Source organism: Malus sylvestris, chromosome 10 (assembly GCF_916048215.2).
Source record: "Malus sylvestris chromosome 10, drMalSylv7.2, whole genome shotgun sequence".
Classification (NCBI taxonomy): domain Eukaryota; kingdom Viridiplantae; phylum Streptophyta; class Magnoliopsida; order Rosales; family Rosaceae; genus Malus; species Malus sylvestris.
In genome coordinates, this window is record NC_062269.1 from 22,488,857 (window position 1) to 22,560,686 (window position 71,830).

Sequence of the window (71,830 nt, forward strand, 5' to 3'; positions counted from 1 at the left end):
TTGAGATGTTGATGAATGATTATGAGATGCAGGTGCTACTACCTGATTATTTAATGAAATAGATGATGTTGGAGGGCTTTATGAATGCTCATGTATACTTGCAGTTGATGACTGTGTTAAATTGGGTAATTGTGTAGTCCTAAGATATGGAAAAGTTGTTTCATCAAACAAAACATGCCTAGATATATATATTCTTTGATTTGTAATATCTAGACAAAGAAAACCTTCATAATGACCTGCATAACCAAGAAAAACACAGGTTTTTGTTTTCAGTTATAGTTTAGAGCTATTGTGTGGTTTAAGTAGTGGAAAGCATGCACAACAAAATTTTTTTCAAATGATTACTGTTTGGAACCTGTTTAAGCAACAACTGGTAAGGGGATTTCATTTGTAAAGTAGTACATGTCATTCTATTGATCAAATATGTAGCTGCAGCACAAGCATGGAACCATAATTTAGCAGGCAAACTTGCAATTTGAAGCAATGTGATTGCAGTTTCTACAACATGTATATGTTTCAATTCTGCCAACCTGTTTTGCTCTGGGGTGTGGGGACAAGATCTATGATGTAACATGCCTTTTTATGACAAAAAATGTTGAAACTTGGATCCTACACATTCACCCCCACCATCACTTTGTAAAATTTTTGGTTATGCAGAAAATTGAGTACTAAAATAGGCATAAAAGTGTAAAAATGTTGCAAAAACTTATGATTTATTATGTAAAGGGAAAACCCATGTATATCGACCACATTCATCTATGAAGGTTACATAATACCTAAATCTTTCATGAGATAACAAGGGGGCAGACCCCCATACATCACTATGCAAGACCTCTAGAGGTTGTACAGACTTGGTTACAGGAAAATTAAACTGCAACTTAGTAAACTTTCCTTCCAGACAAGGTGTACATATTGATTGACATGTATCAAGTGATGCAGTGATATTATTTTCATGTAGAATGGCAGAAGTAATGGCATTTGATGTATGCCCTAGTCAAGTGATGTGTGTTTATGAGGTAATGCAGGTGACAACTTCTTTGGTGTGTTGAAAGGAATAGGATAGTAGCCTTCTCTACACAACCCTTTGATTATGATTGTCCCTGTGGATTTGTCCTAAACCCAGAACAAAATATCATTAGAAATGAATCGACATCTATTGTTTTTACACAATTGATAAATGGATAACAAGTGTTGATCTTTGGAACATGTAGAACATTCTTCAATGCAATTGTGTTACTAAAAACATATAATGTTGATTTGCCAATATGAGAAATGTGCAAACATGCACCACTTGCTGTGGTTATAGTATCATTCCCTTGGTATGGAGTAGCTAGATCCAAATTAGCTAACTCAGAGGTCATGTGAGAAGTAGCTCCAGTGTCTGCAATACAGAATTGTTGCTCATGTGCAGAATGTTGATGTTGAACATGCATAACAATGAGTGTTGGTGCATGTGGTTTTCCTTGATATGCAAAGTTGCCTTGGTGATAGCATTGCAGAACTGAATATCCAAATTTCTAGCAAATTTGACATTGAATTGGTATGTTGGCACTAGACTGTGAAGAATTATGCCTTTGAAAACAATCAGCAGCAACATGACCTTTCTTGTTGCAGATTTGGCAAATAGGGATCTTAGAAGGGTGTTCTGCATAGTTTGATTGATAGGGTTTTGGGGCACCAAGAATACCAAGGCTTCCATTTGGTGGAGGACTGTAAGATCTTGGACCATATTTATACGACCTGCCTCTTCCTTTTCCTCGAAAATCGTTCCCCTTGTATCCCCCATAGTTGTAGGACCCTTGATATGAATTGTTGTAGTTGTTAAATGAACCATTCCTAGAGTTATATCCTGTGGTATTTGATCCACCAGCGTGATTGTTAAAGCTTTGATTGGATGATCTAGAACTAGACCCTATTTCAGTAGACTGTGATGTTTCTTGATCAAGAACCAATGATTTTCCCTTATTCAACTAAGTACCAGCAACCATTGCAGTTCCAAATGGTAAAACATAAGAAGATTTAAATGACTGACCAATGATAGCTACTTCTGCAAGTAATTGGGATCTGAAATCCTTGAGAGATATACCATTTTCCATTCCTCTTATAACACATCTGAAAGTGTTGAATTTTGCAAGAAGCCCATTCAGCGCAAAAATTATCACATAATCATCTTCAAACATTACTTCTGCAGCTACAAGATGATCTCTTGCATCCTTGATCTTCTGGAGATAATTAGACACAAATTCATACCCTTTTTTTTTTTATGTTCTGTAGCTCAATTTTCATGTGAAAGATTGTAGCTTTAGTGACGATAGAGAATCTTCCAGTGAGATTCACCCACATCTCATGAGAGCTTTGACTGCCAATTATGAATGACATTACTATAATAGACAATGTTGCAATCAACAGTTGCATAAGCGCACGATCATGCATTTTCCATACCAAGTAGTCATCTTTTTCAACTCCTTCAATTTCAGAATCATCATTAAATCTTGGAGGACATTTTCTTGATCCATCAACGAACACCATGATGACATGGCTTTCAAGAAGCAACTTGATCTGGAAACTCCAAGTAAGATAGTTAGAGTCATCCAACTTCATTGTAACCGAAGTAGAAACTGTAGGAATGAGGTTTGGGATTGGAGACAGAACAATTCTTAATTGATTTGCAGTCACCATTGTTGAACTTTTGAGAAGAAACTTTCACTGAGACTTTTGATCAAACATGTAGAGGGCAATCAAAGAAGAACATAATCGTGAAGAACTCGGAGGTAAGAGAACACCCCAAATTTGTAAAATCATAGCAGTTTGCAAAACAAAGGATTAGATAAAGAAAGCAATGCTTTTAATAGAGGTGCGGAAGCGCCAATGCATTCCCTTGCTTTGATACCATGTTAATATTGATGAATTTGTTCTTGCGAGGTTCATAGAATGCAGAATTAATAGAGAGAGAGAGAACTTAAAAGAGAGAAGAGAGAGAAAGTGAAACTGTATATTGATTTCTTGATGATCAAGCTATCATTACAATGGTTGTTATATATTTCTCCCTTACTTAGCTGATATTTAGCTAAACAACTAACTCTCCTCCTTGTCTCAGCTAACGTGTAACAACCTATAACAGTTCACTCATTAATCCATTGATAACTGTCATTTAGTTTGACCCTTGATCTTCTCTTCACTCATTAATCTGTTGACAACCTATAAAAGGATTGTTATCCCTTGTCTTCCTCTTGCTCGTCTTATCATTCTTTCTTTCTCTTTCGGCCTTCTCCTTTCTTGTGTTCATCATCTGCAGAGTAGTACATGATGCGGACATCATTGTCAAACCTTTTAAATGAGGAATTAGATGGAACAAGAAAGAAAATAATCGGTCTTAATTTCTACTTTGTAGGTGCTTTGGTTTATGGCTTTGGAGCACACTGCTTTGTTGTTTATATATAGTTTCCTATTTTCTTTCCTGATTCTAAAGGGATTTGGTCTACTTTCCTATTTCCGATTGGTTTAGGATTTGTTTTCAAAATACTATTTGGATTGGGATTTTTGAGAACAAAATTGTTTGTGCAACAAAAATTGGTAAAATACCATGAGAAAAATATTTACTAAAAAGAAAAAAAAGAGAGAAACCGTGAGAAAAATAAAGGGAACTTTAATAAAAAGCTCCCGGTACTATTCACTTTAATGAAAAACCATATTTTTACACTAAAAAGTCAATCCTGATACTATTCACTTTACCATTTATTTTTTCCTTATCGTTAAAACTCAAAGTTTTCAAACTATTTTTATTAGTTTTCCTAACAATTAAATTGCTTAATTAATAAAGCAAACCTACCTTAATCAGTTGTATCCACCGACACCATTCCACAAGTTACCAGGCGGAGCGAACGGCATGCATCGATACATTGATTTATGTTTAGGGTAGTAAACAAGCCGAGTCGAACTGAGTATATCACTGTATGAGTATACCACTGTATTTAAACTTGGTTTGTTTAATTTTTTTCGAACTCAAGCTGAGTATCACGGCATGCACTTATGTTTATAATAAAAGCATTTCGAATAAAATCATTTCCCATAAAAGCTTATCAAATAAATTATAGAAGTAATACTGTGAAAGGATGAAAACTTGTAGCTTGTTTAATTAGCTTGTAAGAAACTCGGTTGTTCAACATAATCACCGAATGAAGAATGAAATTTTGTAGCTTGTTGGATGATGAAAGTTTTCCCTATTACTTTATAGACGACAATAAAGGAAAATTTTGTTGTGCGATTGTCGTATGCCACAAAAGTTAAGGGAAATTTTTTATAGGATGACAATAAGATGATCAATGCTTTATGGTACAAAATGTTAGGCAATCAAAAAATAACACATGCAAAAAATGAATGTAGCTAAGATGAGAATGCGTTGATGGATATGTGGGTACACGAGAAATGATAAGATTAAGAACGAGGATATCCGAGATAAAGTAGGAGTGGTCGCAATTGAAGATAAGATTAGAAAAAATCGGAACCGAAGATCTAAAGTGCTCCAGTTAGAAAGTGCAATTATGAGACAGGCTCAAGTCAAAAGAGGTAGAGAAAGACCTAGAAAGACTTCTAGTTGTTGGATAACGAAAGTCTTTCATGTTGCAGTCAACCGATGGGGCTCATATGCAAAAGCTATGTGTATATCGTTGCTACTAGTTTTATATTTATGTGATACCGATGGGGCTCATATGCAAAAGCAACATATATATATATGCTACTAGTTTTATATTTATGTGATGCTCGTGCGGTGTATGTGCTTGCGCACAAAGAAATGCATGAGTTCTTGGATAACTGTAAATCAACAACAAGGCCTAAATATTGCGGATTTGGCTCTGGTGTTCAATTTTGAACATAACTCGCCTTTTTTAAGTGAACAGCCCCAGGAATAAGACACAATATTTTGCAATTACATATGGGCATTTTTGGCGAAATTTTATTGTTTACTAGCCCCCAAACGACATTTAGTTTTGAGGATGTTTTTAGTATTTTGTTATTTTCGCATTTTTCATTTAGCGTTGTAATTCATGAGTTGAGGTTTCTCGTGGATTCTAGTTTGCTTGTGGACAGTGGCGAAGCTACATGAGGGTAAGGAGTGGCGACCGTCATTGCCCTCGCCGGAAAACACACCTAGGAGCGCTAGTTTAGCCCCTCCGCTCTCGTCGGAATTCATGGCACCTATAAAAATTGGTTTTGGCTGGTGCACTGTCTTGGTCGAATTTGCAGAGGAAGGGTGATAGTTTGGTTGGATTTGCAAAGAGTGTGGCTTCAGGATCTTGCTCGTCACCACAAACATCACTAGGTTGAGATCAAATGGTGAGAGGGACTATCCGGATTGATGATGACTGGTCGCAATCATCGTTGTCATCCATAATGGAGGACGACAATCGCAACCTCTATAGAAAAGAGGGATTGGTGGGTCGCAGGAAATAGGGATTGGGTCACCGGGAAGAGAGGAGTTGTGGGTGTGTCGCCAGAGATGAGAGGGGATTCAATTTTCGATGAGGGAGATGAAGAATGTTTGGTTTGCAAAATAAGGGATGTTTGGTTGTATGGTTAGGGACTTGAAAATGGACATGTGTCTTTATTTTATTGGTCTATTAGGAGGTTAGTAAATGTTGGGCACTGAACAATCAGTACCAAGTATTATTCTTTTTTGTGGTTTATTAACCCATTTCTCTCCTTTTTTTTTTCTTTTTTTATTCTTGTTTGTATTTTTATTTTATCTTCCAACGTATTTATCTTAAACTCTCACATTATTTATAAATATTGTATTACTTTTTAAAAATAATGTAAATATTGTTTAATGCTTATTTTATGATAATTTAAATCCATCCAGGCTCCTGCGTAGATCTCGCCTAGGCACCTAGCTACTAGGTCCCAGTCCGCTGTTTGACTAGCGCCTAACATTTTTTAGGATCTAATCCTAGCCAATTTAAGCTTCTTACATTGTGGCTTTGAAATTATTGCTTACAACCACTTTGGTGAAGAGACTATTTTCTGCTATGAATATTGACTCAAAACTTTGCACTCTACAATGTGAAAGCAACCACTTCGATTGAACCTTACACTCTTTTGAATTTTGCCCCTTCCGTCGGCAAATCCTGGCTTCGCCACTGCTCATGGATTCTAACTTAAATACTTCGTTTTGTATTCCTGATGAACTTATCATGTCAGTAACTAACAATAGGTTTTTTGTTTTATTTTTTTTTGGTCAAACTAAACAGAAAGTTTTGTAACAATTTTTGCAATGTAGATATAAAAGAATTGTGGAATAATTATACTGCAATCTGATTACATCAAAACGTGCACAAATTTAGGGCATGAGTTTCTCGCACTAATAACTAAAATATTGTTGTATATGGATAATAGCATAAACCATCAATGCTAGTTTTTGGATTCGTGTCTCCCATTCTCAGCGGCGCCTTATCAAAGAGCCAATGCTGATCGTCACACTCACTAGTGTTTTGAGTCTTCAAGGGAGGAGGAACCCAATTCGAAATTAGCTCTCGGAATAGCAACTCGATCTGGATGGAACTGCTTTCCGTTTGTCTGCTAGAGAGCGCTTGATCGAGACGCGGTTTCTTCAGTTGAAGAAGACATGGAAAGAGAATATCAGTGTCTACATTGTTATCCCTTGTCTTCCTCATGTTCGTCTTATCATTCTTTCTTTCTCTTTCGGCTTTCTCCCTTCGTGTGTCCATCATCTGCAGAGTACTACATGGTGCGGACATCATTGTCAAACCTTTTAACTGAGGAACTAGATGGAAGAAGAAAGGAAATAATCGGGTCTTATTTTCTACTTTGTAGTTGCTTTGGTTTATGCCTTTGGAGCATATTGCTTTGTTGTTATATATAGTTTTCCTATTTTATTTCCTGATTGTAAAGGGATTTGTTCTACTTTCCTATTTCCAATTGGTTTAGGATTTGTTTTTCCAATTTCTAATTGGATTAGGATTTTTTTTTTGTCAAAAGATAAATTTTGTTAGATTAGCCACCGACGGGGTTTGAACCCATGCTATCATGTAACGGCTCAACATCTTTCCACCAGTGCAAATACACTAAAATTAGAAAAGTTGTGTATTTTTAACACAAATTAAGCTTTTGATCTTTTGAGTACTCATTTTCAATGTCTTATATGTGTATTATGTGTAAAGTGCCACTTGCGGATTAAGATTTATGAGAAACAAAATTTTAGTTGTGTAACAAAAATTGGCCGTGTAAAATACCATGAGAAAAATTTTGACAAAAAAAAAAAAAAGAAACCATGAGAAAAATAAGTTGCTTAATTAATAAAGGAAACCTACCTTAATCAGTTGTATTAGGGTTTGTCCACCTGCACCATTCCACAAGTAACCCGGCGGAGGGGACGGCATGCACCGAGACATTGATTTGTGTTTAGGGCTGTAAACGAGCCGAGTCGAACTGAGTATCACTATACTTAAGCTTGGTTTGTATAATTTTTTTCGAGCTAAAGCTTAGGATCACGGCATGCAAGTTTCATGATGTTTATAATAAAAGCATTTCGAATAAAATCATTTCCCATAAAAGCTCATCAAATAAATTATAGAAGTAATAGTGTGAGGATGAAAACATGCAGCTTGTTAGCTTGCCAGAAACTCGGTTTTTCAACATAATCACCAAATGAGAGAATGAAATTTTGTAGCTTTTTGGATGATGAAAGTTTTCCCTATTACTTTATAGGACGATAATAAGTGAATATTGAAATTCAACGATCAAGATTAATTTAACTTTAAAAAATTTAAAAATTATCATTTTTTTTAAATAATTAAAAGCATTAAAAAAAGAAACTGAAGAAGGATGTGGGTGATAGTGCTGCTACCCATTTGGTTTTTGCGGGGAAAGAGGTGAGGTGGAAACGTCCAAACTATCGGACGTTGAAGCTCAATTGTGATGGGGCATGGTGTGGGCAATCAATGAAAGGTGGTTACGGATATGTGTTGAGAGATTTTGCAGGTTTGTTGAAGATGGTTGGCGGGGAGGGGCGAGGGGGGAGGTTTTTTTGACAGTGCAGCCATGGCAGAAGCTGCTTCTGTCCGTGCGGCGCTGGTGGTGGGAAGGGAATTGGGATGTGAGAAGGTGGAGATTGAATCAGATGCTCCTGCTCTTATTCGAATTATTCAAGGAGTTTGTTCGGTGGATGCCACTTTGGATTGTTTCATTTATGATATTAAGTCCTTGGCATCTCAAATAGGGCAGGTGAAGTTCTTGTTTGTTAAACGGAGTGGTAATCTTGCTGTTCACGTTGTGGCTTCATATGTTATTGCATATAGTGATGTTTTCTTTTGGGATGTCCTAGATCTTGAATTTCTTTTTAACGTTTGTTAAAAATGTAAACGTTTCAATTAGAATGTAATAAAGTTAATGTTTTGACAAAAAAAAACTTATAATGTTCAAACTTTAAAAATCTTACAAAGTTAATACGTATGTTCTAACACTTAGGGGCTAAACCTAATTATTTTTTCAACTCTTTTGCCCAAAAAGAAAAAATCATAAACCGTATGTTCTAACACTTAGGGGCTAAACCTAATTATTTTTTCAACTCTTTTGCCCAAAAAGAAAAAATCATAAACCGTGTGTATTCACCACATGATATCGCCAAATGAAGGGCCACGATCAACCTCGATAATACATTCTCTCTGAGAGAAAGGACATCCGAAGTGAGTCGACTCAGTTTTGAAAGAGAAAGTCCGCGGAACATGTGAACCACTAGCCAATCCATGTCCATGGTATGTTCATATTTATCGTATTTTCTTCCCCTTTCCCACCGCCTTTATGTTCCCTAGGGTTGAGTAGTTCTACTATTTCATCAATTTACCCCTTTGAATTGTCCCTACTGTTAATCGTCCGCGCTGGAAATCTTTGGTTTTCAGCCAATTCTAATTGACTTTAGACTTTGTATTGTTCAAATCTCATCTGGATCGTGTAATCGGTAGATTTCACTCTGTTCGTGTAGAACACGAATCAAGAAGCTCAATTTTCCATCTGGGTTTCTCTGGTTTCCGTCTGTTAAGATTATCGGGAGATTTAGGTGCTTTTTCACTCGATTGGGGCTTGTTGCTTGTTCTTTGCCCTAATGGACGACCACGAGGTTGATTTTTCGAACCAGGAGGTGTTTTCGCCTGCAAACATGGGCGGTGAACTTGCGAGTAGTTGTTCAATGGACACCTTCTTTGATGACCTGCTTAAGGACACTCACGCTTGCACTCACACCCACACTTGCAACCCACCTGGCCCCGATTACTCCCACACACACACTTGCTTTCATGTCCACACTAAAATTGTGTCTTCAGCGAGTGAAAACAAGGCTGATGATACTTGTGAGTCTGGGGAAAAGAAATCAAAGAAGCAGCCCTTGGGTAATAAGGTAGCAGTTCGTAAGTACCGCGAGAATAAGAAGGCGCGGGTTAAGTTGTTGGAGGCTGAAGTTGTGAATTTGAGAGCTGAGAATCGGCAGTTGGTGATGAGGTTGCAGGGTCAGCCTGCATTGGAGGCTGAGATTGCTAGGCTCAAGTGTTTGCTTGTTGACATTCGAGGAAGGATTGAAGGAGAAATTGGGTCCTTTCCATATCAGAAATCAGTGAATCCGAGCCTGCCCAACCCAAATCTGCCCAATGCCTTTTTTATGAATCCATGTAATGATGATCAGCTTTACTGCCCTCATCCAAGGATGGATGGGAAATGTGGAGATGGTGCAATGATGAATGGGCAGGATTTTAACGGCTGTGATTTTGAGAGTCTTCAGTGTTTGGTTAATCAGGATGGAGGATCCAAGGAGCTTCCTGGATGTGGGCCTGGAAATGGGGCGTCCAATGTAAATTCTTCTGGCACAAGCAAGAGGAAAAGTAAGACATTAGATCTCTTAATCTTTTGAACTGTGTGGGCTTATGGTTATGACTATTTTGCATTTGTCAGTCGGTTAATCGGAGTTATTTTCTAACTTTTCAGTAATTTATGTTATCTGATATTTGTTGCCTGTTCTGATGTTTTAGTTGGATTCTTTGTAAGCATTTTAGGTAGGATTTAAATTTTAACCATGAGAAATTTTGAATCTTTATATACAGAACTTGTCTCGTAAGTCTTTTGTGTATGCATCATATATATGGTTCTTGGGCACTACATCTAGTTACAAAGGATTAATTTCATTGAGGTAAATGGGCAAATCATTGTATATATGAACAAAACAAATCATCCATAATAATTTCGTAGTTGCAAAATATGCATGAACCCTTTGTGACCTAACTTAATTATGAACCAAACCAGTAGTATTTACTTTACTAATTATCTTTCTTCCTTGCGAGTTGCTGAAGATTATTCTTTTGTTGTCCATGAAATTAATGGACCTTGAAACAGCTGTTTGGAACTTGGAAGTGTGCAATCTTTTAACTGACTATTATGGTCTGTCATTTTAGGAAGGATTCGAGCCGCAGCATCAAACTGAAAAACTCTGGAAGGAAGCATTGACATTGTCCTGAAGAGTACATATATCATCATGCAATAAGTAGTTCTTCAAACTGCAGCATCAGCTTTTGTTCAGGTCGATTTGTATTTATTTTTATTTTTTTCAATTTTTCTATTACTTGAACCATATGTTTGGTCCTTGTAATGGGTATGGTTTATCGATGTCAAGCTGAAGTTTTGCCGGATTCACTGCTAGTATCCTTCAAGTTTGATTTAAGTTTGCATGTCCTTTAGTGCTGTAAACTTAGATGATGTGTAGCCAGTGAAACTTATGGCAGAGCAACTTAGCGGTTTTCTGTGAAACTCAAATTCTTTTGACTCTTATCCTTCTACTACCTTTAGGCTACTGATATATCAGCCAAATTACTTCCGGCTCATGTTGTTTTGCCGAGTTTCATTTGAATCTGCTATAAGTAGTTCTCATATGGTCATTCCTTCTCCTTCTAAGCCACGTGAATTCTTGATTGCTGAATTACAGAACATAGAGAAGGTGGCATGTGATTCCTTTCATGTTTCAGTACTATGAGCTGTGAGCAGGTGAGTGTTGATTTAGTGTTTCTCTGCACCAAATAACTTAAAAGAGCTAGGGTTTTGGTAAAAAGGAACAAAGTTTACATTTCTGTCGGGAAAGAAGCTTTTTGTTCTAGCTCAATTTTTAATTTTTTTCAATTGATTCATGTCATCCACAATTGGTGAGTGAGTAGTGGACAAATTTCACAGTATATTGCCCTTTGAGTGATGCATCTGCCATCTGGCCATTGCGAAGGTCAGTGGAAACCGTATTTACACCATTGGCGTAAAGATGACGATGGCAAGGACGGGGATGTCTGTAGGTTGATTGCCTGCCTTTCGATGGTCAGTCAAATGATGAGAAGAATGTGCGTATGCTAACCACCCCACCCATTAAACTGATTGTGAATTTCGTACAGTTGTTTTTCATCTATACCATGAGTTGGTGTATCGTGATATCTCAGTAACCTGATTTTCATCACGAGGGACCGCACATTATAAAATTTCTTCTTTTTATTTCTGTTATTTTCAGATGATTGATTCGTAAATGAGGGGAAAGGATTCAAAGTGATGGAAAAGATGATATTTTGAGAGTAATTGATAGGAAGAAGATTGTTAGATTTTAATTCATGTGGCCTTCATAGAAAGGGAGATGTTTGGCATCTTTCCTGACAGGGACAGCAACGGCCTTCGCTTCAGGTTTACCAACTCAAGTCGGATGAGACAGTCCCAGAAAACTCAAGTCGGATGTCTTTTGCTTTTGACAAGGGGCCATGGTTTATAAAGTAGATGCTTCATTTTTTATGTAAAGTCCCAAAACAACTTTAGATTCGGAAGTTTACCAGCCGAATTGAGGAGTGACGTCGAATAACCTTGGGACGACCTTTGGCGTCTCCTCGGGCCAAGAATTTGAGCCTCGCAATCACTAGCTAATATGCTTTTGTCCTACGCGTGGTGGAACCACACTAATCCACCCTGAAGCGTAAATGAACGAACGATATTAACCAAGTAAGCTATAAGATCCTCGTAGCACTATACTACGTATTGTTTCTTGATTATGGATGTAGAATGAACAGAAAACTAGTTGAAGATTTATTAGAGTTTTGCCAAACCGATTATACAGCAGTAATTTCTAAGCTACATGGCTCCTAACAAGAGCTTCTTACAGGACAAAGAGAACCAAAAATTATCTTCAAGTTCACGGTCGAGTTTTTCTGATTAGACATTGGAAGGTTGGACTTGCACAACATCGTCGTCGCCAAATATGCTGTCAGCAATCTGCCAAACCTCAAGAGTGTTGTCTTCAGCAACACTTGATATGACCCATGGCTCGTTTTTGTTCCACGAGAAATCTGATATCTTTGCTTTGTGACCGCCGTGTGCGAAGGGAAGTTCTGGCGGTCCATCATCGCCATCTCCCTCTGCCCGCTCCTCCCCAACCCTAAAAACGCATCACCGCGTAAAACAACCACAAATTTGAAGTTTTTAATCCTAAGATATAAACTCAATAATCCCGTTGCAGTCAAATGGAACATGTTGAAGTGAACATAACCTAGAAGATGAACCTAAACAATAGCATTTCTAGCAAAAACAATCTGTGAAATCGAGTACCTGTTGAGGTCCCAAACCATCAACCTCCTGTTGTCAGCGAAGGATGCCAATACGGTTTCATGATTAGGATCACATTCAACCTGGAACACCTCTTCCCTGCAAGAGAAGAAACAAATACAGGATTAGGAATCTTGGTTTACCAGCTGTGGCCTGCAAACGTGAATATATGAAAAATGATGAAGCCCCAATAATATGTTTCTTTGACATGAGAAACTGTATCCAAATACATAACTATGCATTGATAATTTCAAAATTTTGGGTTCAAAATCTAATTATATTAGTGTGAACACGGAAATTTCCTGAAACGAAAGAGACAAGAACAACGCGCACAAACAAATATTATTTGTATTTGATGATTTTGGGTTACAATCTCTCTTTATTTTGATCCTCTGATTCGATCTCCGTAAGGTGTTGATTTGTGGGATGTGCGATTGATCCAAGGGCCGTCGAGGCTTGATCTTGGATGAACGAGGATGAACGGATCTTCGAGGGCTTTTGAGCTTGATCTTGAAGAATGGTGATTGACGGATCTTCAAGGGCTTTTGGGCTTGATCTTGAAGAACAGTGATGAACGGATTTCCGAGGGCTTTTGGGCTTGAACTCGAAGAACAGTGACGAACGGATCTTCGAGAGCTTTTGGGCTTGAACGGATCTTCGAGGGCTTTTGGGCTTGATCTCGAAGAACAGTGATGAACAATGAACGCTTTCTTCAAGGGCCGTCGGGGCTTGGGCTTGAAGGTGGATGATTGTTGATCCAAGGGCCGTCGGGCTTGATCTTGGAAGAACGATGAACGAAGAACGCTTTCTTGATTCTTCGGGAACCTGGATGCTTGAGAGCTTCGGAGTTTCAGAGCTTCAGAGCTTCAAGGTGTAATATGAATTCGTCCCCCTTAAATGAATGAAATGGGCTTGTATTTATAGAAATTTCCAAGGCCTAATTTTGAATATAATATTCCAGATGAAATAAGTTGTTTCTGCCAGGTGTTGACACGTGTCCTATTTGATGACTTTTCCAACTCATTTCAATTTTCGTTGAGCCACACGCTACGTGTAAAATTTATGTAATACATGAGCGTTGACACTTTGATTTATCGGTCAACATTTATTTACCGAAATTTCGATGTCTACAAATGCCCCCCACTTCAAGGCGCGTCGTGTACATGTGCTTGTCGCGTGTAGGAGATGCGTTTTGAAGTCCCTTATTGTAGATGTCGATCCAAGGGCCGTCGATGCTTGATCTTGAATTGGGCTGGAGATTTCTCAAGGGCCGTTGAGGCTTGATCTTGAATTGGGCTTGAGATTTCTTCAAGGGCCGTTGAGGCTTGTTCTTGAACTTTCGTTTGAAATTTCTTCAAGGGCCGTCGAGGCTTGATCTTGAAGGTTGAAATTGGACCACAAGGAGCTTCATGTGGTAGATGATCTTTGGCTTTGGTAGTGGGTGAATCGGCACGTATTTTGTTGCGCTTGTTGACTTTCCACAGCTTTGATCTTGAACTAGGTTTTGATTCAAGGGTGGTAGACACTTGACCTTGAATCAGACTTGTGATTTCTTCCAGGGCCGTCGAGGCTTGATTTCGAATTTGGCTGAAAGCTACTTCAAGGGTCGTTGAGGCTTGATTTTTGAAGGTTGACTCGAACACATGACAAGCAGGCACGAGGTAAAGGTGACAACCTGTTTCTTTGTTCAATCTTTCTAATTCACACCTGAGCGGTTTGGTCAACGGTATGATCTTCAAGATTGATGAACTCTTCTTCCAGTTGGTGACTTGATCTTTAAGGATTCGATTCAAGGGTGGTGAATCAGCACGTGCAGCCCACAACGCCTAGTAAGCCGACCCAAGAATTTGAGGGTCAAAACGAATTCACCGTCATAGTGATTGCAACTTTGATGATATGAGATACCCTTGCTTTTGAAGAAGTAGCGGATGAATCAGCACGTGCTTGGTTGCACTTGTCTCCACATGCTTCAAGGTATCCTTTATCTATTCCTCGGGCAGATGTGGCAGCTTCTTTGGAAGTACAGCAGCAGTGGGAGACGAGTACTCGATAGCAGTGCTAGGTAAGCAATCAGGGAAGGGCTCCAAGCAGTCGGTTCCTTACCCGAGTTTGAGTGGAGGCTCTGGCATATTGTTTTCTTTATCCTTGTCTTTGTAGGTAAGAACAAGGACAAAGGGAAGGACAGGGAGAACACATGATATGAGATACTCTTGCTTTCTACCCTGGTGATATGAGATACTTTTGCTTTGAAGTCATTGGCTTGCAGAGGTACCCCAAGGAATAAGGAACACTGAATGACTCGAGAGGCTTCGTTGGGAAAACATCTTTGGAGATGAAGAAAAACTCTGTGTGTCTGCCTTGCTATGGAAGGTGAAGGTGGACAGTTATAGGAGGTCCCTTAATACCTGTAGAGGTACTATTCTTTCACTCGTGTCGGCAACTAACGCGTGATTGAACAGTAAACTTAACGTGCTTTCTCCTTCACCGAAAATCTTCGACAAATTGCCCATGATTTGCGCAAAGTTGAGTGCGCATATGACAGGTGATGACGCAGCTGAAAAAGACTGGCGCCTCTTCGATATCTGGGATTGGCGCTTCGACAAATTACCCGTGATTTCCGCAAAGCTGAGTTTGCGTGTGACGGGTGCCGACACGTCTGGAAAAGCAAGATGCTTCTCCGATTTCTGAGCTTGCCTCTTCGATTTTTGAATGGCCTCTTCGAATTCTGAGCTCGCCTCTTCGATCTCTGAAATCCCGTCGAGTGATGATTTTTATAGAGGCATGCAGTTCGTTTCAAAGCACACTTGAATTTTCGCTTGTGAAAACTCCCCTCTTGTACTTCTAAGATCTTGATTTGTCCGATCTCTTCTTCCTTCAACACTTTGAAAATGTCTGGACCCTCCGACCGTCGTTTTGATTTGAACCTTGGTGAAGAGGTAGTCCCGTCTTCTCCAGATAACATATGGCGCCCATCCTTCATATCCCCTACTGGTCCTCTTACTGTTGGGGATTCGGTGATGAAGAATGACATGACCGCTGCGGTGGTGGCCCGGAACCTTGTCACTCCCAAAGATAACAGACTACTTTCCAGGCGGTCTGATGAGTTGGCTGTTAAGGAGTCCCTGGCTCTTAGTGTGCAGTGTGCGGGTTCTGTGTCCAACATGGCCCAACGCCTATTTGCTCGAACCCGTCAAGTTGAATCGTTGGCGGCTGAAGTGATGAGTCTCAAACAGGAGATCAAAGGGCTCAAGCATGAGAATAAACAGTTGCACAAGCTTGCACACAACTATGCCACAAACATGAAGAGGAAAATTGACCAGATGCAGGAATCTGATGGTCAAATTTTACTTGATCATCGGAGGTTTGTGGGTTTGTTCCAGCAGCATTTACCTTCGTCTTCTGGGGCTGTACCGACTGCTGAGGCTTCAAACAGCCAACCTCCGACGCCTTCTCTTCCTGGAGCTCTACCGAGTTGTGAGGCACCACCTGATCGTCCTTGAATATCCCCTCTTGTAAATTTGATTTGATGTGTTTTTTTTTTTTTTTTTTTTTTTTTTTTTTTTTTTAATTTATGTATAATAGCAAATTTATGTAAAATTTCCAGAAAAATAAATAAAATGGACCTTCTATTTCTCTCTATGCATTTGTTTTTTTATTTGTTTTTGTTTTTTTCTTTTTCTTTTGGTGCTGGATACACCAAGTTCCATCATTTATTTATTTATTTATTATTTTTTTTTACAATTTTTTTTTTTTCGCACATGGTGCCCATGCACCACCAGAAACTTTTGATCTGCCATGGGGCTGTACCCCATCTTTGATCCACCATTCCTCTTTTTTCACGTGTGGTGCCAGATGCACCACTTTGCTTTGCTCCACCATCCTATTTTTTTAATATATCTTTTTTGTATAAATGTTGATGATGGGTAGAGAAATTTGCAGGCAGCGGAGCAAGGAGGACGGAGAAGATGGTGCTTCGAGCTTCACGACCGGCTAGTCGTTTGACGGCGGTCGTTGAAGTTCTTTGCTATCTTGGAGGTCATAGTGATGATGAGTTCGAGGGAGGCACCACAGCAGCTGCGCATCCACCAGGCTCCTCTCTGCCCATCCAATTTGGTTTTCAACACCTTTTGCACCACATCACCCTTGATCACAGCCTCACAGACCACCGATTTTCCGCGGCCTTCAATCCAGTTCACCGTAGCGGGCTTCTTGTCAGAGCAGTAGTTGCCGGAAATTCCAATCACATCCATGTCAGGGAAGTCGTTCTGGAGGAAATCCAAGACGTTTTGCACACCTTTGGAGACCATGTTCATCCCCATAGCATCACCGGTGCTGCAGGTGAATCTCATGCACAAGTTCTTCCCAACAATGGCACACTTAATTGTCTGAAGCCTACCGAATCTGCTTGACCTGTTGAAAACCGTGGACAAGGTGTCATAATCGTTGGGTTCTTCCAAGTAGAACTTCAACTCGGCAGCTCTCTTAGCAGAGTTGAACCTCACACAAGGTGCTCTGGTCATCCCGTCTCTCAGCAACACACTGGTGGCTCCCCCGGACAAGTTGGTAGCTTTGAAGCCACGGTTGGTGCTGGCAACCAAGCAACCTTCGGTGGTGGCCATTGGTACGGAAAACTCTCTGCCATCGAGCATAAGAGGCCCAGCAATCCCAACTGGAATCTGAATATACCCAACTGGCATCTCGCAGCACTGACCCAAAATTGACTCGTAATCAAACCCCTCCAATGGCAGACCACCCAGAGACTTTCCTGTGATCCTCTGAAGTGCCTTGCGCCTGATAGCCGCCGCCCTCCTGCCATCTCCAAGCTTTGACTCCAGAGAGTAGGAAGGGATGGTTCCCGCCCCCACGGACTTGACCACCTCCTCATCTTCCTTCGTCAACGGCTGGGCGGTGAAATCGCAGGGAGTGGAGAGGACTACCTCTTTATCAAACACCTTCTGTGCAACAGCTTTGGGGGTGGCCGCAGCAACAGGGGCAATTTGGGGAATTGGGCTGCAATCGAGTCCGGTTTGGCAGCCTGGTCGCGAGATTCGAAGACAGAGAGGAAGAAAATGACGGGTCCGAATTGGTGTTCGAGTCGGGCGTGGAGCTGTAGACGATTATGCCAAACGGGCTCGGGTTCGGATCCGGCAGAGAAAGAGATTGACAAAGACGATGAGGATTTTGATGATGAGAGGATGGATAGGGAATCGGGTTTGAGGGTCCGGCAGAGACCCGACTGTTCGTATCAATACCAGTATCTGCGAACTCCTCCACAGTTTCTTCCCTCAATTGGATCTGCTCTGCAATTCTTCGAACCAGAGTACTCTTGACCTGACGAATCTCCGGAGCGGCTTTCTCGATCTCGTCTGATAAGTTTCGAGTCTTGCAGGAGCCGGATGCGGATCAAAAAAAATATTTGAGAGCTTAAGCTTGAATTGGTTTTGCATTGCACTTGCAGAGAGCTATGGAGCAGGAGAACCGAATTTCTAGAGAGAGTGAGTTGGTTCAGCTTTGGGTTTTCTGTGGAGATCTGTGACATGGAGGGAGGCCTGGGCCTGGAAGAAGTGCAGGTGAGCTGATATACTCGAAAACTCTGATGGTCGTAAGTTTGGAGACACAGGTTTGCACAGAGGATGAGCGGCTGTCGAGCTGGAGGGAGGCCCGTGAACGGCGAAAACGACTTTGTCGTCGTTGTTGCAGAAGTTCGGCCTCGCGGCTCTGGCTCTGATTACTTCCATCACCGACTTCTTGTTCACCATGGCTGTCTCAATCAGTGTGGTTCAAACCGGAGAGGAGGAGGTCAACCCAGGTGGCAATGTCGGAGGGGTTGTAGAGGACGGCGTGCGATGCCATTGTCGGTTGGAGCTCTTTTAGCTGCTGCTCGGGCGGGCCACGAGAGTTGGGCTCTTGGTATCTGGGCCTGTGAAATGGAGGGAGGCCTGGGCTTGGAAGAAGAAGAAGCAGACATTTTGGCAAAGGGATAGGCCAGGCATTTGGGTCTTTTGTTGACATTTCGATTTTATTTTTTTTTATTTTTTATTTTTTAATTATTTTACTTACTTTTTTTATTTTTTTTATTTTTTTATTTTTTGAAGCTGTAATAAATAAATATATTTTTTTGTAAATACATAAAACATGTCTTTTTTTTTTTTTTTTTTTTTTCTTTAATAAAACATTTTTTTTATTTTGATATGACTGAACTCGAAATTAAATATTCCAGCTGCCTACGTACCCTTTCAAAGAAAGAGATCAAGTCAAAACGTAGTTCAAATACATAGATATATATATTTTTTTTGTATTGTCTTTTGGTGCCGTTTGCAGTTTCAACTCGTGCAGACAAGGAGTGTTGGTGTCGTTTGCAGTTTCAACTCGTGCAGACAAGGAGCATTTGGTGCCGTGTTGCAGTTTCAGCTCGTGTAGGCAAGGAGCATTTGGTGCCGTGTTGCAGTTTCAGCTCGTGCAGGCAAGGAGCGTTGGTGTTGCCTTTTATGCTCGTGCAGACCAGGAGCGTTGTGCCATGCAGTTTAGGCTCGTGCAGGCGAGGAGCCTTGGTTCGTGCAGTTTAGGCTCGTGCGAACAAGGAGCATTGGTTCGTGCAGTTTAGGCTCGTGCGAACAAGGAGCTTTGTGCCATGCAGTTTAGACTCGTGCGGGCAAGGAGAATTTGTTGATTTTGTCAAGCAATCCGGGAGAGGCGTTCCTCACAATTTTCATAGCAAGGAGCTTTGACTGCGTGATTGAAGAAGTCTTCGGGCAAGAAGTCGCGCATCGTGATGGCAACGGACGATCTTTGTGTCACAATTTCATCATCTTCAACACGTTCATGTTGCTTTGAAGGTTGACAAGAGCTGTTTTGCCCCCTTTCCGATTGGCGGACTTGTGGAGGAGACGTATGCTTCTTGTGCAATTTCTTAGGAGTGACTTGAGTCCATCCTTCAATTTTGCTTGTCTTGGAGGATGCCCCCAGCGGTTGAGGTGAAAACTTTGAGTCGGAAGAGCCAGAAGTGAAAGTGGTATAGTTTGACTTCACCACATCGTCAAGATCTAGCTCGATGATTCCTTTCTGAGCCAGCTTCATGATGAGATCTTTCAGCACGAAGCACTTTTCTGTCGGATGACTGATGAAGCGGTGGAATTTACAGTATCTTGGACTGTCGGTACGATTCATCTCTTCTGGCCGTCTGCACTCAGGCAAGCCGATCACCTTCTTTTCCAGCAAGTCTTCTAACATGGCAACCACATCAGAGTCGGGGAATGGATAAGTTTTCTCCTCAAGCTCCTTCAAAGTGCGTCTACGCATCTCTTGATCACGAAAGCCTTCGGCTTGAATCGCCTTGCCTCGTGTGGAGATTTTGACGGGAGCTGTGTTGACCGTCATCGCTTCCTTGGTGGGTTTCCATGTAACCTTTTCCACCTTTGTCCCAAGAACTTTGTCGTTCTTGTAGTCGGCGATCGGTTCTTTCTTCCCATGATGGGCGATGCTCAACTCCATGTCATGGGCGCGAGTGGCCAATTCCTCGAAGGTCCGCGGTTTAATGCCTTGAAGGATGTATTGCAAACCCCATTGCATGCCTTGGATGCACATCTCGATTGAAGAGGTTTCCGAGAGCCTGTCTTTACAGTCGAGGCTTAGAGTGCGCCATCTGTTGATGTAGTCAATGACTGGCTCGTCCTTCCACTGCTTTGTGCTCGTTAGTTCTAGCATGCTCACAGTGCGGCGGGTACTATAGAAGCGGTTGAGGAATTCCCGCTCTAACTGCTCCCAGCTGTTGATGGACTCAGGCTCTAGGTCTGTGTACCACTCAAAGGCGTTTCCTTTCAGCGAGCGCACAAACTGCTTGGCGAGGTAATCCCCTTCGGTTCCTGCGTTGTTGCAAGTTTCAACGAAGTGGGCAACGTGCTGTTTCGGGTTTCCCTTTCCATCAAATTGCATGAACTTTGGTGGTTGATAACCCTTCGGCATCCTTAAGGCGTCGATCTTCTTTGAATACGGCTTTGAGTACAACCCGGGGGTATTTGAGCTCCCTTCGTACTGTGCCTTGATGGTGTTGGTGATCATCTCTTGCAGCTGCTGGATAGAAAGAGATCCCATAAGTGCCGCTGCTTGGTCTGGCTTCGGCTTTGCATCGTTTTTCTCCACCTGAGGCTCATCTTCTTCGTCATCTCTTCTCTTTAGTGGATCATTCTCTGGGTCGGGTTTATCGTCGTCCTGCGCCTCCAGTCGGTTGACTAGTGCTGCAATTTGCAAGTCTTTTTCTTCCACAGTTCGGGTTAGCCTTGCGATCGCTTCATTCATTTGAGCCAGTTGTTCTTCCGGAGGTAACGCCGATAGTCATGACTTGTGCGACCAATAGACGTGACTTTCCTTTAGACATCCAGGATGCTGATGAAGAACGTCGTTGGGTGCTTTGGGATATCAACTTGTGTGCCTCAGCAGCATGCTTCGGTGCCCCCAGCAAGGTCAGGTTGATGACAGACTCACACCTTTGATGCTCCCCTCGCTCTTTTAGCGGCACCAATTTTGAAGTGGCATGTTGAGGAGCGGTTGTGGCGCCAATGGATTGTCCGTTTGCGGCAGAAGTGCTTAGGATCCTTCCCTCAGTGGTTGCGAGAACGGCTTGTCCCTTGCTTAATGCCATTGACTTTGAGGTGTGTTTGGATTCTTTGAACGGAGAAAGAGATGAGAGGCAGAGATTGTCCCACTGGGCGTGCCAATTTGTGAACACGGAAATTTCCTGAAACGAAAGAGACAAGAACAACGCGCACAAACAAATATTATTTGTATTTGATGATTTTGGGTTACAATCTCTCTCTATTTTGATCCTCTGATTCGATCTCCGTAAGGTGTTGATTTGTGGGATGTGCGATTGATCCAAGGGCCGTCGAGGCTTGATCTTGGATGAACGAGGATGAACGGATCTTCGAGGGCTTTTGAGCTTGATCTTGAAGAATGGTGATTGACGGATCTTCAAGGGCTTTTGGGCTTGATCTTGAAGAACAGTGATGAACGGATTTCCGAGGGCTTTTGGGCTTGAACTCGAAGAACAGTGACGAACGGATCTTCGAGAGCTTTTGGGCTTGAACAGATCTTCGAGGGCTTTTGGGCTTGATCTCGAAGAACAGTGATGAACAATGAACGCTTTCTTCAAGGGCCGTCGGGGCTTGGGCTTGAAGGTGGATGATTGTTGATCCAAGGGCCGTCGGGCTTGATCTTGGAAGAACGATGAACGAAGAACGCTTTCTTGATTCTTCGGGAACCTGGATGCTTGAGAGCTTCGGAGTTTCAGAGCTTCAGAGCTTCAAGGTGTAATATGAATTCGTCCCCCTTAAATGAATGAAATGGGCTTGTATTTATAGAAATTTCCAAGGCCTAATTTTGAATATAATATTCCAGATGAAATAAGTTGTTTCTGCCAGGTGTTGACACGTGTCCTATTTGATGACTTTTCCAACTCATTTCAATTTTCGTTGAGCCACACGCTACGTGTAAAATTTATGTAATACATGAGCGTTGACACTTTGATTTATCGGTCAACATTTATTTACCGAAATTTCGATGTCTACAATTAGCACATAGAAAATCCGAGTTTTGGAATTTCTACTGCACAATATATTAAGAATCTATGGAAGTGCAGACAAGCTGTAAACTCAACTGCCTCACTTGAAACAATTAATTGAGAATTAGTAAATAGTAGATTCAGGAATCAGGCTACTCAAACATCAAACACAGGATATTGGTTTTGTACTTCAAACCCAAAAGAGTTCATAAAAAACTTGCCAACCGTGCCATCATAGAGAGTATGTACCATTAACATAATATCGGTACCTTCGATGAAAAAACATGATGGTAGTATAATAGATTTTACAAGGAGCAGGCATAGGAAGCTTACCCATGGCTACTCAGAACATGCAATGGAATGGTCAGCCTTCTCATATCGAACAGACCAACAGTGGTGTCTGAAGATGCTGTGGCCAAAATCCATTCATTATATGAATTGAAAGAAAGAGAGTTTATCTGAGATCATCAAACGAATGAGAAAGGAAATTTAGAGAACAGTGCCAGATGTGAAGCCATAGACGAAATACTTCTTTTTCAGCAGGTACAAAATCAATGACATAAGTTACTATTCAGTACTTTTGTAATTCAAAAGGGTTAGTAACTCGGAAGGTGAAATCTTACAAACATATTGAAAAGCCACAATCATATAGATGACATTGTTTAAAGTTGCGGTCACCTCCGTCTCATGAGTTTTGACACAATGCTGTGTTTGGTTAGTGCGCAAGTCCCATATCATCAACTGACAATCATCCCCAACGGATCCAAACAGATTCTCATTCTTCGGATGCCATGAAACATCTCCAACCACACTTTCGCAACGCTAAAAGCGGACATTCACAACTCACACATTAAAAACACTGAACACCTAGTACAAACTCGAAAAACTCCTATCAAGAACTACAAGTTTATAGCCCAAATTTACCTCATAAACATGGATTGGATCAAGCACTTTCTCTTGAGCTGAAGCAGAAACATCCCACAAGCAGATTTTACAATCATATGAACCACTCAAAAGGTAACCCTCCTACAAAGAGCTCCATGACAGGCCATACCCTTCTTTGTCATCCCCTTAACCTCAAATCAGGATCACAGGCCTCATCTTGATGTTTCTTTCCTCCTTGTTTGGAACAATCAAGCACATAAACATCAGCACCGCTGGTCTTTGCACCCACAATAGTCGACTTCTGCGGCATCCACCGTGCCCTATTCACTTCCCCAAAGACACGAATCTTCTGCGTTATTTCCACCTACAACCACACTAAGCATTTGCTGCTAGAAATTTTAACATACAGTCGGTACCCACAAAATAATTCTCAAAGCATGAGATTACCCATGATTCATTTCTTCAAATTAATAAGAACCGACTTCATATTCTGGAAATTATAAGTAATAATTGGTAACGAGAAATTATTTCTCCAAAATGAGAGTAAAGGACCGATCTTTCAGTACCTTAGGCATCACAGGGTCATTTTCCGAAATGGCGCCAAAGTTGGGTTGGGATGTGGGTAGGAGGGCGTCGGCGACCATGAGAAAGTTGGGGTAGTCATCGGAAGTGAGGGTCCCGAGAACGAGCTTGTGGGCGGCGAGAGATGGGTCGGTGTGGGGCTGCGGCGCCGAGGGAGCCCAGTGGACAGTGAGAGACGGCCATTCGAGAGGGTGAGAGATGATGAGGTCGTAGAGGAAAGGGCTGTTCTTCTTCCAGACCGTGTACTCTTCCTCTAAGACAGCCGATTCTTGGTCCTGGTCTTCCGCCATGGCTGCGGCAGTCAATTCGAGCTCTTTCGCATTTTCCGCTTCTTTCTGATTTCCCGCCAAATGTTGGTCTGAATGAAGGAGGGACTCAAGAGAGCGTTGGGAAATGTCTAAGGGTTTATAGGGGAACGGGGAAGAAAATTGGTTATTTTGATGGGCATGTATCTGGGCTGGTTAATTTGTATGGGGTCTCTTTTGTTGCCCAGCAATAGAAGCCCATATTTTTCTTATGGTTACAAGGGAAAACCATTTTTGTAAGGACCCATTATGAGATTTACAATTGTCAACAATTGTACGTGACTCACAAACAACTTATGCTAGCATTTTCTTATGTTGGTACTTGATAGTTGGTAACTAGCATTTTTGTGAAGTATAGTTTGAAGGATAATGTTCTCTTCATAGTTGTGTTTTTTATTTTTTATTTTTTATTTTTGAGAGAAACAAGATTGATTCTTAGGCTAAGAACAGCTGCGAGGGGCAGTGCAAGGGAAATTACATAGACCATCCTCCACAAGGAGGTCAATAATGAAACTAGGAGGGTGGTCAAGCCATTCAAGATGGCTGCCAACGTTTAGACTGAACCTAGCTATCCAATGAGCAACTATATTGGCTTGACGGTGAACATGGCACAAAGTTGTTCAAATTTTATATAGCTTTCTTGTTCTTTCAAACTTATAAACACCACAAGTTTAGACTGAACCGTTGCCATTTTTGGTACAAAAATTTATTAACACCACAAGTTGCTCACGTGAGGTAGTTTATTGCGTGAAAGAGTAGAATTGTAGAAGAAGAAAAAATAGATGTGAAAATGAAGGTTAGATTAGTGTATGTGATTTATGAGTGAAACTGAATATTTTTTACACAACTATAAGACGTCATGTATTTTAATTTTTATCTATGTAGTTCTACATTGATTTTACTCGATATGAAAGTCGTCAGAGTTAGACAATCTTACCAAGATTATTATTATTTTTTTTTTTACCATACAATGTTATCTATTTATCTACATAAATTAGTACCTCACGCCTATATATATATAGATATATTATATTAGCAGCTACAAGACTTGCTTGACTTGGTCTTGAGCGGAATTGGCTTGGGGGGCACGGAAACTTGAGCCCCAAGATATGGGCGGTTGGAAGTCGATCGCATAATATTATCCTCAAGAAATTTCGATGACTCATGTTATTTGGGACGATATTTGAATTTAGATAAAAGGTTACGTCTAACTTTCGTCAAGCATATTAATTTAGTTTAAAGTCAGTGATGTAATGATAATTGATGATTTAAACACTGGATTCCAGCACTTGATAACGAAGTGCCATCTGCAATTGCTACCATACAAGTTTTGCTCGTTTCAATTAAGTAATGATCATGGCTGCAAGTGCCTTGTGTGTTTCTAAGGTGGCAAACAACTTGCGCACCTCCTTTCAATCATTCTTAAATATTTCAACAAAGGAATGATGCAAATGGCCAAAATTATTGTGTAATGTGTCGACGTAACACGTCGACATGCACTGGCAAAGTCATGAAGAAATCAGATTGGTCCCAAACCTACCCTAACTTTTTTCTCAGGTTCAAAATTCTAGTATGTATGCCCTTGAGTTTTTTCGTGGGCTCGGTGTTTCAATGGAGTTCACTGTAGAGGAGCAGCGAGAGAGGTTGATAAACCTGGTTCTCTTTTTTATTCTTATTTTATTCTTTGAAGCTTGCCATATGATTTTACACAATTGCTTTTTTATTATATTATTTTTACTATCTATTGGAGAAATTTTTTTTTTCCTTTCTATTTTTGTCTCGCCTTAATGAAAAATTTAGAAAATAATTTTCACATTTTTTGCTTCTTTTACACATTCTTATATATGTATATCCGTTAATTCATTTTTTTATTTATTTAATTTAATTAACACTCATAAATAAATATAGTGTAGAAAGACGAAGAAAAATTTGAAAATCACTTTGCAAAATTTATGAATCCCTCACTTATTATGAGGGTCGTAATATCACAAGTTTAGATCGCGAGTTTGTGGATTAATTCGAAGAATGAGGATGACGAGGAAGACACTATTTAAGACTCAAACAAAAATTGATCGAAGCTAAATATGCCAAAATTTTCTAAAATAAAGAGAGTGTGTTGGGCCACTTCTAGATGTACTGGCTCCACCATTGCTGACACGATGTTATCAACTTACTTAGGTTTTTTAGTCAAAATGGTCCTTAAGATTTGCATTACTCCTCACTTTGGTCCATGAGATTTGAAATCAATAGAAGTAATCTCTGAGTTTGTCCACTATCAATCATTTTGGTCATTTCATGAAAAATCTCCTTTAAATAAAGCTAAAATGACAATTATACTCTCAATTTTGGTCAAATCATTTGGCCCGTTGTTTATTAAAGGCCTAATAAGATAAATAGCCCCTGTGGTGACAAGGTAATCGGAAGATAGCCCTCGTGGTAAAAAAAATTAGGATTTAAACTCTCGTGGTGCTAGTCTATTAGCAAATTTAGTCCAAAAGTAATTTTTTCGTTAAATGTCTATTAATTAAAGGGTAGACATGTACTTTAACTTGTGCACCTTCTTCTTCCTCGCCTCTCTAGTCTTTCTATTACATACACTTCGCAGGATCAAACATATAGCGTCCGAAACACTGTTACTCTCTCTGCTACAATTCCTAGTTGCATTAAATGAATGTATTTTCTTTCTTATTTTTGTCCTTGTAGATTCAAGAACCCAAAAAAAAAAAAAAAACCATCACGAGTTTGGAGCTCTTCGCTTGTAGGAGTGGCAGTGTTGGTGTTGCGTCTTTTCCCAAGTGTCCAATTCGTGACTAAATTATGTTCATCATTTGATTCATAAATATATGGAGCCAATATACAACCTAGCCATTATTATTTTATGGCGAGCCTCTTTGTCTTTGTGTTGGCGAGGAATACAAGTTTAGTTTTACTGCGTAAAACAAAAACAAAGAGTTTGAAGTGTCGTTTCCATCGTTAACAAGCGGAGGTGGGGCATCTGGTTTGGGTGAAGAAGAAGAAGAGGGTTTGAAGAAGGCATCGATCTTTGATTGCATTGCATGAATACATCGGATTTGAATTGAATTGGATCTAATTTTACTGAGCTTCCATCATTTGATTTTAATGTACATTTTTATCCCTAAATTTAATTGACATTTAACGGAAAAATTACTTTTGGACTAAATTTGTTAACGGACTAATACCACGAGGATTTAAAACCTAATTTTTGTACCACGAGAGCTATCTTCCAATTACTTTGTCACCACAGGAACCATTTATCCGATTAGACCTTTATTAAATTAAAGGTATTTTTATTATTTTGGTCCTTATTTAATATAATTTTTTTCAAGGAATGACCAAAATAATTGATGGTGTACATACTCAGGATCTACTTTTATTGATTTCAAATTTCAAATACCAAAGTAATGAGTTATTTAAATCTCAGGAACTATTTTTAACTAAAAAGCCACTTAATCTATAATACTGTGTTTAAGTTTAATGATCCAAACTTTTAACTTTTGATCGGTAATCATTTAGGCATATTATTAGTTTATAATCAACTTTGATATACAAAGACCAACACATAGCCAATTTCATAAATTTTGATTTATCAACAAACCAAAAAAGAAATTGAAAAAAAAAAAGTGCAACAACACATGACATTGGCGTACTCCAAAATAATTAACCAAAATTCCAAGTCGATTCCACAAATGTCACGTGCAAAGTGACACCTCACATGACAGTGCAGGCAGCGGGGTTTTCATCACTGAACGCCGTGGTGTAACGCACTTCCGTCGAGCTCGCACGTGCCAGGTTCCCCATCTGCGGGTCCTCCACGTTCCGCACGTACCCGGACGGCGCCTTCCTGTCGTACACTCCGGCGGCGTAAGGGTGCGCCACGACGTCGTACGGGACGTAGGGCCAGAACTCCACCCTCTTCCCCGTCCGATGCGCGACACGTGCCAGAACCTTGCCGGGGTCCACGTATCCGACGACCGTCAGCTTGTGGGCCTTGCGCTCCACGTCCACCTGCGTCACGCCCCTCATTCCCTCCACCGATCTCTTCACCTTCCGCTCGCATCCTTCGCAGTCCATCTTCACCTTGATCTCCACCGTCTGATCAAAACAAAACAGTTGAACGTTTAAGTTAACTAGTATGCGAGACATTGTACACGTGGCGATTGAGAATGGATTTTACTCGGTACTGTTCTTGAAGAAACAGAGACAGTAGAATCCAGCTCAAAGGAGTTAAAAATGACAAAAACACTTGTTGGATCTCTAAACTCAGAAAAAAAGTACTGAGATTTGGCTATGCGTCGCTTCATCTTGTTCTTTCAGAAAAAAAAAAATAGATAAAAGTTTTGAAAGGAAAATCTTGAATTACCTGGAATTGCCTGCGTTTCTTGAGCCTGGATCTCCCACTTGAGCAATCAAATAGATTCGAAAAATGATCCAAAACACCCATTTTCTGCCCTTCTGGATTTCCAACGAAATTTGCACAACAGAAATACTTTTAGGATTTCAGATAAGGACTCAAAAATCTCTCAAAGGCTTTTGATTTTGGAATGGGACACAAGTTAGCGGAGTCGAAGGGGTTTGCTCCACTTTTATAAGCAAAACCCTCTTGGATATTTTATATTTTTAAAATAATCTGGGTCGTCCGTAAGGTCCATCAAAAGATCTCGGTCGTCAGTTGCTGTTGGCTAGAAGGGGTTTCATCGATCTGCGTCGCGACACGTGTACCTTAGGCTCCGCTGTCGATAATCTGGTGGGGGCGACTGCGTCGATGACGGACGAGGAAATCCATGCACCGACCGTGCGCGGCGTTACGAGTGAGGCCCACACTCTAATCCGGAATGGGTGGTGGGGTAAATCTGATGCGGGAGGATGGGACCCCACAGGCTACAGCATGGGCGAGCGAGTGTTCAAACATGTTGAGTGTTGAGGTCACGCTGGGGAAGTGGATCTTTCGCGGCAAGTTTCGCGACAGTATGCATGAGTTCGAACTTCCATACGGCGGTCCAACCGTCCAACGACCAAGTTTGAAAATTGGCGTGATTTTTGTAGATGTAAATTTTCGCCTTCTTCATTTTAGATAAAATTGTACTTACAAAAAAATTAACACTTTAAATTAAGGTGAAGAGCCTCACGCGCCCACGATGAAAGGAAATTTGAAAATATAGTCATTTCAAAGTATACGTATTGAAATATGACCAACTGTTTTAAATTCTTATAATACTAACCACAATTGATGTTCAAAAGACTAAATTACCCTAATGCTAAAACTTTCTTAGTTCCTCTCTTCTTCTCATTTGTGAATTCTGATTGAGTTGCTTCTCTGTTATGTCTGACATCTATCATTTCCTTAATGAGATTGATCTTCTCTCTCTTTCCAGTATACACAGCTCGCCATTGTGCTAAGTTAGTCGTCTTCTTCGAGGTTGTGGGTTGGTAGGTGATGGGTGGTTGAATCAGTTCAATGACTGCTCTATATTTGGTAAATAAAGTTTGCTATCGCAGAATCCGGGATTAAGGAAGTGAGAGGGAAAAAGATGTGTAGAGTCTGGGAGAGAAACTGGGCATGAGAAGAGAAATACCTGATCTGCGATAGCATATAAAAGTGTAATAATGCACGGAAGATAGCAAGAAGCTGCGATACAACTGATACATGCCAGTGCAACACAAAAAACAACAAAAAAACATCAAAACCCAGGAAATTTTTGCATAGCCTGCAGACAAAGCCACATTGCCATAGTTAACAGTTTATCCTTGATTTTTGTACAAATGGATGAGAGAAAGAGGTCACAAACCTGTAAAGCTGCGAGAAGGCGCGTGCTAAAGATTGACCGATTGCGGATACCCAATAGAACCTAATGATCCACCTACCGCTCGAGTAGCAATCGTGAAGTTAAGGCGTTACCTGTATGGTTTGTGAGAAGAAAAAAATGGCATTCGTTTGGGTCAAGTGGTTGGTGTGCTGATCTCTTGGTTTAATTGTTTTTGAGTGAAGATAACAGAGTTATGCGGTAGTGGATCCTGATAGTTCAATAATAAGGATGACGTTCTGTTGACCCTAGAAACTACAAAGCCTATGTGGCGCGCAGGCCGAGTAATTAATGAGCTAACTACGTCCTTCAGTGAATGCGGGGCGTGCCAACTCGTCGGCCGAGGAGTAAATTTGTTGATGTTGCGTTGGGTCGCGCTACTGACTTCTGCGTCTTACGATTGTGGCCGAGAAAGGAACACGTCTCGACCTCTTGGGCTCTCGAACCTGAAGACAAGGTTACTATTCTTACGAAGTTCAATATCAAATTCGGCTTTCAATGTGCCGAATGTAATCACTGTAACACCTCACTTTGCCGAGAAGGCTGATGAGATGACCTCGACCAATAAGGGTTCAGAAACCCTTCTCGACCGAGACTTGGATAGGTAATTAACCGTTCTCGCCGCAGTGCTGTTGATGCCAACGGAAGATACTGCAAGACCGATCAATTCTATGGTGACAGAGCTATCTATGCCGACTTAAGATATCACCGGTTGCTTCCACAGTGCTGTTGATGCCAACGGAAGATGTGTCAGCGAAAAAGGAAAAAGAAAAATCACAAGTTGTGAGAGTTTGCGCAGGGCAATTTTGTATTGATTTTGTAGGGGCTCTCTGATGTTGCTTGCGCTCTCGTATTTATAACATCAAAACTCTTAGCTGTGCTGGAGAATTAAAGTTGTGGACATCCCACCATCTCTGATGATAAGCCACATCCATCTTTATCCCAATCAACAATTACCGAGTCATCAGGTAAGATCACATTGGATAAAATGGCATATGCCATCTTTTATCCCATATTTTCCCGTGCCTGAGTTCAAAATAAACAGCACCTTTATCCAAGCACCTTTATTGGCTAATGATAATCTAATCCCATCTTTATCTCCATTATATTTGCATAAATGCATGGGAGATAGTCTTCCAATCCTTCACGTACATGCATGATACCAATCTCAATCTCAAGCTGGACTCTTCCGTTTTAAACTCTTGATTTCTTGGAGATCGCCCAAATTCAGTATTAATACCTAGAAAAATATTAAAATTCAATAGTCTAGAATCCGTTCATCCAACGGCCTCAATTACTTGGGCCGGTAATGTAAAATCGGGTCCAAACATTGCCCCCCAGTTTCCTTGATCTTCGGCCCGTAAGCTGAAGGTTAAGGAAATTAATTGTTCACAGCCAATAAAAACCTGCCGTAGTTCTCGACTGCCGAGGTCGAAAAACTTTTGGAGAGTTGAGAAAAATAGGGGCCGAGGCAAACCACTCCTGGCAGCTCGGCCTGTCACCTATCAAAGATGTTACCTTTCCTGTCTTTCTAGCCGAATACACCAGCCGAAAGACTATACACCAACTTATCAACAATTGTCGAAAAGCCATTCTTTTTTTATACACTACTCGGCAGACTAACAGCCGAGCAAGTGTGAACATAAAATTCTCGACTTCATCTCTGCTAAATCAGTCATCTCGGTTGAATAAATAATTTGCTGAAGAATAGCACCCCATGGCCACAACCATATTCTTTGACCGAATCCGTGAATCACCTTTACTCTTCATTCCTGCTTCTCTCCTCAACTATATATATATATATATATATATATATATATCCCATGAAATGATGATGTCGGCCCCACATGGCCGTTGAAAGTCAAACCCATTCCTTCAAATTGAGGTCCACCGAGTTTCTAATGCCTTCATTAAAAACAACCCCCCATTTTCTTTATATATATAGTTTTGGCCGAGAGCATCTCCCATTTCCTTTATATATATATATATGCCAAGGCTTATATATGAGGTGGTCGAGGCCGAGGCCTTTGTAGAGTGGCCGAGGTCGAGACCGATACCAAAAAATAAAAAAAATAAGACATCGGTCTGCCTATATATAAAAACCTATTTTACTCGGCCATCTACAAATTATTCCTGGGGCTTGGCTGTACAGTGCAACAACACCACGAAACCATGTGGTATTGATCAATCATTCAACTACCACAGACCCTCTATGCATCGATACATTTTTTTTTATTCCGTTGGCCCCCTTATTTTCTTATGCATCGGCTTAATTAGCCAGATGATTAAGAAAATAATTTATTCCTTTTCTTAATAAAAGAAAACAAAAGTGGCCGAGCTATCAAGAGGAGGAGGCCAACGATGTTTTATTCCAAGCCGAGATCTTTTTACATCAAAATTTTCATTTTGACATTTTCCAAAGCCGAATAAAAGATCATCTCCAAATACGTTCGGCTTGAAGGAATATTTTTTATCGGTCGCCGAATGTGTTAAAAAATTATTATGCCCCTAGGCATAATTTCGGCTTTTAATTCAAATAACTTGGCTGAATGAGATTTCTCCATATCGACTTTATCGCCAATAATCATATCAATTGGCGTAGTTTCTTGGGCTAGGCCAATATCTCGGCCTCGTTCGTCATTGGAGCATTGTTTTAACAAATTATTTTCTGAGTCGATTTGTGGCTCAAAAACTTGAATTTTTCCATCTAGGCCTACCACACTTTCAGTCTCGACCGAAAAAATAGGTGGCCTTTGTTCTTCGGCCAAATTAACAATTCTCTTAGGCCGATGTCTGATTACGGCCGGAGCGGAAAATTGCCCCCCGGCCTTTGGACTTAACCATTTTTCAAATGGAATTGATCTGTAATCAGAAACATAAGGAAAATTTTCTTCATCTAGCCAGGCATTAAATCGAGCCCTGTCTTCATTTACCCATTGCCCTTGCAGGGTAACATGAGCTTTTATTTTCAACATGCAAGCGAATGACTTTTGCATCTCTCTATGGCCACGAAGAACTTTTTCTGCTTCCAAAGATTTTTTACATTCCTCATTATGTTTTTGCAATTCCTCCAGGAGCTCGTACAATCGGCTACGTTGAGCCAGATTGGAATCTTGATATATCATATGAACTTCGTAGTATTAGCACTGGATCCCACCGGGCGTGCCAAAATGTTGACCCTAGAAACTACAAAGCCTACGTGGCGCGCAAGCCGAGTAATTAATGAGCTAACTACGTCCTTCAGTGAATGCGGGGCGTGCCAACTCGTCGGCCGAGCTCGGCCAAGGAGTAAATTTGTTGATGTTGCGTTGGGTCGCGCTACTGACTTCTGCGTCTTACGATTGCGGCCGAGAAAGGAACACGTCTCGGCCTCTTGGGCTCTCGAACCTGAAGACAAGGTTACTATTCTTACGAAGTTCAATATCAAATTCGGCTTTCAATGTGCCGAATGTAATCACTGTAACACCTCACTTCGCCGAGAAGGCTGATGAGATGACCTCGACCAATAAGGGTTCAGAAACCCTTCTCGACCGAGACTTGGATAGGTAATTAACCGTTCTCGCCGCAGTGCTGTTGATGCCAACGGAAGATACTGCAAGACCGATCAATTCTACGATGACAGAGCTATCTATGCCGACTTAAGATATCACCGGTTGCTTCCACAGTGCTGTTGATGCCAACGGAAGATGTGTCAGCGAAAAAGGAAAAAGAAAAATCACAAGTTGTGAGAGTTTGCGCAGGGCAATTTTGTATTGATTTTGTAGGGGCTCTCTGATGTTGGTTGCGCTCTCGTATTTATAGCATCAAAACTCTTAGCCGTGCTGGAGAATTAAAGTCGTGGACATCCCACCATCTCTGATGATAAGCCACATCCATCTTTATCCCAATCAACAATTACCGAGTCATCAGGTAAGATCACATTGGATAAAATGGCATATGCCATCTTTTATCCCATATTTTCCCGTGCCTGAGTTCAAAATAAACAGCACCTTTATCCAAGCACCTTTATTGGCTAATGATAATCTAATCCCATCTTTATCTCCATTATATTTGCATAAATGCATGGGAGATAGTCTTCCAATCCTTCACGTACATGCATGATACCAATCTTAATCTCAAGCTGGACTCTTCCGTTTTAAACTCTTGATTTCTTGGAGATCGCCCAAATTCAGTATTAATACCTAGAAAAATATTAAAATTCAATAGTCTAGAATCCGTTCATCCAACGGCCTCAATTACTTGGGCCGGTAATGTAAAATCGGGTCCAAACACGTTCAGAGCTAAAAAAAAATCACAATGTTAGGAGGAAGAGAGAATTTTAGTCTAAGGGTAATTAAGTCTTCTAACATCAATTTTGGTTAATTTTATAAGAAATAAGAAAACCAGGTTATATTTCAATAAGTGCTCTTTAAAATGGTTATATTTCAATAAGTGCTATTTAATATGGAGATGAGATAAATTTGAACTTATTACCTATTTTGGGCACTCTTGACTCGGTTGATGGATGATTCTCCATTACTCGCGTGTAGGAAACCCGGTGTGCCTTGAGGGCAATTTGTCATCTTCACCCAAAAATCCACGTGTTGCCTTGTGATTATTTTTGGCTCTATAAATGCCCCCACACCTGCTGGGCTGCTCGTAGGAGCAATTTTGTCCTCTTCACCCAAAAATCCACGTGTCGCCTTGTGATTATTTTTGGCTCCACAAATGTCCTCACACCTGCTGGGTTGCTCGTAGGAAAGGGCAGCAGGTGTAGAGATCTTCTTGCTTTAGGAAACGTAGGACTGCTTCCTATTTTGATGTAGATTCCCTCTTTAATAGGAAATTAGGTCATTCTAGGAAAGGGAAATAAATTTCTCTCAAAGCCTATTTAAATCCACCTTAAGTGGGTTATTAAATCAACTTTGGAAAGCGATTGATTCTACCCTACAAGAGAGAGAGAGCTTAGAGGATATTTGTTCCCCCTCCTCCAGCAATCTTCTATATCTTGCCCGTGCAAAAGACCGTCTTTCGTTGATTTCTTCGTCTTCTCCGTGCTGCACCGACGTAAGAAAATTTTAATTTTTTCTTGTCTTCTTCTTGGGAGGTGCTGCCAAGGGGCAGCCGTTGGGGTGGTGCGGCATGTCGGCTGTCAGGGGCCAGGAATTGGCTTGTCATTGGCCAAGGAGGTGGTGTGGCAGGGGCCATTGCTTATGCTGCTCGGCTTGATTAAAGCCAAGGATTAGCTCGGCATGAACCGAGGAAGTGGCGTGGCATGGGTAATGGTTTAGGCTGCCATGTTTGGGTTGCTTGCCAAAAATGAGGAAATTGCTTAAATTTGATTTCTCAGCTGCTGTAGATAGAGCAGTAAAGGATAAAGTTGTCAAGATCGGAGTTGCTAAAGATAAAGTGTCGGATGAGTGAACTGTTAAGTGCAAAAGTGGCTGCTGCCCCTAACCATTTGCTGCCTAGTTGATCTTCAAGCATTCGATCTTTTAAGCTATGTGGCATTCTCGCACTGGAGAACTTACCCAGATGGGTGTCGGGGAATTAGTTTACCCTATCGCACTGAAGAGTAATTAGTTTACCCTCTCACACTAGAGAGTAATTAGTTTACCCTCCCATGCTGGAGAGCAATTAGTTTACCCTCTCACGCTAGAAAGCAATTAGTTTACCCTCTCGCACTGGAAAGAAATTAGTTTACCTTCTCGCACTGGAGAGCAATTAGTTTATCCTTTCGTACTGGAGAGCAAACCCATATGGGTGTCGGGGAATTGGTTTACCCTCTCGCACTGGAGAGCAATTTGTTTATCCTCTTGCGTTGGAGAGCAGACCCATATGGGTGTCTGGGAATTGGTTTACCCTTTCACATTGGAGATCATTGAAGTCGTTGTTGTGAGTGCAGCTGAGGAAAACTGGACTGTTGAGACAACCGAAATAATCCTTAACCTGCGAGGTCATGTTTGGCGATCTGCTTGTGACTTCAAACTGCTTGTGAATCTCGCGTAAGGGTGTAAGCGCAGTGAGCTACTCCCATAATTATTGTGCCATCATTAGGTGTTTTATCGTGTGCCTTTTTGAGGCTTGGTTGGTATGAGCCACATGGCAAAATTGGCATAACTGGGAGCCATAGTGCAAGATTGGCACAATTATGAGCCATGGTGACAAATCAATGGCTACCGGAAATCGTGGAGCATGCATGCGTAGTTGTGAAATCAGTTATGAGGCTGGCTTGGGCCAGGTTGTGCGCAGCGGGAGGAATTGTCTGGAGTGTTGGGAACAAGGTCTGCCCTAGGTTCTTGGTAGTCAGGCTGGTGTGTCCTTCTGGTACTCGTCTGCCTCCAGCGTGCCATTAGGCTAAGCTGTTGTGTTTGTCGAAACAGAAAAAATCTTTATATCCGGCAATCTATACGGGGTAGTCCTGTCCGCTAGATCTTGTCATTGAAAGATGACTCGCTTATGTTGGTTATGTCTCATCAAAGCGCTTTGTCCATAGCTTCGTTGCGCGGTAAATCGTGCAATTGCTCGGTCATGAGTATTTCTACTTTTTCCTGAATTTGCCTTTGTTAGGTTGGTAGAATCCTCGGCTGCCCCCAGTTGTGACCTGTTGGTCTAAGCTACTTTTCCATGTGTTCGGCTCGTCTATGTCGTGGCTGTGGTCGATGTGGTATGTTTATAGCAGAAGAGCAAGTAACTCGCAAGCTGCTGGTTGAACTTGAGCCGGATTGAGTGATTGCTTATCTCCGTTCGTTGTGCTGCTTACTCCGATGTGAGGTGGATGATGCTCCTTGCGAACTTTACCGCGAATGAACACTTTGACTAGAAGGTTGCTCATGTTGATTATCAAAGTGTGGCCCCAACGGTGAGTGTATGTTCGTCCGCGGGCCTAATCGAGAATGCACGCTCCTCTGCGCGCTATGACGGGAGTATACGTTATCTTAAGGGCTCAATTAGGAGTGTACACTGCCCAAACGCTTGGTTCGTAACTGGTTGAGTGGCTACTTGCTGGGACGTAGTTGGAGAGGTTCTTTATTTTCCCTTGTCCTACTTCGGAAGACCTTGTCTGGGGCATATTGCATCTTGGTGCGCCGCAAGAACTGGTTTACCAAAGTCGTCTACTATGCAAGGGCGCTCGTCAACTCTATGACTTGTTGAGACAAGTGTTGTTCGTCACTTGGATTGGAAAAGCTTGGAAGGAATGTGCCTCATTGGGCAGTGGAAGGGTGGTAGACTCCGGGTGCGAGATTTGAGTTGGGAAATGTCAAATCCGCGAAAAAATGTGGTGATAATACCCCCGGCTCGATGGTAGGTTCGAATGGTTGAGATAATCTTGGGCCGACTTGGGCTGCTTGGAAAGCCACGGGAGCAGATTGAGCCGCGGGAGCAGATTGAGCCGCGGGAGCAGGCTGGGCCGCAAGAGTGGGCTTCTCAGTGGAAGCAGGCTGGGGCCGCAAGAGTGGGCTACTCAACGGGAGTAGGCTGGGCCATTGGAGTGGGCTACCCGTCGGGAACAAGCTGGGCCATGAGAGTAGGCTACTCGGCGGAAGCAGGCTAGGCCTCCAGAGCAGGTTGCTTGGCGGGAGTAGGTTAGGTCACGGGAGTGGGCTGCTTGGCGAAAACAGGCTGCTTAGTGTGTGATGCATGTGAATACGAGGCTTGGGCCTATGCAAGCTTGGATGGCACGGCTTGGGCCATGGTGGAACGTCGTAGTGGTGGTACCACTCCGCTTATGACCACATTTAGCCTCGTGGATCACCGCGGTCCCATTTCTTGAGTATTAGAATTTTCACTTGTGGAATTTTTTTAATTTCTAGCCATTATATTTTTCTTATACGTTTTATCAAAGAACCTTTGCAAATTAAAAATTCTAATAATAAGAGTGTATGAAAAATATTCAAATGGACTAGAAAATAGAGAAAAACCTTTTTATGCGAGAGTCTTTTACGAGTATGGATCTCAACTCTCAATGAAAGCACAAATTTGTGGATGCAAATTTCCATCTTCTTCCTCTTGGACAAAATTGCACATACAAAACAATTAACACCTTAGGTCAAGGCCAAGAGCCTCACGCGCCCACGATAAATGGGGGGGACTTTGGCCGAAGAACCTCCGATGCCAAAGTTAGAATTTAGAGAGAAAAATATTTGGAGAGTTTTTGGGAGTTTTGCAAGAGTATGGAACTAGCTTTTTAGAAGAAATAGGGTCATATATATAGGGAATGGGGTGTGGCCGGCCTTTAAGTGTGTTTTGGGGTGTTATTTGGTGATTCAATTAGCAATTAATATATTAATTAGGTATAAATATCATAATAAAAGAAATGTTTTGGAAGGTTATGTAATGATTTCCTTTTAGAGGATATGGAGATAAGATAAATTTGAACTTATTACCTATTTTGGGCACTCTTGACTCGGTTGATGGATGATTCTCTACTGCTCGCATGTAGGAAACCTGGTGTGTCTTGAGGGCAATTTTGTCCTCTTCACCCAAAAATCCACATGTCGTTTTGTGATTATTTTTGGCTCCACAATTTTTATGTCCAGCTGACAATGATATCCTTATTAAATTGGCAAGACTCACATTTATTTCACACAATCAACCTTTAATAATACCTGAATTGTTGACAACTTCTTCAAGCTTCGCTGTCCATGGTAATGAAATAAAATTAGGGAGTTTTAATGAAAAGAGTTTTAACTAAGTTTAATTTAACCAAAAACCATCATACACTTTTTGACACACCCCGACCGGAGTCGAGACGTGCTGGCCATCACGTTGCAACTAGACGCTCTTATTGCTTTGAAAGTGTATTTATACACTTAAACTCTCAATGACATCCTTTCTTAATTGTGATTGTTAGTTTATAGGTTTTAAATTGTTAGTATTTCTCTTACTCTTTATTGGTTTCGCTTTGCGCTCATGGCTACGTCACTCTCACGTGATGGCCAGCATGTCTCGACTCCGGTCGGGGTTTGTCACTTTTCTTTAACCAAAAGGGCTTCATATTTAATCATAAGGACAAGACTAATCTATACCAGGTCTCACAAACATTGAACACACATGGGCTGAATCAAAAGCCCAAAACAAATTTTTTTTTTCTAGGCCTTGCCCCTAACGGAACCCATTATGTCATCTAATTCTGTTACAAACAAACTTCATTTTATTTACAAGTATGCCACTACCTCATTAATCCACCAGACAAAAATTAATGTGTTTGGTATTCAAATCAAGATGAAAGACACAGGAAGAAAGAGGAAATGAAGAAATAAATAAAGCAAAATGGAGGCACCGAAGATGACGGAGCACCAAATCGGAGGAATCCAAAACGACGCCCGTCAATTTGGACTTCACGACGTCAAAAATGACCTAGTCAGCGCTTACCCTCTTGAATCTGCTTTGGAATCGGCAAACTTAACTCAAGAGCAGATAAATATGAAAATCTTGGGTTACACTTATGGAAGTACGTTTCCACTGAAGATGGATTCCCTTCTCGATTCTAGAGGTCTGCTATACCAATTCCTTCTTCAATGATCGGTTTCGAAGCTATAACTGGAAGATTGGATGATTTTGGCTTTGAGGATTACCTAAATGACCCCCTGGGAATCTGAAACCTTCTGGCCTGTGGACACACCATGCAATTGAAGTTCGCCTTGGGCTTTCAAAGGGTCCAGTCTCCCCAAGCTTTATGTGATCCTCGTAGACTTCATTCCCTAAAGAAGAGGATTAGTAACCTTGTCAATGTTATTCTTAAAATGTGATTGTATGTCGCGCTGTGAGTTGAAAGGTCCAGACATTGATATTGTGGTATTGGCTCTCTTCCAACCGATGACAGTTTCTCTATTTGGCACTTCAAAAAAAAATAAAAAATGTGAGTAACAAGTACCCAATTGATGTAAAAGTCAATTAAGTACAGAAGAGAGAGATGGGATTTGGGATTTTCATTTGTTCATCGAAAAGTTAATAAATTATCAAACTCTGCACTGGTAGGTGCCATGCATGGCTGATGCATGTCTGCGAGACTGACACCATCTCTTTGTTCCACATCCCTCTCCCCAATCTTCTTTTGAATAACAATATAATATAAACAGAATAATATAAATAATAAACTAAATTATTTTAACTAAGCTTCTGTAGATGTAGTTCTTGAATTTGAAGTTGAAGTTGAATTTGGAAGCAACAACTAATATTTATCTTTGATTAAAGTACAGTTGTTGTCACTGATTGGTAGTCCAAGCCCTGAGTCGATCTTCTTCCTTCTTTACCATGCATGCTTAATTATATATGTGCCAATCAATTATTAACACACACTTGTTCTCTATTTGTTAATACTATCGAGACCAAATTTTTACCAAATTTTGTAAATCAAATGATGTGGATGTTGATGATTAAATTATTATTTAAGCGTTAATTAATGTGCTTATTATTTGGTTTACAAATTTAGTTTAAAATTTGATTTTCTTTAGCATTATCCTCTATTAATTAGAAGGGCACACAAACATGCATGAACTCCAATTTATAAAAATAGTCAGTATTTAGTTTCATAAATAGTCAGTCAGTTTAATAAATAGTGTAGTACCCGTGTCAGTTTCATAAATAGTGAGTTTCATAAATAGTGTAGTATATGTGTCAGTTTCATAAATAGTGTAGTACCTGTGTCAGTTTCATAAATAGTCAGTCAGTTTAATAAATAGTGTAGTACCCGTGTCAGTTTCATAAATAGTGAGTTTAATAAATAGTGTAGTACATGTGTTAGTTTCATAAATAGTTAGTCAGTTTAATAAATAGTGTAATACATGTATCAGTTTCATAAATAGTCAGTCAGTTTAATAAATAATGTAGTACCCGTGTCAGTTTCATAAATAGTGAGTTTAATAAATAGCGTAGTACCTGTGTTAGTTTCATAAATAGTCAGTTTAAGAAATAGTCAGTATTAAGTTTCATAAATAGTCAGTCAATTTAATAAATAGTGTAGTACCTGTGTCAGTTTCATAAATAGTCAGTCAGTTTAATAAATAGTGTAGTACTCGTGTCAATTTCAGAAATAGTCAGTTAGTTTAATAAATAGTGTCGTACCTGTGTTAGTTTTATAAATAGTGAGTTTAATAAATAGTGTAGTACATGCGTCAATTTTATAAATAGTCAGTCAGTTTAATAAATAGTGTAGTACCTGTGTCAGTTTCATAAATAATGAGTTTAATAAATAGTGAATTTCAAGAGACGTCGATGCTTGATCTTGAATTGGGCTGAAAGTTTCTTCAAGGGCCGTCGGGGCTTGATCTTGAATTCGGCTGGAAGATTTTCTGGTTTCCTCCAATTGTTGATTTTCCACAGTCTTAATCTTGAACTAGGCTAGAGGGTCTTCTGGTTTCCTCCAAAGGTCTGAACTTACTTTCCACAGACTCGATCTTGAACTAGGTTTGATTCAAATGTGGTGTACACTTGATCTTGAATAGGGTTTGTAATTTCTTCAAAGGTCGTTAAGGCTTGATCTTGAAGGATGAACGAGATCACGAGCGGTTTCACATGGCAAGTGATCATCGGCTTTGTTGGGGATGAATCGGCATGTGTTTTGTTGTACTTGTCTCCACATGTTTCAATGTATTATTTTCACTGGCCTTATTTGCTCTCCAGGCAGATGTGATACTTCTCTGGAAGCACATTAGCAGTTGGAGATGAGTAGTCAGGAGCAATGCTAGGTAAGCAATCAGGAATGGTTCCAGGCAGTCGGTTTCTGACTGGAAGTTTGATTCCAAGTGCCGACTGATTACTCTCTTTCTTCTTGTCCTGCAGGTAAAAACAAAGAAAAAGAAAAGGATTGAGAGAAGGCATGATATGAGATACTCTTGCTTTCGACCCTGATAATATGAGATACTTTTGCTTTTGAAGAAGTAGCTTTCCACAGGTTTAATCTTGAACTGGGTTGGAGGTTTTTTTTTTCTGCCAGACTTCCAAAGGTCTGAATTTACTCATTTTATCTTGAGCTAAATTTGATTCAAGGGTGGTGGACACTTGATCTTGAATCGGACTTGTGATTTCTTCAAGGGCCTTTGGGGCTTGATCTTGAAGGAAATGGGTCACATGGCAAGTGATATTCGGCTTTGTTGAGGATGAATCAGCACGTACAATTGTTATGTTTGTTGATTCTCCACGAGCTTGATGTATCATTTTTTACTCGCCTTGTTTATAGTGATTTGTTCCAGATCATCGTTGATCATTCTGCTTTAGTCTCTTGCACGGTAGAAGTGGTAGACAACCTTTGCATTTGAATCGTTTTTCAGAACATCACTTCTTAGCGACTCATCCATGCTTGGCAACTTCAGCGTCAACATCATATCAACTATTCCGATATGTTTGCTGAGGAAATTCGAGACTTATCAACAGTTGAAGACGACGCAAGGTAAGCAACCAGGCAAAGGTTCCGGGCATTTAGTTCCAGATCAGAAGTTTGATTTCAGGTTTCGACTGATCGCTTTCTTTCTCCTTGTTTGGCAGGCAAAAGCAAGGGCAATGGAAAGGACAAGGAGATCGTATGATATGAAATACTCTTGCTCTCAACCTTGATGATATAAGATACTTTTGCTTTTGAAGGAAAAAGTATAAGATCTTGATGCTGGTGTAAATCTTTTCGATCGAAAGGGGTTTCTGGTTGAGGAAATGAGCTCATCATTTTAGGTGACTTGACTGAAGAGGTATTCTCGAAGAGAAAAAGAATAGTTAGTGTTCAGTTTAACAAATAGTAATAGTACCCACATTTGTAGCGGTGCGGATGTGGCAATATTGGCAAGGAAAAAGAGTCAGGAATTTTGGATATGTGCCTTGCCATGGAGGATGAAGGTCGACATATATAGGGATTTCCCAATAACATGTAGCGGTGCGGATGTGGCCTTGTTACCCACACTTGTCGGTAAAAGTGTGGTAGTTGGAATAGTGCAATTCACGCGTTTTAAACTCTATCAAAGATCTTTGACAGAGTTGCACGTGCTATTCGAAAAGTCGAGATTGCGACTGAAAAATGTTGACGGACTTTATGTAGGAAAATCCAGCTTAACAAATAATGAGTGTTCAGTTTAACAAATAGTGATAATACTCGTGTTTAGTTTTCAAAAGTAGTCAATTTAAGAAATAGTTAGTGTTCAGTTTAACAAATAGTAATAGTACCCGTGTTTAGTTTTCAAAAATAGTCAGTATTCAATTTAAGAAATAGTTTAGTATATGCGTTCAATTTTAGAAATAGTCTGTTTAAGAAATAGTGTAGTATCCATGTTTAGTTTCAGAAATAGTACCTGTGTCAAGTTTCAGACATAACCATTTAAAAAAAAAAATAGTAAGTGAAGAAATAACATTTTGTTGTGGTCTATTTTTATCTAACAAAATAGAGAGGGTCGACGATAGTGGGAGAGAGAAGAGATATGTGTGTTTGTAGAATTATAGGGGAATGTGTGTGTTGTTATCCCTCATACATTGTGCCTTTATTTATAGTAGTAAAGGGAGAGAAGATATTCCTTCTCCTCCAAGTAATACAAGTTGTAATAGGAAAGGATAACTAGAATCAAATATAATCTAGGATTTACACAATCATACTTATTCTAGGAATGTTTACAACACTCCCCCTTGAGTGTGCAAATACTTAAGGTAGATTTAGCATCATGCAGAAGTTGAGGAAGTCGACTCGTCGGCACTGATTCCAAGGAACAACGCTTATTCTCAATAAGGTAGGAACTTGCATAAGTAGTAAGTCTCACTAAAAAAACCCTAAGGCTATGGCAAAAACCCAAGTAGGGACAAAATCCATAGTCTAAGGAAAAATGCGTGAGAAATGCAAAGTCAAAAGAAACGTCTACAGGACGTCATCAGGGATATGACCAGCCCAAGGTGGGTGCCTCGTTAAAACCTAGTTAGGTAGCAAAAACCCAGTGGGAAAAATGCTCCTAATCGTAGGGAAAAAGAGTACATTAAGATCAAGCAAGTATCCAGAAGATACTCCCTCTGAGTTTGACATAATTCCAAAGAGAAATAGCAAAGTTACAACTCAGAAAGTTTACGCATACCAATTCCATGAACAAGCTTCTGAAACGTCGCCTTCGGTAGTGATTTGGTGAAGAGGTCGGCCAGATTGTCTTGTGATCGGATTTGAGTGACTTCAATCTTCTGATGCTCTTGTTGTTGATGTGTAAAGAAGAACTTCGGTGCAATATGCTTGGTGTTGTCTCCTTTGATGTAACCCTTCTTGAGCTGTTCGATGCAAGCTGCGTTGTCTTAAAAAATCGTCGTTGGGGCATTAACGACGGGATGAAGATCACAGGAGCTTCGAATATGGCCCATTACTGCTCTCAACCAAAAGCATTCCCGAGTTGCTTCATGTAAGGCGAGAATTTCAGCATGGTTAGATGAAGTGGCAACTAAGGTCTGTTTAGTTGACCTCCAAGATATTGCGGTGCCTCTAACGGTAAAGACATAACCCGTTTGGAACGCGCCTTGTGCGGATCAGATAAGTATCCAGCGTCGGCATAACCAACAAGGCAAGAATCAACCTGATGAGCATAGGGTGCGGCATCACTCGAGGATTCGTAGGGATAGAATAAGCCCAAATCCATAGTACCCTTAAGGTAACAGAAGATGTCTTTCACGCCAGTCCAATGTCTACGTGTTGGTGCATTGCTGTATCTTGCCAAAAGATTAACAGCGAAGGAGATGTCGGGTCTAGTGCATTGAGCTAAGTACAATAAAGCGCCTATCGCACTTAGATAAGGAACTTCAGGCTCTAAAATCTCTTCATCATCCTCATTCAGACGGAAGGGATCTCGCTTTGCATCTAGCGTACGAACGACCATAAGAGTACTCGAAGACTTCGCTTTATCCTCATTAAAACGGCACAACATCTTCTGGGTGTAGTTTGATTGATGTACTAAGATTCCATCCGAACAATGCTCTATCTCGAGATCGAGATAGTATCGAGTCTTTCCTAGATTTTTCATCTCAAATTCCGACTTCAGGTGCGAAGCAGTTCTCGCGAGCTCTTCAGGAGTTCCAATGAGATTCATGTCATCAACATATACTGCAACAATCGCAAATCCGGAATGTGACTTCTTAATGAACACACAAGGGCATAGTTTGTTGTTCACATATCCCTGACTAGTCAAATACTCACTCAGACGGTTATACCACATTCTTCCGGATTGTTTCAAACCGTATAGTGAACGCTTCAGCCGAATTGAGATCGTGTTCCGTGGTTTGGAAATATTTGAACCAGTCAATGTAAGTCCTTCGGGAACTTTCATATAAATTTCCGTATCAAGATCCCCATAGAGATACGCGGTTACGTCATAGTCAGTTTTTCAGAAACTACCAAACTGATAAGGTATCGAAAAGTAATCACATCCATAATGGGTGAGTAAGTTTCGTCATAGTCAATCCCGGGGCGTTCTGAGAAACCTTGTGCTACAAGACGAGCTTTGTAACACACAATTTCGTTCTTCTCATTACGCTTCGGAACGAAAACCCACTTGTAGCCAACGGGCTTCACATGTGGAGGAGTAGGAACTACAGGTCCAAACACCTTACGTTTCGCAAGTGAATCAAGTTCGACTTGGATTGCTTGTTTCCAGTTTGACCAATCAGCTCTACGTCGACATTCATCAACGGAACGCGGTTCAATGTCATCGCTCAACATGATCTCAGTAGTTACTGCAAATGCTAATGCATCGTCGACAATCATCTCATTTCTACGCCACACATCATCTAAGCTAGCATAATAGACCGAAATCTCACGATTCTCGGGAGGAGGATTCGTCTCTTCAAGGACGCTTCCATAATCTAGAATTTCCTCATGAGTTGGGTAAAATGAGTAAGCGATAGTCGGATTCACGGTAGGCTCTTCAGGACCTTGTGCCGTGGTTTTCCTCTTCCGGGGGTGTGAATCCTTTGAACCATGGGGTCTGCCACGCTTTTGTGTAGGGGCAGATGATTGGCTAGCCGCTAATGTACGTGGATTACCAGAATTTATGTCCCGGGCTTCCAGGAGGGTAGTCCGTCGTACATTTAGTACATTTATCTTTGCAGGCGTATTCGCAGCTGAAATATGTGATCTTGTCACGCGCGCTAGATCGGTGAAAGCATTTGGCATGCTCTGAGCTATGCTCTGGAGATCTAATATGCGCTGCACTTCAGCTTCAGACTGAGCGGTGCGGGGATCTAAATGAGACAAAGTGGGAGTCGTCCACGATAATTCGCGTCGTTCATTCGGAACGTTGACGTTCTTATCTCCCCCTAACGGCGGGAAGACTGTCTCATAGAAGTGACAATCCGCGAAACGAGCGGTAAACAGATCGCCTGTCAAAGGTTCTAAGTAACGAATAATCGAAGGAGAATCATATCCGACATAGATTCTCATCCTTCGCTGAGGCCCCATTTTTGTACGTAAGGGCGGCGAAATCGGCACATAGACCGCACAACAAAAAATGCGCAGATGCGATATGTCGGGTTCGCATTCGGTGACCAACTGAAGGGCACTAAATGGTTGTGTCGCAACAGGCCTCAGGCGGACCAACTTTGCTGCGTGCAATATTGCATGGCCCTAAGCAGCGATCGGGAGCTTGGTACGTATGACCAATGATCGAGCAATCATTTGTAAATGCTTAATGAAAGCCTCTGCCAGGCCGTTTTGGGTGTGAACATGGGGTACATGATGTTCAACTTCAACCCCAACCGACATGCAATAGTCATCAAAAGTTTTAGATGTGAATTCTCCAGCATTATCCAATCGAATAGATTTGATCGGATAATCAGGGTGGTGAGCCCTGAGCTTGATAACCTGAGCCAACAGTTTGGAGAATGCAGCGTTCCTTGTGGACAACAAGCACACGTGTGACCAACGTGTAGAAGCGTCAACCAAAACCATAAAATATCTAAATGGTCCGCAAGGAGGTTGAATCGGTCCACAAATGTCCCCCTGAATCCGTTGTAGAAAAATGGGAGGATTCGAACGAATCTTGTCATAAGAAGGCTTAGTAATAAGCTTTCCCATAGAACATGTTTGACATGCGATTTCATGGATCGAACCTAAGCTTCGGGTTAGTGGATGCCCGTGTGAAGTTTTGAGGATACGGCGCATCGCTATTCGTCTAGGATGTCCCAAATGATCATGCCAAAGTGTAATTTCGTGCGCGGTCCCTGTGGTAGGGCCGGCCACATAGTGGCATTCGATGGGGCGTATGGTCATAGTATACAGACCACTCGAGTTACGCTCCATCTTCTCTAGAATACGCTTCTGGCCATATTCGTAGGAAGTTAAGCACAGAAATTCAACTCCATTTTCTACGTGGGTTTCAGCGTGGTAATTGTTATCTCTAATGTCCTTGAAACTTAGTAACGTTCTTCCGGAACGTGGAGAATAGAGTGCCTCAGCAATGGTCAAGATTGTACCATTGGACAACATTATACGTGCCTTACCGTATCCTTCTATCAGGTTGGATGGGCCTGAGAGGGTTGTCAGAGGTGCATTCTTAGGTATGAAGTTAGTGAAATAGATGCGTTCACGCAAAACAGTATGCATGGTTGCACTATCTGCCAGACAACTAACTTTCCCACTAGTCATACCTAGAATGAAAAATTAATTTGAATTGGTCACATGCATAAAAGTTTATAAAAACAAGTATCAATTCAAAATAATTTCATTTATTCAGGATTAAAACTGAATATACAAAATAAATCGCCAACTAATAATCCAAAACATGAAGGAAAATTGTTCAAAATCAACCAAAAAACAAGGTGGGGTGCAGCCACTATGTGGAATTCGGCCCCAATTGTCTTATTTCAACTAAAAAAAGTCTATGTCTAAGATTCTAATCTTCCATAGGAGTGGTATCCTCTTGAAAGTCAGAAACCTCCATCTTTATAGTCTCCGGTTCGTCCACTTGCATGAAGTTTGATTTAAACTTCTTACAACAAGAATGATATTCATCTACAACCTTCTTGGGAGCATGGAAAATACGGGACCAATGGTCCTTTGAACCACAACGATAGCACATATCGTCATTCATTGTGGCAAGTGCTTTGCCTTTATTCTTGAAGTTCGGGGCCTTAGGAGCGAGGTTTGGGCGCTTCTGGGCTTTGTTTCCTCCCTTGGATGAGTCTTGACTCTGTTGACCTTGGTGGGATGGCTTCTAGTCGCCCTTACCACGCCTCTTTTGGCGTTTTGGGTGCTGATTAGTGCTATAATGTGCTTCAGGCACAGCAGTAGCCCTAGTAGGTTGAGCTTGATGATTCTTCATCAACAGCTGGTTCTACTTTTCAGCAAAAAGTAAAATAGAGATCAAATCCGAGAACTTAGTGAACTTCTGAGCTCTATATTGTTGCTGCATGACAATATTAGAAGCAGAGAAGGTCGAGTAGGTCTTCTCCAGGAGATCCTCTTCAATCAAAGTTTCATTGCAAAACTTGAGAAGTGATCGGATTCGACAAACTTTAGAATTATATTCATTCACAAACTTAAAGTCTTGGAAGCGCAAGTGCTGCCAGTCGTGTCTTACTTCAGGCAAGAATATGTCCTTTTGGTGATCGAAACGATTAGCCAAAACGACCCATAATGCATGTGGATCCTCCTCAGCAAGGTACCCAGTTTGCAGAGCGTCATGAATATGTCTTCGGATGAAGATCATAGCAGTGGCTTTTTCAGCTTCGCCAACAGGTTCAGTTGTTGCTTCTTCAATAGCAGGACGCAAGTTCTTGGCAGTGAGGTGGAGCTTCACATCTTGAACCCACTTGAGGTAGTTCATTCCAGAGACCTTCAAAGCGGTGAAGTCGAGTTTGTTCAAATTCGACATGTTCCTATCACAAATAGATGGACAAGATGTGGTTAATGTAATGGAGAAAAATCAATCCATTCACATAGGAGTAGAACATACAGGTTCTAATAGACATGTATTGGTTTAATTTTGCATGAAAAACTTCGAGTTTTCATGGGTGATATGTTTAAGAGAAAACTTCAGGTTTTCAAACAAGGCATGTTTATAAGAAACTTCGGGTTTCAAAGTAATTATGAACTTCAGGTTCATATATTCCTGCAGGCAAACACAAATATATATGCAAACAAATATGCAACAAATATATGCAAAAATATTGTATAATGATAATTGAATTAATTTATTTGGTCTTCGGGGCCAAATTAAAGTGTGGGTGAAAATATAAAAACCCATATTATTTAAAAATATTAAATAATAAAATCTCGGGGCCTAAAAATATAGGCAAAGCCCACAGGTGGCACATGGAGCTCACAGGGAGACATGGGCAAGGGGAATGGGCTGCTGTGTGCAGCCCAAAAAAAAAATTGCTCCTTTTTTTTTCTCACGGGTCGCTTCAGGCGAGCCAAAATTTATTTATTTTTTTTTTTCTTTCTTTTCCCGCACGGGCTGGGCCATGACATCTCAGAGCAGCAGTAAGCCCAAAGGGCGCTGATGCAGGCCGAGGGACAAGAGCCCACTAGGGCTCGGGTTTTTGGGATCAAACAACCCAACGAGTGCTGGGTGTGTGTCGCCGGAGAAGAACACCGGACTTGGCGCTTCTGGCGTCGGTCGGGGTGTTGTTTAAGACTCGATTTGAGTCATGGTGACCATGGGGGTGAACGGAGATTTGAAAAAAATCTCGATATTCATTGTAAAACCCTAGAAATTCGATTGTAATTTCAAAAAAAAAAAAAGAATTTTCAGACAAAAATTCGTTAGGGATGACTGCAGGTCGTCGGGGGTAACTGGGCATGGCTGCAGGCCATGTTGGTTGACGATTTCAGGGTGGCGACGCCTTCTGGGCATCGGGTCTGGGTGTTGGGCCTGGAGCTGTGGCTCCAGGATTGGTTCTCGGCTCGGGAAAGCATGAGGGATGAGTTGGGCCATCGCAGGTTGCGGGCCTGGTGGCTTGTGGCTTGCATGGTGCAAGTGCACGGGTTCGAACAGAACCCTAATTCCCCAATCGCAAAAATTTTATTTTATTTTATTTTATTTTTAATTCAATTATATTATATGCATGTATAATTCTAATGAATCACATATTTACGTTGATGCATATGCAAATAATAGTTTCAATGCATGTACATATGTAAGATTCAATTCATGGCAAATATCAAATTCACATAATTGTAGCAATTTTGGTTATGAAGCATACACAATTGATGTAGAATCTAAAATACGTTAAACGTAAAGTTGGGTCATGCATCATGGTGAATGTTCATGCTATCAGGGCTTGCAAAATATCGAGTTAAAAGCCGTTGTTTGGAAAGAACCTGATTGCGTGATAATATGGATGAACTGGTTTGATGCAGAAAAAAAATCTCCAACGTCAGATTCCTAAGCGCAGCGGTAGGAGCGTGCTGATAATGTGTTGTGGTCTATTTTTATTTAACAAAATAGAGAGGGCCGACGGCAGTGGGAGAGAGAAGAGAGATGTGTGTGTTGTTATCCCTCCTACATTGTGCCTTTATTTATAGTAGTAAAGGGAGAGAAGATATTCCTTCTCCTCCAAGTAATACAAGTTGTAATAGGAAATGATAACTAGAATCAAATCTTATCTAGGATTTACACAATCATAGTTATTCTAGGAATGTTTACAACACATTTTAATTTTTTAACTTTTTATGGTGAATGAAATTAAAAATATATGTGAAAAATAAGACAATCGTATAAATAGCCCTGGTCAAGATTGTAGCACAAGTAGTACCCCGCATGAACAATTAAAATTTGTAATTACCAAGCCAGACAAAACTTTGAGCAAGATCAATCCATTACGTAATATTTAATTCAATTAAAAGAAAGAAAGAAAAAATAAACTTGTTAGTAAACTGCAGAGCTATAAAATAATAGTATTATACCTCACATGTTCGATCTGATCCTCTGCTCTAAATTAAAATTAAGGAAACAAAACATAGATTTATACATGCATAGAAAACTAGATAGCACTTGATGGAATAGGATTTGGCACCTTGCCACTGTCTCTCACTCCCTCTCTCATCTAACAAAAGAACAACGAAATTTATTTTTTATTTTTTTTGCATTAATTTGTGGTTTTTATTTTCAACAGTGACGTTTTGGAAGACAATTTCAAAGGGTTGCGAGGGATTTTAAAAGGTTTGTAAAAGGCCGTGTCAAAAGGCTTGGGAGTTGAAGAATGCTACATGGAGAAAGCTTTTATTTCCCATCTTAATTAATCTCAATTTTCTCATCAATCAAGCAAAAGATAGAAAATCAAGTCGCACATCTATCTACCCAAAAGTATCCTGGAAATTGATGGGGTCGGGAGGGATGTCCTTGCGGTCAGAACGCCCAGAAGCCGCCCTTGGCAATTCTTGCACCTTAGGAACGGCGGCCATGATCCAACTCCGCTAGGTTTTTTCGGCGGAAGGTAGATTCGGTAAGGGCGTGTCATCTAGGTCGTACAACGACATCTCCGCTTCTTTCCGAAGTGCGATCTGCATCTGTGCATCACATGCATCAGGTTTCCACCGCCATTTTTCTGAGTTGGTGATTATTGATGTGTGTGTTGGAATTGGAGAGGGAAGACAGAGAGGAGTTGAATCTTAATTTAGTTGGAAGAGAAAATTACCTGGTCAGTTGGATAACCAAAGAATCAAGTAAAATGGGAGCTCGTTGATTGGACGGAGCAGAATATCTATAGACATCACAGAGAAAATTACAGACATCACGGAGAAATAAATTTGAGATCTATATACCTTTCCTCTCTCGCGAAACGGACCAAATAAACGGGAAAGCCATGATGTTAAAGGGCCAAAATTGGAAGTTCGATAAATTACATTTTTGAGCTAATTTTGCTGGGCTGGTTTGATATTGGGTTTTGTCCTAACCATTAAATAAAGTTATTAGGTGATTTTTGGTTAAAATTCAAAGTTTTGAAGTCTTTTTCATTAGTTTTCCTAGAAAATTAGGGTTTAAAGATAGAATTTATGACTAATCCCTAAATCTAAGTTTTTCTTATTTAAGATCAACTCAATCAAGTAAGAAATTATAATAAAATGCAATCAAGGGTAGGAGTGGGCATAAAAACCACCAAACCGAAAAACCGAATCGAACCATGATAAAAAAAAAACCGTAAAAAACCACATTGACCAAAAAAGTCAAAATGAGAACAAAAATCGAACCGAACCATTTCAAACGGTTTTGGTTTCAGTTTGGAAATATTAAGAACTAGAGGAACTGGATCGAATCGTTTTTAATATAAATTATTGTTTTATTATTATTTTTATATAAATAAGACATTTTTCCAAGAAGACCATGTGCATAAGTCCAATATTTTTCTTCACTTCTCTCACCCTCCTTTGTTGTTTTATCACTTTTCTCCCCCTCCATTATTTTTCTCCATTCTTTTCCAGTATATTATGCATTATGTACATTTTAGTTTTAGTTTAAGATCTACACTTTGGTATATTATCTTGAAGATAGAAATGAAAATTTTGTGATCAACTAGAAATAGAAGATGGATTATTCTAGAAAAAAAAAACATATCCATTTCAATCCTTCCTAAAATAGTAATTACGATAAAGAAGTTTATTTTTTTTCAATTTAATCCGTTAAAACTAAAAAAATCTTTCTCATTTACACCTTCAAGATACATTGAATTTGAAAAAGGTAGCCATTATTCAATCTTAGAATTGTTGTTCCTGTAGTTGGACACATGGCTTCATACTTAGCCACATTGAGAGCAACTCCACTGGGTGGAGTAGCTCGATGGACCGGCGAGAGAATAGGGGCCAATAGCCCCATCAATGAAGTCCAGCCCATGTGGGCAATTGAGTAGGAGGGGGCCCGAGCGAGAGACCCGACACGAATTGGTGGCCTGAGAGCTTGAGGTGGAGGTGATGCAACGCTGACGTCAGGGCGCCGCCAGTCATGTTTTATTTCTTTTTGTATCAGGCGCGTGGGGGCACGTCCCCGACAGGTTTTCAGGCGCTAGGGTCCTCGGCGCAAACCTCAGCAATATTACCGTTGGAGGCCACGTGGCTTCTTCACGACCGTTGGATTTCAACGGTTACTTTTTTTGGACCGTTGGATTTCCAACGGTTAAAAAAAATTCAAACTTTCATTAATTTCAGCTGTTGGATTTGAAATCAACGGTCCACGTTATTTTCCTTTATAAATTAAAAAGAAAATTAACAGTAAACAAAGCTGAAATTTTACCATTGTGCCACGTGGCACAATCTGGAGGGTTGGATTTTAAATTTTTTTTAATCCAACGGCAAAAATTAATAAAAAAAATTTTGACTTTACTTTTTTATAAATACCTTCTCATTATCTTCTACCTTACACCACAATTTCTTATTTTCTCAAATACTTTCAACCACTTTCCAATCTTTCTCTTAAAGTTTAAATCCAATTGGTTTCCAACAAAATGACTAATGATGCAGGTATGAATTGGACGCTTATTGAAGATGTTACGTTGTGTTATAGCTGGGTTGAAGTTACTCATGATCTGATTACGGGTAATGAGATGTAGTTGCGAGAAATGTGGAGTCTTATTCATACCAATTATCTTGAGAAAATTGGTGGGAAAAAAACCAAACAATCGATGTCCAGTCGTTAGAGAATACTCAGCCAATCGTTTAGTCTTTGGAGAGATGCCTTGGCACAAGCTAGTAGTAATCTTCGAAGTGGGGAAAATTTAGCAGATTAGATAACAGTATATTATTTATTTGTTTGTAATATACCCAAATTTACAGTAGCTACTTTGATTATAATTATTTCTTCTCCCGCATTGTGTAGATACTTCAAGCACAAGCTTGGTATAATGCCAAAACCAAAAACAAATCATTCACCCGGTGGGAATGTTGGAATATTGTCAAAGATTGTCCTAAATTCAGAGTTGTGCATGTCAGTCCAGAAGTTGTCATGAACAGCACCCCTCTACACTCTAAGCCTATTCATGACTCATATGTTCATGAAACCGACCCAGAAGAAGTGCCGGAAACGCCCCCTAAACAAGCGTCGGAGTCGACCTGATATCCAATTAGGCCTCCAGGTAAGAAGGCTTCAAAGAGAAAATGGAGTGCTTCCAAAAATGATTATGGAAAATATATGAAAGAACTTGCTTGCCAAGGTGAATGGACTTTGGTGCGGGAAATGGTTAAATTTGAGGCTGATAAGGCTAGAGATGAGGCAAAAACTGCAGCTGCTGAGTGATTATTTCAAGCTAATGAGAGAGAAAGAGAGCTACTTGGGTAAGAAAGGGAAGAGATTAAAGAAGAAAGAAGGGCTCAACAAGATCGTGACATTATGAAGGAGTCTTTAAAGGGGAAGTTATTGAATTCTAAATATTTTTGGAATTCAGAGAAAGCGGACGTGGTGCGAAGGAGGCATGCAAGGGAAGCGAGAGCAAGAGGAGATGGTCCTAGCACCACAATAGGAGATGATCCTAGCACCACAAATTGGTTAGGTGATGATTTTCCATTCACGAGGGACTAGGGAATCTGTTTTTAATCGAAGCCCATAATTTTCCAATCACTTTGGGTTGTAATTTCTTATTTATTGAATAGAGTACTTTATGTGGTTTCCAATTTATTGAATTTAGTACTTTATTTAAACTAAGAGTATATTTATTTAATTTGGTAATTTATTTAAACTAAGATAATCTTTATTTAAAGGACATTAACACACCAAATAAAATTACAAACACATCAAATTAAAAAAAAAAACTCACTAAATGAACTTAAAAAACACACCAAATAAAATCAAATAAACACACCAAATAAAAACAAACACACTAAATGAACTTAAGTTTCTTGAGCTTGTTTCAATTCCCACTTGTACTCTATCAAGTCAATTTGCCAGGCATTATGCATATATGGTTTCTGAATCGTAGTATATTGTTGAATGAGCCTTTCATTGTAACGTCCATCCCTTTGTAATGGCTCGTGTTGCACGGGTTCTTCAGTGACGTCATGAGCACAATATATTTGTGTTTTGGAATTGTTCATCGTGTCTGGCTGATATTCATCAACTGCATCATAATCGTACTCATATTCCACAATCATGTTGTGAAGAATGATGCATGTCATCATGATGGATCAAAGCAACTTTAAATCAAACAATCTGGCAACACCCCTGACAATCACCCAACGAGCTTGGAAGATACCAAAACAACGCTCCACATCTTTCCTACACCCCTTTTGACGGCTTACAAAGTGTTTTTCCTTTGCATTTCACGGACGTGGCACTATTTTGACAACTGATGACCACTTTGGGTAAATGTTGTCTGCTAGGTAGTATAGCCCGTGGTACTTATGTCCGTTGACTCAATATGTGACTGTTGGTGCTTTTCCTTGCAAGACATCGTTAAACACTGAGGATTGGGTGAGGAGATTGAGGTCATTTTGATCCCCCGGAACACCTAAAAAAGCATACAAAATCCATGTATCAAATGAAGCCACTGCCTCTAAAATGATACTTTTTGCTCTTTTTCCGTCCCGTTAAGCTCATTGCCATGCACTTGGACAATTTTTCCAGGTCCAGTGCATACAATCGATGCGTCCAATCATACCAGGAAAACCTCGCATCTTGGCCTTATTCAGAAGCCTTTGCAAGTCCATCTCAATAGGTTTCCTGAGGTACTCTGCAGTGTAGAGAGATTTGATTGCGAAGTAAAACCTCATAAGGGACTCAAGAATGGTTGATTTCCCCATCCTCACTATCTTATTCACTTGGTCTGCAAATGTTCCATATGCAAGCATCCGCAAGGTAGTAGTAATTTTTTGCTCAGGAAAGAGACCCGTAACACCAAAACCATCATTCTTTTGCACAAAGTAAGAATCATGGTTACAAAGAGTAGTCATGATTTTGTTGAACAAATGTCATTCCATTCTAAAACAATGTCTAAAGTACGTATCAGAGAATGCACTATTACAGACAAAATAATCGTCCAAAAGATCCTTACCTCGTCATTGCCTGCTTCTATCAATGTTTGAGGAACGGCTGGGCCTGCAGATCTGAGCCACAACTTGGATGACTCGACAGGAATGTGAGACTCTTTGGCTTCTTGCTTCATCATCTCTCCTTCTACGCTCATCATCATTTTCCATCTCATTTTGGGGAACTTGGAGATTAAATGTTTCTTCCCCTTGCTTAAACAATTCTTTCTCTTGCTACTCGATTTCCCATAACATCCTTGAAGAAAAAGACATTGCAAGAAGGAAGCAGAAACTATGAATAATGATAAAGATTTTGATTTTGGTGAAAAAAAAAGCAGAAACTATGAATAATGATAGAGATTTTGATTTTGGTGTGTAATTTCTTAGGATGGATGGTGGGTTATATGGAGGAAAAAGAAATGATTAGATTGTAGATAATGCCACGTGGCATGCCATCATTCGTTAAAAATCTGATCGAAATCTATCCTCAAAGATTGTAAACATATTATGACACGTGGCATGACGTAATTAGTTAAAAATCTTATTGGAAATCTATCCTCAACAATTCTGAAAACGTAACGACACATGGCACAATGGCATTGGATAAAAATCTTATCAAAATCTATTACCAATAATTGTTTTTTAGGATAATGACATGTGGCGCAACGAGAACGATTAAAAATCTTATCCGAAATTACAAATAAAATTATTTTGTATTATTTTTATAAAATAAAAAATACTAATATTTTATTACCTATTGCCATGACTATTCAGTTTAGGGGTGGAGATGCAAAAAGTAGTTACTGTTCATTAATGACAGTTACTGTTCACTGGGTGGATTCAACAGTGAGTAGCCCTATGGGGCTTTTGCAACGCTGGAGTTACTTTGAGGATGCTAATCTACTGGTCCTTCCCACTTCATGTTTCTTTGGGACCGCACGTTATACAACATCGTTCAAGTGTAAACATATTAAGCTTTAGCTCCTTTGAGATTGAGAGGGAGGGTTCCATCATCCTTAGAGTTGAAACCTTAAGGATAACAAACATAGAACGAGTTGCATGTATACACTTCTCTCTCTTGCTACGTGAAATTATTGTGTTTTATACAACGCTATTCTTACCATGTTTTTATACCACATTTATATATCACTTTATGTGGCATCTGATGTGGATAGCCACATCATTTAAATTAATCAGAATTTAATTTAAATTAAAAACATTTAATAAAACAATAATTAAAAAAAGCTGGAATTAAATAATGATTATGGTATTGGAGGAGTCTTCTCATTCCTTTCCCGTTCAATCCTGCTTCTTCTCTCGTTTCTTCTTCCACACCAGTTCTTTCACGCCTTTTTTTTTTCACAACCACCCTCTCTTGTACTTTTGTACCCCACTTGTATTACAAACCATGTCATCATCAAGCTTCCAAGAACAACAAAAGCAAAGTATGATGAAACACTCTTTGTGAAAAATCGAGCCAAATAGAAACCAGCAACTGAAGGCATCGGAATGAACTGCAACACAAAGGACAACCAATGATCATTGCCATTTCAACATTCAAATTAGAGTTCAGAGGCACATGGTAATACAATAAACTCATTTATTCAACATTCCAATTACAAGCCTAATACACGTTCTGGAGGATTTTGCCTACAAAATGGCGTGGAAGAAGAAACGGGAGAAGAACCAAGATTGAATAGGGAAGGGAGGAGAAGACTCATCGTATGCCACAATCATCATTTAATTCCAGTTTTTTTTTTTAATTATTAGTTTATTAAATGTTTTTAATTTATATTAAATTCTGATTAATTTAAATGATGTAGCATTACTGTTTACACAATTATACTTAGTGCATTTTGAAGGCGATCAATCATACGGTGAGAGAGACAAATACAAAGTTGCATGCAAAGACTCAACACCTTTCTACCACTATAGTAAATGACTACTTGCAAAACATATACTTAATTGAATTTAAGAAAGACCACCGCCGACTAAACACTTAATTAATTTATAGTTTAAACAAACAATGAGCTTGACTTGCCTTTTCTTCCTTAATTTGGTCAGATAGATACTATACTATTCATGCAATGTTTAATATAGTATCTTCGTAACGTTTTATCTAGTCTCCATAAATGTTTGTATAAGAGAGTGGATACATCAGATAATTCGTGGTTGTTAAGAATTTGAATAAACAATTTGGAGTCTCCTTCAATAATTACATGTTTTTTTCATGAAATATTGTAAAGACGTCTCAACTTTGACTTTTTTTATATTGTCGGTTGAATATTGGTTGAAAAATATTTGAAAGGCACATAATGGGCGTTGGGGGGGGGGGGGGGGGGGGGGGAGTTTGGGCCGATTGGGGATCAAGGAGGGGGTCCAGGCGTTTCAGTGGGTTTGACCTCTGTTGGGCCCAGGCAGGGAGGTGAGGCTGAAGTAGGCCTGGCATTTTGGATCCGACCCGTTAACCTGACCCGACACGACCCGTTAATATTAGTATTTGGGTGGATGTTTAACGGGTCGGGTTATTAACGGGAGAACCCGTTAAATAACGGGTCACTTTGGGTCCGTTAAACCCGTTAGACCCGCTAGCACCCATTAACACCCTTTAGTTGAGGATATTTTAGTAATTTCAATAAAGTATTAACAACAAAATATAAACTCTATGCAAATAATAATAATAATAATAATTGTTAACGGGTGAAACGGGTGACCCGTTAGCTTAACGGGTTGGGTTCGGGTGACCCGTGCAAAAAATAATAATAATAATAATTGTTAACGGGTGAAACGGGTGACCCGTTAGCTTAACGGGTTGGGTTCGGGTGACCCGTTAACTTAACGGGTCGGTTTAAACCCGACCCAAACCCAATAAACCCGACCCGTTTACAGGTTTAGGCTGAAGCAGGACAGCAGCTAGGCTTTGTGAGGCTGGTTAGGATGGCCGGTCAGCAAGGCATGGATCAATCTGTATCAGTAGATGGGGATTCGGGAATTGGCTCGGATCCATTTCAGCTCATGCCAATTATTGAGCATTACCAGCGAGTCAAGAAAAGGAGAATAGGGAAAGGAATGAGTAGTGGGAGGTTCTTGTCATCCACTATGTAGATTAATTCTCGGGAATAGGAAGGTGATATGTTTCCTCCACTTGGGAAACGTTTGGTGTGAGAAGATGAGGAGGTCGAATCTCAGCGTTAAGGTCGACGAAGGTTGCTTGCTAACTCGGTGGTGCTTAGTTTATCGGTGGAGGTTGATAGAGTTCAACCCCACCATCAACAATGAGTTGTTTAAGTTGGTACTGCTGGGGCTTGGGAACCTTTGGGCCTTTCATGCACAACAATGTTTAATATCTAGTCAATATCCCATTGTAGTGTTCTTGTGCGAGACAAAGAATAATTCTTGATAGATGGACTGGTTACGATTTAAGTTGAATTTTGATCATTGTTTTACTGTTGACAGTAGGGTAGTTCAGGGGTCCTGTGTGTTCTTTGGAAGGATGAAATATAGTTATGTTTACGTTCTTATTCCCAGAACCATATTGATTTTCATGTGGGTGATCCGGCTGACACATTATATTGGAGACTCACTACGTTTTATGGCTATCTAGCCATATGCGACAGACATAAGTCATGGAGGCTATTGGAGACTCTTGCAGGCAATGAGTCTAAACCTTGGTTATGCATTGGTGATTTTAATGAAATCCTCCAAGCCAATGAGCAAGAAAGGGGCAATGTTAGACAAGAAAGGCAGATGGGGGGGGGTTCAGGGATGCGGGTGGCGCATTGTCGACTATTGGATATGGGTTTCTCATGGAATAAATTTACATGGTTTACAACGAAAGGATGAGGGATCGAGTTCAGGTTGGATAGAGCTTTGGGGAATCTAGAATGGATGGAGTTGTTCCCTCGTGCTAAAGTGTACCACTTAAACAAGACGTGATCAGACCATGTGCCGATCCTACTTAATTGGTCGGGACGACTTCCAATCCGAGGTAAGAAGCAGTTTCGTTATAAGGAATCTTGGCATATGCAAGAAGGTTGTGAGAAAGCGGTATGATATGAGTGGACCTATGTTGTGGAGGGCTTGCCAATGTTCCAGGTTACTGAGAAAATTAAGATGATGAAAATGAAGCTCAATAACTGGGTCCGTAATAATGCAAGATCGGGCCCGCGTGTAATCAGAGAGTTGGAGGATAAACTTACGTGTTTGTTGGGGCAACCATTTATTGATGAGTCTATTGAGCAGAAAAAAGAGCTTATTAGGAGGTTAAATAGACTGCTCGAACAGAAAGAGCAATTTTGGAGACAACGTTCGAAAGAAAATTAGGTTAAACTTGGTGACCAAAATACTAAATATTTCCATCATAAGGCGAATAGAAGACAAAAGTGTAACTGTCTATATGGGTTGATGGACGATAATGGGGAATGGCAAGAGGGTCGTAGGGGAATGGAGGAGATTGTGGTGTCATACTTCATGAAACTTTTTAGTTCAAATGATATGGAGAATTTTGATGATATTTTATGTCATATCATGCCCAAGGTGACGGAGGAGATGAATAATTCTCTGGAGAGCCCGTTCACGGATGAGGAGATAAAATGTGTTGTGTTTCAAATGCATCCTACGAAAGCTCCAGGACCTGATGGTATGTCTAGGTGTAGATATTTGTAATGGGGTTAAATCTATGCTTCTATCTGGTTAGATTCTTTGGAAAATCAATTATACCCATGTTACGTTAATTCCCAAAGTCAAGGATGCTATGTTGATGACATAACTTCGCCTTATTAGTTTGTGCATCCGGAAAGGGGAATATGACAAAGTGATCCTCTACCCCCTATTTATTTGTTTTATGTGCAGAGGGACTATCGACATTATTGACTCGGGCTAAACTTAATGGAGACTTGCAGGGGATCAAAGTGTATCGTGTTGCGCCTAGTATCCACCATCTGTTTTTCACTAATGATAGGTTTCTATTCGCTCGATGCACTGTTAGTGAGTGTCAGAATATCAAATAGGTGTTAAGTATGAAATGACTTTAAGATAAGTGGTGAATTTTGAAAAGAGTTGTGTGTCGTTCAGTTCCAATCTCATCGATTATGATAAGCAGTTATTAGCGGATTATCTCGATATGTGGAGGGTGGATTTTCATGATAAATATTTGGGACTTCCGGTGTTAGTTCAGAAGTTGAAGAAAGAAATGTTTGCATAAGTGAAAGATCGAGTGTGGAAAAAGCTACAGAGTTGGCGATAGGGGCTGTTGAGTAATATGGGTTGCGAGCTATTGGTGAAGACAGTAGCTCAGGCACTACCAATGTATTCCATGCAATGTTTTCTGCTTCCTAAATCGTTTTGTGAGGAATTGAATATGATGATAGCTAAGTATTGGTGGAGTGGAGATCCGAGTAGGAGGAAAATACATTGGCTTAACTGGAGGACTTTGTGTAAACCAAAGCATGAGGGGGGTCTTGGATTTCGAGACCTTTATGCGTTTAACCAAGCTTTGTTGGCTAAACAAGCTTATGTTTTTTTGCATGATCCTGAGGCTCTTGTGTTTCGGGTATTCAAGGCTCAGTATTTTCCTACGATAGAGTTCCTAGATGCTCAGGTGAATTCTAATAGTTCATATGTTTGGAGGAGTATTGTAGCCTCACGACCGGTACTCTAAAAGGACATTCGCTAGCAGGTGGGTAATGGAAGGAAGGTTCATATTTGGAAGGATAATTGGGTGCCATAGACTCTTGTCTTCAGATTTTGACTCTAGCACCGATCCATTGGGATGAGGAAGCCACGGTAGAAAATTTATTTTAGATGGAGTCAAAGCAGTGGAATATCTAGTTGATGAATCAACTATTTAGCCAAGAGGAAATAGACCTAATTCATGGAATTCCTTTAAGTCTATTGAATAGATATGATCGTCAAATTTGGCACTATGAATGGCATGGAAGGTTTACGGTCCGGAGTGCATATCATGTTGCACGGGGAATAAACGTAGCAAGTGGTGAAGAGGCAGTGGGCTTAGCTTTTGCTTCTAGTAATGTTGGAGAGAAGTTATGGAAGAAACTATGGGGCGTGTTGCGAAATTAAACTAACCAAAATTAACCCAACTTAGTTCCAAATTTTATGCTTGCAAGCGTATGAATCGTTTGATGGTATAGAAAGCAAGCACTTAATATCGTCCCTCAGAAAATGATTTAATTCTTATCAACTAACTTAAGTCCAATTATAACGAAGTAAAATTAGCAAAGATTGATGAAAGATGGATTTGAGAATTGAAACTAACAATAAAAACAAGTGAAAACAAGAAAGTTTGATCACAATGCAAAAAAAATGGCAGCCAAGTACACAAATTGTAATTCAGTCGAGTTAAACGATAGAGCATCCGACTCATCATAACCAATCCAACTTATTTTCTGCACTGAACTATTAACAAGTACTCAACCTCATTGATAGTCAAATCTCCCTAACACATGTAATATCTATGGCATCTATACTATTACGTATATCCCAATTTGCAACCATCCATGGCATCTGGAATAGTTTAACATCATGAAACTCATTACGATTAGTGGAAATTTATATAAAGACTACACAAATCCTAGAGTATGACATCTACTACTAGGTAATTAATGGTATCTATTTGCAAGAAGCTATCACTCAAGTTGAAAACATGGCATCTGCACAACTTGCATCAAATTTACCAAGTAAAAGTTAAGATGGTAGCTAATCACCAAGACTAAAACCAAGCATATAAACACTGCAAACGATACTCAATGAAACTGAAAACTTGAAATAATTCACTTGAGAATATAAGCATTCATAGTCATGGCTACATAGTAGCCCTAGCTAAGGAACATTAGTTCCGAAACATAATAAAAAATATTATTGAATTCATAATAAAAATGAGAAGAAAATTTAGTTTAGAAAAACACCGAAAAATCCTTATGCTCTGCTGCTACTGCTGCTGCTGTGTTTCGTATATCCCTTGCTACTTCTGTAGAATAATTGATCAGTCCCCTTTTCTTTTTCTTCTTCTATTTTAATTTTCTTCTTCGTAACCGACAATGAGTTAAAACCCATTTATTGACAATATTAGAAGAAAAGAAAACCGAAGAACTCTTCAATTATCTACTAGCCACTTTGTACAATAAACACACCTTGATTACTTTCTCCATTTGCCAACATTTTCCCTTGTTCCTTTGGTCTACTTGCTGCTGCAAACCCCCTCTGTGCCTTCTTTAATTATCCGCTCAATTCCAATCGAAGTTTCATGTCCAAATAGATATCCACCAAAGCTGATCAGACTTACTCTACAATTGAACAGAATGTGCAACCAAACATCCCAAATTTATGCTTTTGGCAAAGACCCATGAATTTGAAACAGCTTTGTGTAGGTGATTCACCATATTTCTCTCCAATTTAACTTCACTAAGATCTCTCTTTATTTTGGTTTCATATGGAGGCTAACCCTGAAAAATGGGAGAGGAAATATGCAGCTTTCTTTTGTTTTTTTTTTTCTTTTCCTTGTCGGTTCAGTTTTGCATAGACTTGAAATCTATGAAATAAACATGTGCTTAAGGCTTCTCCAATTCCAACAAGTGACATGCACTGCACATAAATCAAAAGAAAATGAATGTAGACCACAAGTATATTATAAAGCCAAATAGGTAGACACTTAAATCATAACAGACCACTTGGTTTAATTAAAAATAAGGAATTATAACATGATATTTTCCTCCACCTCATTAATATAACTATAAAATCACAACACTGTGTAATTCCTTTCATCTAAGTCCAAAATATCACAAGAAAATGTAGCTTTCGGGAGAAAATAAATAGTAAAATTTGCGCTCATTAGGGCGTTTATGTTCCTGGGAAGGTGAAGATTTGTATATGGCGTGCATGTTTGGATTCCCTGCCTATGAGGTTGAATCTCTGTAAATGGAGAGTGATGACGGAGAAAGTGTGTGTAGTTTGTGGAGGCCATGTGGAATCAATGGAGCATGTGTAAACATGAATTATTCTTGCGATGAATGAAATAAGAACACGTGTACAAAATAATATCTTATATTAATTTTGGGGTTACAATCTCTTTTACAATTTGATCCTCTGATTCTATCTTTGTAAGGTGTAGATTTGTGGATTATGTTGTTGATCCAAGGGCCGTCGAGGCTTGCTCTTGGATGAATGGTTGGAAGTTTCTTCAAGGGCCTTCGGAGCTTGATCTTGAAAGTTGACAAAAGTTTCTTCAAGGGCCTTCAGGGCTTGATCTTGAATTGGTGAAAGTTCTTCAAGGGTATTTGGGGCTTGATCTTGATGAACGAGGATGAACTGTTTTTTAAGGGCCTTCGAGGCTTGATCTTGATGAACAGTTGTGTAGATTTTTTTAAGAGCCGTTGGCTTGATCTTGATGAACAATGAATGGATCTTCAAGGGCCTTTGGGCTTGATCTTTATGAACAAGGATGAACGGTTAGAAGTTTCTTAAAGGATTTGAAGAATAACAAAGAGAGCTTTCTTGATCCTTCGGGATTCTTGAAAATTGGGAGGTTAGATGCTTGAAAGCTTTAGAGTTTCATAGCTTCAAGGATTTGGGGAATTCTCTTCCAATTTGGGAGTAAAGAAATGTATATTTGAATTGGTCATTTGAAATGGATGAAATGGCCTTGTATTTATAGAATTTTTCAAGGCCTAATTTTGAATATAATATTCAGATGAAATAAATCATTTCTGCCAGGTGTTGACACGTTTCCTATTTGATGACTTTTCTGATTTTTTTCGATTTTTTGATGAGTCACACGATACGTGTAAAATTTATGTGACACTTGAACATTGAAATTTTAATGCATTGGTCAACATTTATTTCACCAAAATTTCAATGTCTACCAATGATCCCACTTTAAGGCTCATCGTATGCATGTGCTTGTCACATGTAGAAAATGTGTTTTGAAATCCCTTAATGTAGACACCGATTCAAGAGACGTCGAGGCTTGATCTTGAATTAGGCTGAAAGTTTCTTCAAGGGCCATCGGGGCTTGATCTTGAATTCGGCTGGAAGATTTTCTGGTTTCCTCCAATTGTTGATTTTCGACAGTCTTAATCTTGAACTAGGTTGGAGGGTCTTCTGGTTTCCTCCAAAGATATAAACTTACTTTCCACAAACTCGATCTTGAACTAGGTTTGATTCAAATGTGGTGGACACTTGATCTTGAATAGGGTTTGTGATTTCTTTAAGGGCCGTGGAGGCTTGATCTTGAAGGATGAACGAGACCACGAGTGGCTTCACATGGCAAGTGATCTTTGGCTTTGTTGGGGATGAATCGGCATGTGTTTTTTTGTACTTGTCTCCACATGCTTCAATGTATCATTTTCACTGGCCTTATCTGTTCTCCAGTCAGATGTGATACTTCTCTGGAAGCATATTAGCAGTTAGAGATGAGTAGTCCGGAGCAATGCTAGGTAAGCAATCAGGGAATGGTTCCAGGCAGTCGGTTCCTGACTGGAAGCTTGATTCCAAGTGTCGACTGATTAGTTTCTTTCTTCTTGTCCTGCAGGTAAAAACAAAGACAAAGAAAAGGACAGGGAAAATGCATGATATGAGATACTCTTGCTTTCGACCCTGATGATATGAGATACTTTTACTTTTGAAGAAGTAGCTTTCCACAAGTTTAATCTTGAACTGGGCTGGAGGTTTTTATTTCCTGCCAGACTTCCTCAAAAGGTCTAAATTTACTCATTTTATCTTGAGCTAAATTTGATTCAAGGGTGATGGACACTTGATCTTGAATCAGACTTGTGATTTCTTCAAGGGCCTTTGGGGCTTGATCTTGAAGGAAATGGGTCACATAGTAAGTGATCTTCAACTTTGTTGGGGATGAATCAGCACGTACAATTGTTATGCTTATTGATTCTCCACTAGCTTGATGTATCATTTTTTACTTGCCTTGTCTATTACCCAAGCAGAAGCGGCATATTCTCTGGAAGTGTATTAACCGTTGAAGATGACCACTCGAGAGCAATGCTAGGTAAGCAATCAGGGAAGGGGTTTCAGGCAGTCATTTCCAGATTGAAAGCTTGATTCCAAGTGCCGGCTGATTGCTCTCTTTCTCTTTGTCATGAAAGTAAGAATGAGGACAAAGAAAAGGAAATGGAAAAAGCATGATATGAGATACTCTTGCTTTCGACCTTGATGACATAAGATACTTTTGCTTTTGAAGAAGTAGTGGTGATTTGATGGCGTTGCACGACAAGGCTTTGCTTTTCGACGACAGTGTCAGCGGAAGGTTGTTGAAGCTTTTCGAGCTCTTCGATTAGAGCAACGATACTGGGCTTGGATTTGACTTAGACTCCTCTATCTGGATTACGAAGTTTTAAAGGAAACGGCGTCGTGCTATAATGATTTGTTCCAGATCATCATTGATCATTCTGCTTCTATCTCTTGCACAGTAGAAGTGGTACACAACCTTTGCATTTGAATGGTCTTTTAGAACATCACTTCTCAGCGACTCATCCATGCTTGGCAGCTTCAGCATCAACATCATATCAACTATTTTGATATGTTTGCTGAGGAAATTTGAGACCTATCAACAGTTGAAGATGAGTATTTGAGAACGACGCAAGGTAAACAACAATGCAAAGGTTCTGGGCATTCAGTTCCAGATTAGAAGTTTGATTTCAGGTTTCGACTGATCGCTTTCTTTCTCCTTGTTTGGCAGACAAGAGCAAGGGCAATGGAAATGACAGGGAGATCGCATGATATGAGATACTCTTGCTCTCAACCTTGATGATATAAGATACTTTTGCTTTTGAAGGAAAAAGTATAAGATCTTGATGCTGGTGTAAATTGTTTTTATCGAAATGGGTTTCTGGCTGAGGAAATGAGCTCATCATTTTGGGTGACTTGATTGAAAATGTATTCTCGGAGAGGAAGAGAACTGAGTATGTTGAGAGGTTTAGTTGCCGAGGCATTCTTGGTAAGGAAAAAAAGTCAGGCATTTTGGATGTGTACCTTGCCATGGAGGATGAAGGTCGATATATATAGGGATTTCCCAATAGCAATTAGTGGTGTGGATGTGGCCTTATTACCCACGCTTGTCGGTAAAAGTGTGGTAGTTGGAATAGTGCAATTCACGCGTTTTAAACTCATGCATTTTAAACTCTATCAGAGATCTTTGACAGAGTTGCACATGCTATCCGAAAAGTCGAGATTGCGACTGAAAAGTGTTGATGGACTTTATGCAGGAAAATCCGACTTTTGAAATTCGGAGAGTGGTGTCTCTCCTGATTTTTTTTAATGGGTGGTTGTGTTACCTCTTCTTTTATAGAGGTATTGATCACATCCAACATGCACACTTTGAAGATTGCCCGTCTGTGAACATTGTCTCTGGTGGATTTCCGAGATTTTACTCCATCCAACCGTTTTCTTTTTCCATTTCTGAAAATGGCTTACCTGTCTAACATTTGCTTATATTTGAGTCTCATGAGGGATACAGGTATGCTGCGTCAGGGCAATATATGGCGCCCGTCCTTCTTATCTTTTAATGGCCCTTTTACAATTGAAGACTCTGTGATGAGAGATGCAATAACGGCTATGATAGCAGTTAGGAACCTCCTTATTCTTAGAGATAATAGGCTGCTTTCAAGATGATCCGATGAGTTGGTTGTCAAAGACTCCCTGACTCTCAATGTTCAGTGTGCGGGCTCTGTGTCCAATATAGGCCAATGCCTACTTGCTCAAACTCGCCAAGTTGAATCATTGATGGCCGAGGTGGCAAATCTTAGACAAGAAACCAGACAGCTCAAGCGCGAGAATAGAGATTTGCACATGTTCGCAAATAATTATTCGACAAGTATGAAGAGGAACCTTAATCAGCTGCAAGACTCCGAAGGTTGGATTCCAAGTGACCATCAGAGGTTTGTGGCTGTACTCCAAAGGCACTTTTTGCCTTCGTCATCTGGAGTTCGACCAAATATTGGGGCTCTAAATAATCAACCTCTGGTGCTTCTTCTTCCTGGAGTTCCACCAAGTGCTGAGGCTTCACGTAAGCAACATTTGTGAAGGCTCCCTTTTTTTTTTTTTTTTTTTTATTTTATTTTATTTTATTGTATATATTTTTAATTTCTCGGAGATATCAATAGACATGCTTTATTTCATTTAGTGTATTGTGCTAAATACCATAAAGCATATATTTCGCTAAGATATGGTACATCTTTTTTTATTTTTCTGATTATATTTTCAAAATGGTGTCGTGCACCATCCCATAACCTTTCTCTCTTTTTTTATTTGTTTAGATGGTGCCTGATGCACCATTCTCCCCCCTTTTTTTTCTACTTCTCAATTATTTTGTCGCCATCATCCCTTTTTTTTTTCCTTTTGACTTTCCAATAGTAGCATGCAATTATGAATGGCTTGAAGATGGCACAATTGGGTTCCTCAGTGGGTGCTTGAATTTGCATATGATATCATTCCTCTTTAGGAAAATGTGAGCTCTACCTTTGGTATGCGGGAACTCACGTGAAATGTGTTGATGGGTCACTTTTGAACATGTGCCTTTGTCCTGTAGCTTAATCCCACTTAGAACCCTTCATATGGTGTCGTGCACCATTCTTGAAACCTTTATATTTTTTTTGTTTTTGTTGGCCAACACATTCCCTTTCTTTTCTATATATCCCCTACATGGCGCATGGATGAATGTAGAGGAGCTTGGAGCAGCAGGAGGTTAGGCACGGAGCAAGGAGGCAAGTAGGTGTGAGTTGACAACTTTGGTTTTGTTAATCACATTCAAAGGCAGCAGCAAAGCAACAGAGGCAAGTATATATGAGTTGACAAACTTTGGTTTTGTTAATCACATTCAAAGGCAGTAGTTATGGAAGAGGTGCAGAAGCAGCTGGAGCTTGAAGCAGAGTGTAAAGTGTCAAGCTTCACGATCGGCTAGTTGTTTGACAGCAGTCACTGAAGCTTTTTGATGATTTTGATCATGGTGGCTAGAATGACGAGCTTGAGGTAGTGCAAGGCGTTGAGCTTCACGATCGACTAGTCATTTGACAACGGTTACTGAAGTTCTTTATCGACTTTGATCATGGTGGCCAGAATGACGAGCTTGAGGTAGCGTAGAGCATCAATCTTCATGACTGGCTAGTCGTTTGACAGCGGTCATTGAAATTAGAGAACCCGTAGAGTCTCACTGATTGTAGTTCTTTGCAGCCCTCATAAAAAAGAAACATTCCCACATTATGCACGTCATTCCTCCGATCGTTTCAACACATTCAGCAACTTGACCGAGTCGCATAAGCTCAGACAACTTCAGCCTCTCGTCGAACTCCTTAACCTGGAATATAGTTTCAATCATCACACAGTTCTGGTCCTCATCCACCCTTGCCTTCTACCATCAGAAATTTCACGGGTCAAATCGAATGAGAAAGACACCACTGCAAGGGGAGAGATAGATTGACAACTTTTTCGAAGCTTCTTCGCCGTCGTCAACAACACCAATCTTCATTCTTTCAGTTCAGCAAAAGCTTCAGGATCATTAGCAAGTCCAAGTGGGTCAAATGCACCTCTTGGGTTCCTCTGTAAGCTTGAAGGACAATGCAGGTGGGTAAGCGTGAGGTCTAAAGCTCGCTGGATGGACTACGAGACAAGGACGAGCCATGCCACGCAGATGAAGATAACCGACGTTGGGGCGTCGTTCGTAAAGAAGTGGGAGAAACAGAAGCTTGAGAAGAAGCAGCAAATGAGCAGGGTTTGAGCTTCGAGCTTGGAGGTTCAGCCTTGTAAAGACGCAAAGTTAAGATCAGAGCAACCTGGTAGAACCAGCTCGATTCCGGCATGAGAGCTTGGAAAAAGATCTTGACGGCGAGAATGAGAGGGTTTGATCTATGATGAAACCTAGTTTGATCATGGCGAAGACCTCCCTCAATTTCAGCGTGTCCTCAGCCGCCATTGGAGATCTGAGAGCTCAACATCAGATTTGATTATCTCATCCTTCTCTTCTTCCACATGACTTGAGCGACTTCAGTATCCGTCATGTCATCATCGCTCTCCTCCACGACATAGCTCTTCGATTTGGAATCGCCTTGCTTCTGAGAAGAGGCAGGGAGAGGTCACCAAGGGTCGAAGACAGCATCAGAGGAGATGTGATTGAGCTCATGGATGCTACTAGTGTTATGCTGGAGAAGCTCGTCGATGTCAATGGCAGCGATGAAGGAGATGTAGTTGTTGGAGTAGAAGATCAGCGAGTGGCGAGAGCCCCTTGAAGGTGAAGAGGTGGGTAGTGTTGGACTCTGGATCGAAGAATCGAATTGGGTTATTGTAGATGATGGCACCAATGCTAGAAGAGTTGAGCGACGCAAAGACAGGGCTTGGACGTTGGAGTCCATCGCGCTTTCTGCCCACTTTTGTTGAGCGGCGCAAACTGTAATTATTATTATTTATATTTTTTATTTTTTATTTATTTTTTACAAAGTAAATTTTATTGCCTTTGTAATAACATTGACTTTTAATAGTTAAGCCTTTAATAAAACCCTTATATTTTATTGATGTGACTGAACTCGAAGTTGAATGTTTAAGCTGCCTACGTATCCTTCCAAAGAAAAGATTAAGTCATAATGTAGTTCAGATGAATGACGGATTTTTTTTGTTTATTTTTTTTATTTTGCCATACACAGTTTATGCTCTTGCAGGCCAGGAGCATTTTGGTGTCGTTTGCAGTTTCAACTCATGCAGGCAAAGAGCATTTTGGTGCTGTTTGCAGTTTCAGCTCGTGTAGGCAAGAAGCATTTAGTGCTGTGGTGCAGTTTCAGCTCGTGCAGCTCATGCAGGCAATGAGCGTTTAGTGCCGTGTCGTAGTTTTAGCTCGTGCAGGCAATGAGCATCTGGTTGTTGCCTTTTAGGCTCGTGCGAATGAGGAGCTTTGTGAATTTGTCAAACGATCTTGAAGAGGCATTCCTTGCAATCTTCATAGCAAGGAGTCTTGACAGAGTGATTAAAGAAGTCTTCGGGGAAGAAATCGCACATCGTGATGGCAACGGGCGATCTTCGTGTCGCAATTTCATTATCCTCAACACTTTCATGTAGCTTTAGAGGTTGACGAGAGTTGCTTTGCCCCTTTTCTGATTAATAAACTTATGGAGGAGACGTATGCTTCTTGTGTAGTTTCTTTGGAGTGACATGAGTCCATCCTTCAACTTCACTTGACTTGACTGACATGGTTTTGGAGCATGCCCCTAATGGTTGAGGTGAAGATTTTGAGTCGAAAGAGCCAGAAGTGACGGTGGTATAGTTTGACTTTACCACATCATCAAGATCTAGCTCAATGATTCCTTTTTGAGCCAGCTTCATGATGAGATCTTTCAGCACGAAGCACTTTCCATCGGATGACTGATGAAGCGGTGGAATTTACAGTACCTTTGACTGTCAGTACAATTCATCTCTTCTGGCCGTCTGAACTCAGGTAGGTTGATCACCTTTTTCTCAAGTAAGTCTTTTAACATGGTAACCACATCAGAGTCAGGGAATGGACAAGTCTTCTCCTCAAGCTTCTCAAAGTGCGTTAACGCATCTCTTGATCACGAAAAGCTTCGGTTTGAATCACCTTGCCTCATGTAAAGATTTTGATATGAGCTGTGTTGACCGTCATTACTTCTTTTGTGGGTTTCCAAGCAGCCTTCTCCCCCTTTAGCCAAAAAATTTATCGTTCTTATAGTCGGTGATCGGTTCTTTCTTCCATGATGGGCAATGCTTAACTCCATGTCATGGGCGAGGATGGCTAACTCCTCGAAGGTCCATGGTTTGATGCCTTGAAAGATGCAGTATAATCCTCATTGCATGCCTTGAACATATATCTCGATCAATGAGGTCTCCAATAGTCTGTCTTTGTAGTCGAGACTTAGAGTGCGCCGTCAGTTAATGTAGTCAACGACTGGCTCATCTTTCTACTGCTTTGTATTTGTGAACTCCAGCATGCTTACAATGCGGCAGGTGCTGTAGAAGTGGTTGAGGAATTCCCACGCCAACTGCTCCCAACTGTGGATGGACTGAGGCTCTAGGTTCGTGTACCATTCGAACGCATTCTCATTCAGAGAGAAGATAAATTGCTTTGTGAGGTAGTCTCCTTCAGTCCCCGCGTTGTTGCAAGTATCAAAGAAATAGGCGACGTGTTGCTTTGGGTTTCCCTTTCCATCAAACTGCATGAACTTTG

At 40.3% G+C, this 71,830-nt stretch overlaps 3 protein-coding genes, 1 long non-coding RNA gene and 2 pseudogenes across 4 annotated transcripts; 2 read left to right on the plus strand and 4 right to left on the minus strand.

The window, feature by feature from the left end:
* Window positions 1-6,354: 6,354 nt before the first annotated feature.
* Window positions 6,355-7,956, minus strand: LOC126584720 (uncharacterized). The gene is made up of 2 exons (XM_050249046.1): window positions 7,326-7,956; window positions 6,355-6,725 (listed from the first exon to the last, which is right to left on the minus strand). The coding sequence occupies exons 1-2, from the start codon at window positions 7,404-7,406 to the stop codon at window positions 6,363-6,365; spliced, it is 444 nt and encodes a 147-aa protein (XP_050105003.1). The 5' UTR covers window positions 7,407-7,956; the 3' UTR covers window positions 6,355-6,362.
* A 713-nt stretch (window positions 7,957-8,669) lies between these two features.
* On the plus strand, window positions 8,670-10,824 carry LOC126585951 (basic leucine zipper 23-like). Its single transcript, XM_050250588.1, has 2 exons — window positions 8,670-9,884; window positions 10,452-10,824. The coding sequence occupies exons 1-2, from the start codon at window positions 9,116-9,118 to the stop codon at window positions 10,478-10,480; spliced, it is 798 nt and encodes a 265-aa protein (XP_050106545.1). The 5' UTR covers window positions 8,670-9,115; the 3' UTR covers window positions 10,481-10,824.
* Window positions 10,825-12,079: 1,255 nt separating this feature from the next.
* LOC126585950 (WD-40 repeat-containing protein MSI3-like) lies at window positions 12,080-24,041 on the minus strand (annotated as a pseudogene).
* Window positions 24,042-27,452: 3,411 nt separating this feature from the next.
* On the minus strand, window positions 27,453-28,534 carry LOC126585952 (heavy metal-associated isoprenylated plant protein 26-like). The gene is made up of 2 exons (XM_050250589.1): window positions 28,328-28,534; window positions 27,453-28,059 (listed from the first exon to the last, which is right to left on the minus strand). Exons 1-2 carry the CDS (start codon window positions 28,406-28,408, stop codon window positions 27,676-27,678), a joined length of 465 nt encoding a protein of 154 aa, XP_050106546.1. The 5' UTR covers window positions 28,409-28,534; the 3' UTR covers window positions 27,453-27,675.
* A 991-nt stretch (window positions 28,535-29,525) lies between these two features.
* On the minus strand, window positions 29,526-29,913 carry LOC126585954 (uncharacterized). Its single transcript, XR_007610701.1, has 2 exons — window positions 29,754-29,913; window positions 29,526-29,672 (listed from the first exon to the last, which is right to left on the minus strand). It is a non-coding gene; the product is annotated as an uncharacterized LOC126585954 (long non-coding RNA).
* A 9,107-nt stretch (window positions 29,914-39,020) lies between these two features.
* Window positions 39,021-39,432, plus strand: LOC126585953 (cyclin-B1-2-like; annotated as a pseudogene).
* Window positions 39,433-71,830: the final 32,398 nt, after the last annotated feature.

What these genes read in the sequence shown, in the direction of transcription:
- LOC126584720 (XM_050249046.1), bottom strand. Translation starts at nt 7,406, where the DNA reads ATGTCTCGGTGCATGCCGTCCCCTCCGCCGGGTTACTTGTGGAATGGT. An exon ending in CCCTAATACAACTGATTAAG is followed by an intron (nt 6,726 to 7,325) that starts GTAGGTTTCCTT and finishes AGTACTCTGCAG; the next exon opens with ATGATGGACACACGAAGGGA.
- LOC126585951 (XM_050250588.1), top strand. Translation starts at nt 9,116, where the DNA reads ATGGACGACCACGAGGTTGATTTTTCGAACCAGGAGGTGTTTTCGCCT. An exon ending in TGGCACAAGCAAGAGGAAAA is followed by an intron (nt 9,885 to 10,451) that starts GTAAGACATTAG and finishes CTGTCATTTTAG; the next exon opens with GAAGGATTCGAGCCGCAGCA.
- LOC126585952 (XM_050250589.1), bottom strand. Translation starts at nt 28,408, where the DNA reads ATGGGTGTTTTGGATCATTTTTCGAATCTATTTGATTGCTCAAGTGGG. An exon ending in AGAAACGCAGGCAATTCCAG is followed by an intron (nt 28,060 to 28,327) that starts GTAATTCAAGAT and finishes TGTTTTGATCAG; the next exon opens with ACGGTGGAGATCAAGGTGAA.